The sequence below is a fragment of the Bactrocera tryoni genome, chromosome 4 (assembly GCF_016617805.1).
Source record: "Bactrocera tryoni isolate S06 chromosome 4, CSIRO_BtryS06_freeze2, whole genome shotgun sequence".
NCBI classification, from domain to species: domain Eukaryota; kingdom Metazoa; phylum Arthropoda; class Insecta; order Diptera; family Tephritidae; genus Bactrocera; species Bactrocera tryoni.
The window spans coordinates 14758305-14830393 of NC_052502.1; the positions used below are offsets into that span (position 1 = coordinate 14758305).

Genomic DNA, 72089 nt, shown 5'->3' on the forward strand with positions numbered 1-72089 from the left:
TAGCAATTTACAATTCCATATTACATTAGTTCGCTATTACACGCGCCAGTCGCTATATACATACTTACATACAGACATACTTGTTGTATTTGCAGTAACTTTGCTTTAGAAAATTTTTTCGTTTCACAAAAAACACGTGTTTTCTTTGTTTTATGCCGAAAAACCGGCCGCAACTGGTTTAATGCTTTTTATGTTCTTCACTTCGTTTAATTGATTATCTAATTGTGCGTTTAGTATAAAGCTTTTGTGGCGTATGAGATCATCTTACTAGCCGGTAATATTATTTTAAATACTTGGCTTGCGTAAGGCACATTTATTTCACACCAAATTCTGCTATTATTCACGTTTTTGGGCTGCATGCGGCAGCCTCACGCAAAAGTTGCGCCCACGAAGCTTAGAAAGTTCACAAAAGCTCTTTAGCGTTAAGAAAATGACAGCATTAGTGGTTATCCACCTCTATTTTGTTGAGACTTTGTACAAGAGTTGGTTATCATTGAAATAAAAAGCCTCTGTTTTGAGGCTTATGTTAGATTAGGTCACATCAAATATACATAACGGAGGATCGCCGTGAACAATGGTCCTTTGTGAACCTAAAACTACTAGCTATGTATCACCAGACACATATATGTACTATATGTCGACGAATCACTTTAGGCTTATTACAAATTTGTTAAGTTAGCTAATACAATTCGAAACATCGCTTGTCATGAAACAAATAGTCCTCGCATTCGCGCCTTGACTCCCACGTCACTCCGGGCAGTCATAACTTCGAAGTCGTAGATAATTTCGTCTATCTTGTAGTCAGAATTAACACCAACAACAAGGTCAGCCTCGAAATTCAACACAGTATAACTCTTGCCAACAGGTGCTACTTCGGACTGAGTAGGCAATTGGGAAGTAAAATCCTGACTCGACGAACAAAAACCAAATTCTACTAGTCCACTCGGCTATAACCGCCTAACCGGCTTCTACGCCAATAAAGAAGAATAAGCTAATACAATTCAAGCAACTTCACCAGGTACGCCGAAATTGTGTCTGCCGAATGTTTCAACCTTAGTCCGACAAAAGCTGTACAGTTGAGAAAAAAGTATTCTTCTAACCTTCCACCATACAATTTTGACAATTTTCATTCGACAACAGATTGTAACCTGACACTTGAGAGCCTATTAAACAGAGTTCAGTCAGTACACCGTCCATGTTGGCGCGATAAACCTTGCAAATGCAAATAGTTCTGAGCGCCTTTTGGGTCCCACTTTGAGGCTTAGTACCAGCAACGACCTAAACGAGGCATTAAATGTATTAGTTTTTGCCCACAGTTTCACAAAATATCAGATTTCAGTTTCGGTTTTTAGACTGTTAAAAAATGGTCTGTCCAATCCATTCTCAAACCATGTCAAACTTGTAAGCTTTATACTTATTTTCTGACCCTCTTTATCCTAACTCTCCAAGCGTGATAAGGAAATATGCTTCGCATTACACCTGGTCCCTGTAACCCTTAGTGTTTTTGTTTAGAATTACAGTAAAATAAAGTAAAATCGTTCCTTAACTCTGAAGAATCTAAATCATCGGATAGATCACCCGACATATAGCGTGTAGTTGATATATAGTATAAATGCAGGAGTTTTCAATAGGGCACTACAAAAGTAGACCGATTGGGGCAGCAAACGATGCCATATATTTTCCCGCTCTTTTGACATTACTCTTCAGTAAGGTTTGCCATTTCATCATGGAAAGATATATGATCCAACACCGAGCCGAAATTACTAAAATTTACTACCGAAATTCGGAGTCAGTGGCCTCAACTTTAAGACAGAGCATCTCGTTCATTGCCTTACTTCAAGTACTCACAAGTCTGCTGACTGTTTTAATGCTTGAAATTAATTATTAATTCCCATCCCGTTAGTCCAAACTCTGCTGTTGTATATACCATACATCCTTTCTCCATTGGTCCAATTCTTACATGTTTTATGATCCAAAGGAAGTGAGAAGTTTTGTTGATTCGCAGATGCTTACTACAAAATCGTAAGTTTTCGATTAAACAAATCCGACTCTTGATAGCTAAGTAAGGTCAGAAAGTGTCTGAGTCTATAGATTGAAAAAAGCTATGACCTGATAAACAACAAAAGCTGTGATTTTTGTATGTTAGAGACTTGGTTAGAGGTGTCTGTTCAAAAAGGTTTCGTAGCTCTCTGCACTATTAGACAAGCGCAGTGACGCATAGGAAGCCCGAATATCATAATCCTTATAGAGTTCTTTCAAAATATAAATCGCTCAGACGGATATGTATACCCTAAAGTTGTCACTCAGTGTTTGAGATATCGAGCTGAAATTTTGTCCCAACCTTTTTCGTTCCAAGCAGCTGCTAATTTACTGGAACTACCGATATTGGACCATTTTGGCATATAGCTGCCATAGAAACTGACCGATCAGGAGCAAGACCTTGTATGGAAAGCTTCATTATTTGACAAGATATCACCATGAAATTTGGCATGGGTTATTGTCTGAGGTAGTGCCACAATCTCCACAGAAATTGTTCAGATCGGACCACTATAGTTTATAGCTGTCATACAAAATGACCAATCAAATTAAAGTTCTTGTAGAGAAAATTCTTTATTTGAAAAGATATCGGTTTGAAAATTGGTGTAGATTATTATTCAAGCTTTCGATACAAACTGCGTAAAATTTATTCAGATCGGACCACCATAGCATATAGCGGCCATACAAACTGGCCGTTTCGGATCAAGTTCTTGTATGGAAAAGTTAGTTATTTGACGAGATATCGCCATGAAATTTGGCATATATTATTATCCAAGGCATTGATACAATCTCCAAATAAATTGTTCAGATCAAACCACTTTAGCATATAGCGACCATACAAACTGCCCGTTTCAGACAATGTGCTTGTATTGAAAACTTTTTTTTTATTTGTGAAGGGTATCTCGTTTAGGTTTCGTTTTCTAAAACAATAACAACAAACACCTTCATAAGTTTGTTTTTTGATATAATCTGTGCTTAGCCTTAGGTTTGGGCGTGAATGCGCGTATTGCATATGTGTTTATGCCAACAAATAAGAAAATAATAATAAATCAATTTAAGACACACATTAACTCGCATTTACTTGCGTTTAATTATTTAACACATACTTACAACAAAAACACGTTTATTCAACACTTCATTGACGGCAACATTACATTTATCTGGATGCCTACATACAAACATATGCGCAGCGCATGTGTGTGTGTGTTTATAGTATTTGTTGTCATTGAAATAATTTTTACGCGCAATTCATATGCGCCCCATTTACTATACGCGTCCACGCCCACGCCCACATGCTGCCCCGCGCAATTCATTTAATCATTGCAAAGCGTTTTATTTGCTACAATTTACATTGCATACAAACGCACATACATACAGACATACAGACATACGTGCATACTGCAGCGCCATTATGTCACTTGTAAAACAATCAAATATGTGCCGTTGTTGGCGCGCGGGCGCGAGTTCGCACATTGGCGAACGAAAGGTGTTGGTGGCGGAGGCGGGCGTAGCGGCGTGCACGCTAGCCGCTGACAGGCAATCAAGAATGAAATCATTTGGTGACGCGGCGCTGGCTTTCCTTTTTTGCACTTTATTAATGAGAGCGCTGGCACAAACACACATACATATATATGCATGTGTGCAAATGCGCTTGCATGTGTGTGTGTATGTGCGCGCCAATATGCCCACAACCATGCGCATGCATGCGTTTTATTTACTTATGACACTGACATTGACCCACCTACGCGGCAGTTGCTGTTGCGTTGCCGCGTCGCGTCGCGTCTCTCCACCGCGCTGCCGCACCGCGCGCCGTTGTTCACTCATGATGCGCCGCGCTGTTACTTTAATTAAAAGTGCCAACTACAGACAGGCGTGTTTTGCACATTGTTGTTTTTTCATTCCTCTTACTTGTTGTTGTTGTTTGCGCTCTTACATAACGCGTAGTGGTCGCGCGCATTTGCTTTTATGCCTTTATATGTGCATCATTCGTTTTTTTCTTGCACAAGTCGACTGCTGCAAATAAGTGCATGTGCTTGCAGTGAGTCCCGGCACGCGTCGTTAACACAGCGCCACACCCACAAGTGAGGCTGCTGGCAAGGCGCTGCGTGTGACCACCGACTGACTGTTTATGAGCGCGCATTACTGGCAGGATTTTTAGTGCCGACGCGCGCGCACACTTGTTTGCTCATAGTTACAAGTAAATTTGCTTACCACAAGAATGACATAACTCAAAAGTACTAAATTCACTTAAATTTCCACAAACACACTATTAATTGTGCTTTCTTCGCTTCCTTTGCAGGCCCAACGCCCCGAGAACACCGTCATGCAGGCTTTGGAGTCACTCAACGACTCACAAGTGAACGATTTTCTCAGCGGCAAGACACCATTGAATCTGAGCATGCGCCTTGGTGATCACATGATGCTCATACAATTGCAATTGAGCACCGTGAATCCGGCAAACGGCAGCAGCTCAGCCACAGCTGGCAGTAGTTGCTCCAGTGGCAGCAGCAGCTCCGCCGCGTTGCGCGCACGTTCGAGTCAGCGCAACAATCGCTCCGCTTTGGCGGCCGGCCACAGTCACAACCACCACCATCATCATCATCACCACCATCACCATCAGCAGCAGCAAGCAACAGCTGGCGCCAATGCTTCCAACAACACGTCCGCTACTACAAACACAGCCGCCGGCGCAGCAGCAGCAACAACATCAAATATCGTCGTTAGCCAGCAGCAGCGCAGCAATGGCACCACAACAGCTGCCGCACGCTTGCCGATTAGCAGCAATGGCACACTGAAGAGCTCCGATCTCAGTTCGTTTCTCAGCAAGCGCGACTATGAGAATCTGCAGAGCATTGTGAAGAGCATTGCCATGTCACAGCCGGCGCGTCTGACATCGCCGCCGCTAAGTCAAATGTTGGCGCAGCATGTGCGTCAGTGCGCGCCCAGCAATGTGCCCTCTTCGCTGGCACAACCAGTGGCGGCCGCCAACAACAGTGCAGCCTTCCACAGCGCGCGTGCTGCCAGCACGGCGGACAGCAGCGCCGCAAGCGCATCGCCACTGCTCGAACAGTCACCCATCAAATCGCTATCGAATCTGGTGTCAAGTCCCATTAAAACGGCCGCCATAAAGAGCATTCCCATCACGAAGGCTGGTTGCAGCGGCAGCGCTTGTGAGAGCACAAGCAGCAGCAGCGCCGCGGCCAACAGCAGCGCTATGGATACAGCATGCCAAGATCCTATTGCCGCCAAGCTAACCTCGTGTCTGTGTACACGTCTCAACGGCCGCACAGCCGGCAAGGACGACAACTGCATGGACACCACCACAACGAGTGGCGCGAATAGTGGCAGTGTACCGGCCACAAGCACAGAGGCAATGATTGCAGAGTGCAGCAGCGGCGCGGTAGCTGAGCTACAAACACCAACAACAACATCGGCGTTGCAGAAGCTTGTTGCGGGAGGCAGCGGTTGCAGCACGCCCGTTGCCGCCACCTTACACAAAACGGCTAATAATCCTATAACGCGCACGAAGCATCGCAGCCATCACCATCACCACCACCATCATCATCACCACCACTACCATCATCAGCAGCAGCAGCAACAACAGCAGCTACAAGCCAAGACGCTAACGCCGTTAGTGCGCCCAAAGGCCAGCTCCAGCCCACTGCCGCGTCCCATTCCTTTGACTACGCGCAGCTTGGAGGAGAATGGACTCGGCACTGATGCGGACACGAAGAAGCCGGCAGCACCTGTCACAGCCATTGGCGCCACAGCGACGCCGCTCTCAGAAGCACCAGCAACAACAACAACTGCAACAAACGCCGTTGCCGCTGAATTAGACGATGCAGGCGTTACAGTCTCGGATTCGCGCACGCTCGCCGAGGCCTCGCGCAATCTCACACAAACGCTGCGCAAACTCTCGAAAGAAGTCTTCACCAACAAGATCGATTTATCCAGCAGCGAGGAGGCACCGCGCAAAAGCAATTCGGGCGCAGTTATTGAATCGATGAAGAACCATGGCAAAGGCATCTACTCCGGCACCTTCTCGGGCACACTCAATCCAGCGCTGCAGGATCGCTACGGGCGCCCGAAGCGTGACATCTCTACCGTTATACACATTCTCAACGACTTGCTAAGCGCCACACCGCAATACAGCCGCGGCGCGCGCATCAGTTTCGAGACGCCAAGCGGTTCGTCCGCCGCCAGCGGCGCTTCAGGCAGCAACGGCACCGCCGTGCATGGCATACGCAGCAAGCAGGTGAGTAAACCGACATACACACACATACACCCATACATATATGAAATGCAATACTAATATATTTACACATTTGCTTGCAGCTCTCGCTGAAGCACCACTACCATCACCACCAGCACGCGCAGTCCTGTGTGAAATGCCTCAAGTCGCAACAGCAGCACGGCAGCAACAGCGCCTGCACTTACGGCGAATGCAACGGTCACTACGCTGGCGCCAAGGCAACAGCTACAACCAGCCGTGGCTGCTGCAAAGAAAGCGCCGCCGCTAACGCCGCCAGCGGCAGCAGCAACAACGCCGCCAATGAGCGCACCGTCTGCAATTGCCGCTACCGCAACAACACGGAGACCGGCGAACGCGAAGTGGAGCAAATGTGCCAGAAATGCACAACCGACATGGAGAACACCAAAATGAAGTCGAAGATCGATCAGCTGCGCCAGGTGATGCTGCAGAGTAAACAGCGCCGTGAGGCACGCAAATTGAAGGGCGCACCCTATGGCGCACGCGCCGTCGGCACACCCGCCAAGACGGCAACCGCTTTGGCACCCACCGCCACCGCCGTGGCTGCTGTCTGCGCCAATGCCACGAATACGTCATCAGCCATGAACGCAAATGCGTCGACCGCCGCTTTAACAAGCTCACCGCAGCTGGCGGCCGCGAGCAACAGCAACAACACAACAGCGCCCAGCGAGGTATCGCCGAATCACATTGTGGAGGAGGTGGACACGGCTGCTTAAATCCATTTTAATTGCCTGCAATTGCTGCTAAACTATAATAGTAACAATAACAACAGCAACAGCTATAACTGTGTACATGAGGAAGCTCACATTTATTCACCATTTGTCCTAACTTGTAGCATTTATTAGTTTATTCATTAGGAGCATCATCAGCCTCAGCGCTTTTGTTAAGAGAAGCGCGAAGGCAAAAAAAGCAAAACCAAACAATTCAATACAAAATTGATTGCATAATAATATTTAGTGCAAGAAGTGTTTACTGACGGCAGCGCGTATATCCAGGCTGAGTCAACTGAATTTACAATTTACAAATATTTAACAACAACAACAAATAAGCAAAACTAATGGTAATTTGCAATTAAAAAATAACTAACTAAAAAAATTGCAAAAAAAGTTTAATGAAAAAATTGAAAATATAAATTTTTTTGTTAATTTATACAAAATGTTAGTTTTGTATTTTTTACTTTATAAGTAGTAAAAATTGGAAATGTATGTAGACAAAATTTAAAAAAATATTAAATTCACTAAATTCGCTGAAATAGAGAAAATTATTTAGTTAATTGCAAAATTATAGTAAAAAATATTCGCACTTTATATAAAAAAATTAATTAATTAATATGATTAAAAATATATGCAAACAAAAAAAAACATTTTGAACTAAACGCTGAAAAATAATATTTAATTAATTGACATTGTTTGTAACCTAAAAACGCAAATTTCGTGTTTAAAACCACAATTAACTACTATTAAAGCCTAAAATCTGGAATTTGCGTGCGAAAATATTGCAAATAATTTCAAATAGAAATTCGCTGTATAATTTAATTAGTTTAATGTGCAACTTGTAATTTATGTAAATTAAAATTAAAGAAAAAATTGTGAGAAATAATGCAAAGAACGCATACTGAATTTATTATCGAAGCAGCTTGTAGTGAAAACAACAATTTACGAGCTTTAGAAACCAAATAATTTTTGCATTTCTTACGCTGTACCATTACTATTCACACGCAGTGTTCGCTGGCAGCTTTTGTACTTACAAAAACACTTTTTTTTACTCTTTTTTTTGAGAATTTTGCATTTTAATAACATTATTTTGTTGCGTCGCTATTGAACTACTAAGAAATAGTACAGTGGTTGTGAAAACTATGCGCTGGTTCTTAAAAAAATATTATTTTACTGCGAAATTTGCTGGCTCGTGAAGAACATATTATTTTGCGCTTACAAAAACATATTTTTATTAAAAAATACACAATTTTGTAGTTTCAAAAATATATTTTAATACGAAATTCACAATTTTGTAGTTTCGAAAATAAATATCGCTTTGAAATATGCAATTTTGTGCTTTCGAAAATGCAGTTTTGTTTTCAAATATGCAATTTTGTGCTTTCGAAAATACATTTTGTTTTTAAATATGCAATTTTGTGCTTTCGAAAATATATTTTTGCTTTGGATTTGCAATTTTGTGCTTTCGAAAATGAATTTTTGTTTTCAAATATGTAATTTTGTGCTTTCGAAAATACATTTTTGCTTTGAAATATGCAATTTGGATTTTCGAAATTATTTATTTCTTAGCGAAATACAGAATATTTGGCATTCGCGTAAAGTTTAGAACCAAAATTTAAAACAAAAAAAATAGAAAATGATACTAAATAATAATTTAAAAAATTTGAATACATTTTTTTTTTTCAAAAATTAAATTAAGAATTAAAAATGAAGTAAAATAAAATTGTACCAGTGTAAGCTAGAAAAATATAAGTATAAAATATGTATATTTTCGGTAATAGACTATAACAATAAGTTACTATAATTGAAATTATAGCACAAAAATTGTTGAAATACGTGCGCTTAGCAAAAAAACAAACGCATTTGGCAAAATTATAGCGGTGACAAAAGTGAATTCTGTTACTTTAAAATTTTATTTAAAAATATTACAAAATCAAAATACTTGTACATTGTGAGCCAGCAAATGCGAAGAAAAGCTACAATTCGAAAAAGTGCAGCAAAAGTAAGATTCAGCTTATGAGTAAAAGTTTTTTCTAGCAAAAATTTCCAAGAAAATGTTGCTATAAAAAAAATTATAGTAATAAAAACTTGCTATAATAAAAATTATAGCGCTAAAAACTGCTGCAGGCTTCAAAAAAATAAAAATATTCTACAAAAGTATGTTTCAGCTTGTGAGAAAAAGGGTTTTCAATCAAAAATTTGCAAGAAAAAGTTGCTATAAAAAAATATTGTATGAAAAGTTGCTATAGTGAAAATTATAGCCACATAAAGTTGCTATAATTAAAATTATGGCAATAAAAAGTTGCTATAATAAGAATTATAGCAATAAAAAGTTGCTATAATAAAAATTATAGCGACAAAAATTTGCTGCGTGCTCCGAAAAAAATTCAAAAATTTTGCATATAAAAAAAGTAATAATTTTGTGCCAACAAAAAGTATTCTTTGCAATAATTTATTACATTTTTTCACAAAATTAAAAAAAAATACAGCGTACTAAATTGATTTTCGTTCCAATTGCATACGAAATTGAAAAACTTGCTGCGTTTTGAACACAATTTACTAAATAATAAATAAGTACTAGCTACAACTTAACATACATACATACAACTATATTTACTAAAACCAGTTTATATGTGCATACCGTTGTGTATGTATGCAACTAATTAACAATTGTGCAATCGTTAATGTGTCTGTGTGTGTACAATTGTTCATTTATGAAAACTAATTTATGTTTAAGCGTAAACGATGAAATGTTATGTAACTTTGCATTAGTTGTTTAGTTTTTTGTCTTGTTTTTTGCCTGTCAAACACTTTGCAAAAACAACAATAATACATTATATATAAATATTTTTTTTTGGTATATGAGTTATTGTAATTTTGTTAGTGTAAAGTTTAGCGTGTACACACCTACTAATTCATAATGAATTTTATGTTATAAGCGCGGCGGGAGCGCCGGGAGAAACGTATGTGTTGCTAGTAACTACTTATTCTACTTATAATTAAATGAATATTTGCTTAAATGCTATTTCGCATAAACAATATGAATGCATTATAAATATATGTATGTTACGCTTTAAAAGAGTTATGTATGTATGTAGTAAAGTTGGTTTTGTTTTTTTGGAAGACCAGTTATATTTAAATTTACACACACACACATTTATATAATTACGTATATATATATATAATATACTTCTATGTATAGTTTTAATTGTTCCCTAGGCACTACAGTTACCCCCATTGTTAAACCTTGATTCTTGATTAACTGAGTATAATTTCTAACCTCAATTGTTTCATGTTTTGCTCGGCTCTTCGATGCCCAATTATGTACGCCTACAATATGTACATACATACAGTTGTTCGTGCAGTAAATGTTTACCGTTATGCGTAATTTATAATACTTTAAGCACTTTTATTTCTTATTCGTCGTTTTTTTCTGCTCTTACTCTCTCTTCACTCTCTTTCGGCTGTATGTTTATGTGCTACCTTTGTCGCCTTTGAATTGAAAATTATTCGCTTTACATTGCAATTTAGTTAATTTAATTTGCAATTTATGTTAAATTTTAATTATTAAATATGTCTAGTTACATACACACTTACACATATATACTACATACATATGTATATGCTAATAATAAAAACTTTATGTAATTGAAAATAAAAACTTAGTGAAATGGTATATTTAGTTTGAACAAAAAACAAAAACAATTGGTTTCATTTATAAACACTTGCGTAGTTAAGCGGCGGTGTTATTGTTGTTGTAAGATGAACACAAGGTGCCAGAGTATTTCGAGCTGATTTTTTGTGTTTTTACACTCTATATGAGCCGGTGATCTTACATATTGGTTAAAGTTGCTGTGTTTTCTCGAAAAAATTGGTTTCAAAGTAGATTTGGAATAACTGTTGCTGAGGCACTTTTATACAAAGAGAAATGGTTTTCAGCAGGCTTCAATTCATGGTTTTCCAAAATTCTGTTCTTTCCGAAAGTTGAAGAAGTACTTCAACATTTTCAGAGATATCTTTAAAGTGCTTTAGTAAATCGTGGCGGAACGTTTTCGACGCTGATCTGGTAACCGCTCTCAAAAACAAATGCAAAGCTGGATAAATTCATAGCATACTTTTGGGCGGCTCACGTTGCTTATGATATTTATTACATTTTAGACAGAAATCAAGTAAATACTACTCGTTGAGTCCTTTTCGAACGAAAATTCTATCCGCAAAATTGGATTTTTTCATAGCATACTTTAAGGCGGCACATGATATTTATTACATAATTAAGCAAGAATAAATAATAAATGCTAATTATTGAGTTCGCTTCGATCGAAAATTCGTTTTGTAAAACTGGATTTTTTCATAGCATACTTTTAGGCGGATCACGTTGCTTATAATATTTATTAACTAGTTAGGCAAGAATCAAGTGTAACTAGTAATCATTGAGTCCGCTTCAATCGAAATTCTTTCCGAACCGAATTCGATGATCGTTATTTAATATTTAAAAAATATATGTATCTACAGAATTTAGAAAGTTTTTTAACTAACTTTGAATTAGCTTTTCACAATTCCGGCTAGTTGCAACTACTGTATTCTCACAAAATGCTATGACTTGGAAATGTTTTTTGAAGCTTTCTTTGTTTTTTCATGATGAGCGAATCAATTTTTGCAATTCTTCGTCTTACTTTTTCAGACTCGTTCAGTTTTACTATCGCCTTAATTATGTGTATCTATGTAATTCTAAGCACTTCCTTTGATCTTCTCTTGATCTTACCAATTAATAATCCGCCTACTTCTTCTTCTTTATTGGCTTAGACACCGCATGCGGGAATGCGCAAGTACACTCTATTCAGATTAAAAAAATATATATATTGTCCACTTTTAGGCGCCCAAAAAGTCTACTCCATTCTGATATGAACAATGTTGCCTACTTTTAGGCGGATAACAAACAAATCATGCAACGATATCGCTTTGTGTTCGACCGCCGTTTTCAGAGATACATATATTTGTACAGCAATCACACGACCGATTTATTTCTAAAATGATTTTCAGTGGCACGTCGGTTTTCCTACAAAATTCAAATTAGTAATGCTTTATTTAATTTGCTTTCGTGAATCATTTTCCGACTCGGTCGCAACCTGATCACACGATTTCACTTTGCATTATACCCTTTACGCAGTGTGCATTGGAACATTGGCAGCTGATGTTGCTATATAATAGAAAGCCATCTATACTTTTGAAATCTGAATCTAAATTTAAATGTATAGTATACTTTTAGGCGCTTATTACATATACTATTTATATAAAAATAAAAAAATCAAATCCACAACTATATACGAGGCACCACAGTGAATATTTGTATGTATTTGTTGCAGTATGTATGTATATGTTAACTCATAGTGAAGTAAAAACAGAAGTACATCATCTTGGACTGCATAGTAAAATTTTTATATTGCCATAAGTACAGTATAGTAATTGAATACGTTGTAGTAAACGAAAATTGCAGTCAGTTGCATAGTAAATTATTTGATAGTTTTAAAACAAACACACAAAAAAAAACAAAATTGAAAATAAAATGAAAAAAAAATAATGATAAAAATTAAATAGAAATAAAACTAAATTAATTAATTGAATATTCCACAACCAAAAAAAAATCCCGAAACCTTAAATCCCTAAAAAAAAATATCCCAAAACCATATAAAATAAGGTATTATTAATTTCCCTGCTTTTAGCAAAATATTGCAATTTGTTAATATTGCACAGTTAATATAATAATTTAGTCAAGAATATATGTATGTAGATGTAACGGTACTTATATGTATGCCATATCATACCATATATTGCATATTGACCGGATTTCAAAGCGTATTTTCCTTAAATATTTTATAAAAACTAAAAATAAAAATAAAAAAGCTAATAGAAATGATTCCTTTCCATAAAATATTATAATAACAATAATAATAAAATACCCTAAAAGTATCTTGAAACAAAAATCCAAAAAAAAAAATACTTGCAATAGTGTAAATATAAGCGTTAAACCAGAAAATAATGCGCATATAAAAACACAACAACAAACATATGTATGTATATACGTGTATGCAAGAATATAAATTAAAAAAAGAAAACAAAAAAAGTGATTTTCAAAATTTCATAAATATAAAAAACAGCAAAAAATACCAGAAAAATTCAAAAATTATTTTAAAAAATTCAAAAACTCATAAAAATAGTAAATAAAAAAAATATTAACAAAATTTCCAAAAATAATTTTTTTTTTGTAAATTTCAAAATATTTACAAACTGTTTAATTATAAAAAACAATAACTAAATTTCATGAAAACACAATGAGGATTTATTATGGCAGTATGACATTAAATAACTAAAAAAAAAATTAAAAAAAAACAAAAAAAGTAAATATTTTTTTTTGTTTGCAAAGAATAGCTACGTTCCAAAGAATTTTCCACAACTGTATACACCTTCATACATAAATACGTACTTACTACTTACCCTTATATATACATACATACATACAAATATAATACGGCACTTGTATGTACATATTCATGTCTCACTACAGAAATTACTATAAAACCAAATACCACTATTCGATACAAGGCAGAAATATGGCAACCAAGCGAGAGAAATGCATAACAAAAACAAAAACATATGCATATACATAAATACGTATATATAAAGAGTAAATATTTATATTAATAAATAAATAATATTATGTACAATACCTCTTCTTTATATAAACGCAGCAAATATGCAAAACAGCTGGCAACACTTGACTAACACTGTGCATAAAATAAAAAACGAAAGAATATATTGATAAACAGCAAACAATAACAAATATGTAAAAGAAACATATTAGAAAATATGAAAAAAAAATATTAAAAAATTAAAAAAATATTAAAAATCAAAAAAAAAATATTAAAAAAAAAATTAAAAAAAAAATATTAAAAAAAAAATATTAAAAGTAAAAAAATAAAAACTCAAAAATAGATAAAATTTATTTAAAATAAAAATCTAAAATTATTAAAAAACAAAAAAATATAATAAATAAAATGTATAAAAATATATACGAAAAGTGTATCAAAGAAATCAAAACAAACAAAAAATTAATTAAAAAGCAACTTACAAATATTCAAGCATAAATCAATTAGTAAATAATTTACTACAGAAATATAATTCGCTGATTATCAATTAATTACAACAATAAATAAACGGAGATACATGTGTACTATTGTTGTTGTTATTTTTTCTTACTCACTGTAAATGGCGGTAAGTATCATGTATTATTAGGCACATAAGGGCAATTCTTTTGAGGTTAGGTTTTTTTTTAATAATTAGTTACAATGAATAAAAGGGCTTCGCTAGGTAATATTTCTTCTTCTTCAGCACGACAGTCGTTCTTCCTTCTCGCTGTTTGGCGCCAATTGAACACTCCAGCCAGGTCCTTTTCTACCTGATCTTTCCAAAAGAGTACTGCGTCGAATACTCTCAGAGCTGGAGTGTTTTCATCCATTCAGACGATATGACCAAGCCAGCGTAGCCACTGTCTCTTAATTCGCTGAACTATGTCAATGTCGTCGTATACATACATATCTCGTACAGCTGGTTCCACCGACTACGGTATTCGTCTTCGCCAATGCGCACAGAACCATAAATGTTTCGCAAAATTTATGATGAGGGATGATGAATGATTTCTAGAGTTTGGTCTTTGTTCGAAGAGAGGGGACTTTACTTCGCAATTGTCTGAAGTAGAAACTGTCGAGTTATTCGACGCCCATCTGGTTGATGTCCTGGGATCGTCGGGACATTTATTACAGCGGCCATATAAAGGAGCGCAAATTCGTTGTGGGAGAAAGACTCAGTCGTCGAGTCCTCGTATTCACTCCAGTGGATGAACGTCTCGCCACATAACACTGATTTGTACCCAGACGGAAGAGAAGGATGATATGACCAAAGTTGCCTTTTATGTGCGGCTGGAGCGCGCTCCCTCCAACGATGCAAAAATTGTGCTTGGCGGCTTTAACACCATGATGAATAAAGAAAGTATCCTTGGTACAACAGTCGGAAAATAAAGTCTCTATGGCGAAACCTCTCTAAATGGATTGAGGCTAATCGACTTCGCAGCAGCCCGAAATATGGTTTTCTGTTGTACTAGGTTCCACTACAAGAAAATTCATCAAGCTACTTTGCTGTCTCCGGATCGAAAACATCGAAACCAAATCGATCATGTTGTGAAAGATGGACGACATGTCTCCAGTGTCCTAGACGTGCGTACGCTCCGAGGACCTAACATCGCCTTGGACGAAGATAAGCGCCCGCCTCTGTATAGCAAATCACGCCCGTCACAAGAAAACACAAGAAAAGTATTAAAGGAGCTACTATCACAACCGACAGCGAAACGGTTTTCTACTTGACTTGTACTCTTGCTCTCTGAAATCATTCATCTGTATTCAACTCGGTAGACGGGCACGGCATTTCAAGCTCCTTACGTTCAGCTGCAAACGAAACTATTGATTTTCATAAAGCTCGAAAGAACAGCTGGCACATTGAGGACTGTCGGGTCGCAGTGAAGAGAAAGAAGACAGCCTACCTCGCAGTGTTGCGATCCACCGCAAAACCAGCGGGGTGAGATAGATATCGAGAGTTGAAGAGGAAAGCTAGACGCCTATGCAGTCAAACAAAGAAAGAGTCCGAAAAGTCTGAGTATGAAGAGCTTGACAAGCTGGCAGACAGGGGTAATGCTCGAAAATTCTACAAAAAGATGCGGTGACTAACGGAAGGTTTCAAGACCGGAGCACACTTTTGTAGGACCTAAAGCGATGATCTAGTGGCTGATGTTCAGAGCATACTGCAGTTAGGGAGCGAACACTTCTCAATCCTGCTGAACGCGAAAGTGTAACATCTGGAGATGGGCACGCGATTTCCTAAACAATGACGATGGAATAGATGTCCCATTTTGGGACTATGGTTAGATTCGAATAGCAATTACTCGCCTGAAGAACAACAAAGCGGCAGGAGTCGATGGATTACCGGCCAAACTATTGAAATACGGCGGCTAAGAACAGATAAGCTGCAGGCATCAGATTCAGGAACTGTCTCTGGGCCGTTATGTCTGAACTTGATATTCCCGGTAAGCTAATGCGGCTGTGTAAGCTGACGTTGAGCAACACCGAAAGCGCGTCAGGATCGAAAATGACCTCTCCGAGTCGTTCGATACCAAGCGAGGTTTCAGACAAGGAGACTCCCAATCGTTCGACTTCCTTAATCTATTGCTTGAGAAAATAATAGAATAATACAGTGTATAAGATTGAACTTCCCTAACTCGAATCACCATATTCCACAAAAAGTATGACGAACTGAGGCGATTTAGCCATGCCCGTTGGTCTGTCTGTATATACGCGAACTGGTCTCTGAGTTTTCAAGGTATCGATCTGAAATTTCGCACACGTAATTTTCACCCCAAGAAGTTGTTCATTTGTCGGAATCGCCGATGTCGAACCACTATAGCGTATAGCTGCCATACAAACTGAATTATCGGCATCAAGTGTTTGTATGAAAAACTGTTTCGTTTGGCTAAATATCTTGACGAAATTTGGCACAGATTACTATCCAAGGCAAGAGTACAATCTCCGAACAAATTGTTCAGATCGGACCACTATATGATATAGCTGTCGTACAAAGAGATTGGTCAAAATCAAGATCTTGTATAAAAACTTTGTTATTTGACGATGTACCATCCCCGAATTGGACATTTAATATTATCAAAGCAGTGCTATAATCTTCAAAAAAAATTCAGATCGCACTACCATAGCATATAGCTGTTATAATAATTATAATTTTTTTAACTTTTTTAAGGTTTTTTTTTTGGTAACCTAAGTAGTTATCCCTCGTAGAGGCTATAAGAATTTTAAAATCGTCGCTTTTCTTCAAAATTTTTCTGAATTCAGCAAGCTTTTACTTCTTAGAAAAACATCAGACTTATGGTAGATGCTGTTCACACCAGAGAAAAAAAAATTTTATAAAACTTTTTTGCCTTATTAAAACCTGCTCAGTGCATAATTATGACACAAAAAATACTCGTTTAATACAATTCTTTTGCATTTATTAATTTTAGTTTACACGATTTATTTTATTATTTTACAATATACAAGAGTGTTTTTATGTATACAAGTACAGTTATGATTGTAATCCAGTTGTTTTCACCATTTCTCTGCGTAGCGAATTTTTCAAACAGCATTTTTTAAAAGCAAATTACAATAATCTCTATGCAATATATATATATATATATATATATGTATATAGATGTATATATTAAAATGGTAAATATATATATATGATATAAATTATATATTTGGAAGTATGATACATACATACATAGCTACAGAGCTAATAATTAAATAATTAACTAAAAAGAAACAAAATAAAATATTTTGCAGTTCATTAACGCCACTTTTACAATTGACTTTTACCTCCAGCACCAATTTACAAATACATACATACACACAACTTAGTTAAGCGAGAGCAAGGGAACAAAATTATTTTATATTATTATTTAAGCAACGCAAAAATTATGCATTACAAAAACATTTAAATTAAATTGTTTAAGCTATAAAAGATCACCATTAAATATGCTAACCAAAAGTGTTCACACCTAAGCAACAACAAACTTTAAAGAGGGGGAATCGGTTGTATATAAGTATAGAGGGGCGCAAGTGATAAGTGAGGCTTTACAAGAACGAAAAGGCAAATTGTGTATGCAAAAAAGGCATAAAAGCGAGGAATAATCGGCAATATGCTAGAGTAAGGTAGACAGCATGGCGAAATATAAAAAAAAAGAACAAAAATAGAAAATATATGCGACACTTACTAAAATTAATTTTACTGCGTTTTCTCACATTTGACTTATTTTGTTGTTATTTTTAAAGAATATATAATTATAATTATATAATCATCAACTTTTAAGCCTTGCACCGCACTACCACCACTTAGATTTCAAACTATACTGCAAAGCTCACTTAACACTTCCGCTCTCTCAACGCTCTCCAGCTGTTGACGGCCTGCTCAATATTGCAACTATTGACTGCTGTTGCTAACTGTTTTATCTACATACAAATTAATGCTTTACACACTTATTTTACGATTTTACGAGCCGAACTGCTCCTTCGCCTGATCGATTGGTGCGAACTCGTAACTGCCACGCCCATCGAATTGCAAATAGTAGTCGTGATGCGTCCAGAGCGACTTGCGATGCGACACTGTGAATAACGTGATGCCTGCTTCGCGACAATAACTGTACATTTTACCCTCAACATCCACGGACACCGCGCTGGTGCACTCGTCTAAGATGGCGAACTGCGGACTGTGGTAGAAGAGACGCGCCATCGCTATGCGTTGCTTCTCACCGCCCGACAACACGTCAATCCAATCTTCGATGGCGTTCAGTCCATTCTCGCGCTGCTCCAAATAGGTGAGCTGCACAATGTCCAAGTATTTCATAAGATCTTCGTCGCTCTTGCCGCTGCGTATCATTTCGTCGCGCGTGTGTGGGTAGATTATCTGAAATGAAATAAAATTATTACCACAAAAGTCTACACAAATCTACACTGCAAAAGTCTACACAAGTCTCCACTGTAAAAGTCTACACAATTCTGCACTGTAAAAGTCTACACAAATCTCCTTTGCAAAAGTGTACACAAGTCTCCACTGCAACTATTTACCTGATCGCGTAGCGAGCCCAGCGTCATGTATGGACGTTGCGGTATGTAGAAGAGTTTACCACGTGGTGGTTTCGTTAATTTGCCACCCCATGTGGGCCACAGCTCGCCGAGTATGCGGAATAAACTAGATTTACCACAGCCATTTGGACCGCACACCAGCACATTCATGCCCGATCTGCAATAGAACGCGTTTTTTTTTTATTTTTATTTTTAATTTTTTTTAAATATTTTTTTAATTATTTTTATTTTTTTAATTTTTTTTTAATTATTTTTAAATATTTTTTAATTTTTTAATATATTTTAAATATTTTTTTTTTAAATTTTTTTTATTTTAATTTAAAATTATTTATTAAAGTTGAGACTGTTTACTTACTTAACCTCAAAGCTTAGCTCCTTCACCAGCACATCACCGTTCGGCGTAACGAGCGGCACCTTTTCGAACCGTATGATATTATCCACGAATGTCATAATACCCTTGTTTGGGCCGAAGCAATTGTCGCCATTCAAAACGTTATTCACCATTGTGCGTTCGTAACGTCCTTTATTCAGATCACCCAGCACTTTGATTAGCTCGGTCATGCGCGCCGTGAAGCCTTAAAATTAACGAAAAAATGTTCGATCACTCATGTTCCTAACAGTTAGTAATATAAAAAAATAATATTTTACCTGCCAAGCGCGACATCTCACGACCGGCCAAAACTAAACGACCGATAGCTTCGGCTAATTTCACCAACATGCGGCCGTATGTGTAGTATGCCTGTGGAAAGAGTATTAAATTGAGGTTAAAGTAATATAATAAGAGTATGAGAAAGTTTTTTAAATATTTTCGAATCCAAGTCTTATTTCAAAATTAGTGTTTCTAACAGAATAAGAAGGTTAAGGGGTTATTATAAGATGTGGCTATTAACCTTTTGAAGTCTATTTGGTCTAGGTAATTAATATGTTCATGAATACAACAACAACAATATCAAATTCCAATCCATTTTCATTCGTAAGTCAGACTCGCTATGCATATTTGTATGGCAACTATGTACTATAGTGATCCGATCGGAACAATATGTACATACGTATATTGTAGTGTTGCCTAGGATGATAATATATGCCGGAATTCGTGAAGATATCTCGGCAAATAAAAAAGTTTTCTATACAAGCACTTGATTTTGATGGTTCAGTTTGTATGGCAGCTATATCATATAGTGGTCCGATCTGAACAATTTGTTTGGAGAATGTAACGCTGTCTTTGAACATAGTCTGTGCCAAATTTTGTGAAGATAGCTAGTCGAATAAAAAAGTTTTTCATACATGGACTTGTTTTTGAACCATCAGTATGTATGACAGCTATGTGATATAGTGGTTGGATTTCAACGGTTCTGACAAATGTGTAGCTTTTTGGAGAGAAAAGAACGTGCGCAAAATTTTAGATTGATATCACAAAAACTGAGAAACTAATTCGGATGGATAAATGCGCATCGCTAAAACGACTCCGCTCGTGAAGCTGAGTTTTTATATTTATTCTTTATAAGTTCGTCAAAATTTCGTTCAAGCTATTGTAAACTTTGTGGTATACTTAATATTGTTGTTCAGGGTACAAAAAATTAATACAAACCTGCAAACGTTGACCACTGTGTTCGCCCGACAACAAGGGATGATTGTCCGTGAAGAATGGAATTGATACTGCATAAAAACCGACGATAGAAGCGAAATCTATAAGGATAACGAAAATTTACAAAATGAGAATGGGCGCCATAAACTTGAAATCCAAACAAATGCAGTTATAAAATAACGCATACTTACATTTGCCCACAATATTATCGACAATGCCCATGCTAACGCGGAATTCCAAGAATTTACGTAGATGTGTGCGCAATTTCGAATAACTGGCCAGCAGCGTGAGCTTCTCGCGTGTGTTGCCCTGATAGAAGGCCACCTCCTCGGAGTTCGTGATCAAACGACTATTAACATAACGGAATTCACCTTCCAGCTTTTGCTCCTCAACCGTTAGACGACCGGTTGGGCGACGCAAGCGCGTGAGAACAATGCCAGCGAAGAGCAAATACAACATAAGTATGGAAGGCGTCTGTGAAAGTGAGAAGAAAAAGAGAAATAGATATACATATAAATATCTACATCTCTGTTGGTAGTTAAAGTGTATATGCGCTCACCTTGCCACCCAGATTGACTGTTAAGCGATAGACATAGATAAATATGTCCAGCACGGGCTTGCTGATATTCGAATACAGATCTGTGGCGCTTTCGCAGAACTTATCGATATCTGTGGTAAGTAATTGATCGGCATTGGCTATTCTGTTATCCAAATTGGACATTTTGTAGTAAGTGTAACCGCTGTAAGGAGTGTGGGGAGTGATTTAGTCACTTGCTTTAGCCCAATTGTAAGTGCAATGTAATTACCTCAGATACTGATTGTACAGATGATGTGTCAAATTTGTACGGAAACGCAATTTCAATTCGCCCAAACTCCATTTCAGCACATTTGTGACAACCGATATCTGTGGATGGAGAAAAATGTAGGTTTAATATTATTTGCAATTTCTATTTGTATTACTCACCATTGGCAAAGCGGCCAAATACTTGAGCAGCGCGGATTTGAATTTATCTTTATTCATGTGTATGATCGTGCTCTCCACCACGGTGGCATTCTGTATCATCCAAATATCACTGACAGAGCGACCGATCAGCGAAGCGGCCACCAATAACAATAAACCGCTTTCAACGCTCCAGAAGCGGGGCACGAGTATGGCTGGAATTATAAAAAAGACAATATTTCATTAATTTTATGCCATTAAATATAGGAATAATGCTTTAACAAGTAAGGAGGGGGCTAGGTTCGGGTGCAACCGAACATTTTACACTCTTTGAACTTGCAAGAATCAAAGCCAGGGAAATATCGTAAGGTGTAAAATGTCAACCAGAGGATCGGAATCCAAGCAGTTTTATATATAACGGGATTTTCAAAACGACGCTACGAAAGCAGACCGATAGGGAGAGCAAATGACGCCATATTTTTATCGCTCTTTTCACATTTCTCTTCAGTAAGGTTTGCCATTTTATCATGGAAAGATATAAGATCCTACAACGAGTCGAAATTATAAAAATTTAAAACCGAAATTCGGTGCCAGTAGTCTCAACTTTGCGAATGCTACGGATATGGGTATTTATGGTCGTCACAATCGTCCTGTCAGATCAACAATTGAGCGTCTAGTGGAAATCCACAAGCACAGTACAAAATGTTCCCGTGCCAGTGAGACAAAGGATCCGTAGTATGGAGAGTATTGCCGTCGCTGGAGCATCAGTTGAGGAAGACCCAAATCAGTCTCTCACGTCGTTGTGGCGAATTTACAGAAAAAATCTTGGCCTACAAGATCAAATTGACGCCTGAACTGAAGCCGCTTGACCAGCAGAATCGTCGCATTTTCGTGAATTGGGCTGAGCAACAACTTGAAAATAATCCGGATTTTCATCGAAAAATCATCTTCAGCGATGAGGCTCATTTCTGACTGAATGGCTTCATCAATAAGCAAAATATGCATTATTGGTCAGGCAGCAATCCAGACGTACTCCATGACCCACCATTGCATCCCGAAAAAGTTACGGTTTGGTGCGGTTTATGGGCCGGCCGCGTCATTGGGCCGTACTTCTTCCGTGATGATCAAGACCGTTACTGTGAATGGGAAACGCTGCCGCCCAATGATAATCGAATATTTTTGGCCAGAGTTGGATGATGTGGACTTGGACACCACATATTGTGGTTCCAACAGGATGGCGCCACAAGCCACGCAGCGAAATTCGCAATCGATCTCGGTCGTGCGATTTGACGCCGTTAGACTAATTCCTATCGGGTTACGTCAAGTCTATGTCTATGCCAACCAGCCAGCGACGATTGATGAACTTCGTACGAATATCAAACGTGAAATTGCAGCAGTATCGACCGATTTATGCTTGAAAACCGTCAAAAATTGGGTTCAGCGTCTGGACTTCTGTAATGCTTCGCTATACTATTTGATCAAATTTGACTCGGACTGGTTCATTTAAACTTCACGGGAAAATCGTATCGATAAAAAAAATATAGAGTGGTAAGGGGTGTTTTTTTTTTTTAAAGTGTGGTTTTCAGTAAGGCAATACTTTTGTCGGAGTTCGTCGTTTGGATAGCTGTTACTTGATTTATATTCAGTTTGTTTTGTCATTAAATGAATAGACTTACTTCGGAACGAACGAAAGAGAATGGACCGAAGAAGATGGCCATCGAACCTGATTTTCACAAGAAAACTTTGTTCAGCGATAAAGCTCTGAATGGAGTAATGATAATCAACATGCTGTTTTGATACGATGTTATATCCTCATTATATGCTGTTTGGGTGTGCTCAATGAACAGAGGGAATCATTGGTCCAAATTTTTTTCAAAGATGAAGCCGGACATAATGTCATTGGGAAACGCTATGGAGCCATGATAAACGACTTTTTGTGCTAAAATTGTAGTAAAAACGAACAAGAGAAGACGAATCATTGTGCACCATGACAATGCGAGCTTTCACACATCGGCTCAAACCAGCGCCTTTTTGACCGGCCAAAACGTCGAATTGATGGGTCATCCGCCGTACAGCCCTGACTTGGCAGCCAATGACTTCTTTTTATTCCCACACATCAAGAAAATAATGCGTGGTCAACGATTTTCGTCGCCAGAAGATGCTGTTGAAGCATTCAAAAACCATGTTTTGGAGGTGTCTCAATCGGAGTGGAAAAAGTGCTTCGAAAATTGGTTTAAGCGCATGCAAAAGTGTATAAATCTTGATGGAGAATATTTTGAAAAACAATAAAACCATTTTCGTTGATAAATAATCCTATTTTCATTATTAGGCCAGAAATATATATAGCAGCCCTCGTATGTTGATGTAGACGATCTTTGGTTCCTAGAAGAGAGTGCTACATGCCATACAACTAATGAAACCATTCATTTATTGAAGTAAACTTTTGATGAGACCTCCAAGATCGTGCGTTTTAACACCGCTGAATTATTTTTTGTGGATTTATGTGAAGTCGCTTAGATACGCAGTAACGCCCGAGACTATTAATGTCTTGAAAGAGAATATTCGGCGCTTAAAATGGGGTCTCTCGAAAAAAACACATGTATAGGAAAACATCCTTCACAACCTTTCCAATCAATCATCGCACCAAAAGACCTAAATAGTTTGCAACGTAGCTGATCATTATTAGTGACGAGACGTGGGGTTATAAATATGACATCGCACCCGTCCAACAAATCTAGCGAACGGCGCTCCAAAAAGGATGCGAAATCGAAAAAAACACACATTTGCTGAAGGCACTGAAGGTAATCAACGACTCAGGAGCATATTTTGCAGGTGATAATAAAGATTTGTATTAAAATACTTGAAAATATGTTCAGAAATATTCAAAAATTAAAAGTTGTTTTAAAAACTTGCTGTTGAAGTAGATAGTTCAAGGAGATTCAGAACAACTAAAAAAAAGTCTTCAAAATTTCTGAAACACTAATTATTCTCTGTTTTGTCTTCTATGCGTTTGTGCAACATACAAATATTGGAATTCTTTGGGTTTAAATTGATAAGGTAAGAATTATTATTGTTTTTACTAGAATATGGGTGATTTCGAAGTTGGAAAAATCATATCTTGAATCTTTCAAAAAATGAGTTTCGAATAGTCATTACTTCTTTATTAGATTCAAACAGTTAAGTTCCGAAGTAGGTTCATCTTTCTAGAAAGAGTTCTCCTTCTTTGTCACCACGAAGACATGCCTTAGCCAAATTCTTCAAGGCCGACTCGCTGGATTTTAGTTGGTTGAACTGAATCCGAGGAGTTGTTACCCTAGCCCAGTGTGTAATTCCAACCCATATTACACTTACCACCGCTGATGAACACAAATCTTTAAATTTTTCGCCGGAACTCACTTTCCACACTTCATCTCAATAGACGTTCTGGTACATTTAAACTTGACGCGCTTCCGATTCGATAAAAATGTTCCTGTGTTAAGACCGATAAAATTGAAAAAATTCAAGAAACAGTGCTTGAAAATTTGTTTTGTTGGAGAAATATCTCTCAGAGAGATCAACATGTCTTATGGATCGAACATGTTAATGCTAGACCCATAAGTGCTGAATATTTTGAAAAAAAAAACGACGTGGAGTAGAGGAGATGATTGATAAAGTAGCTGAAGACTCAACATTCAAGCGCCTTGTTACTGCTATTATTAATATGGTGTCGAAATTGTTATGAAAAATTTACTCAAGAGTCCATATTATCAGTTCGGATCAATTTTGATCAGATGCTAAGTTCTCGCAGAAACTCCGAAAACTACTCCAGCATTGAAAACCATTCAGGTATTTCAAGAATATTTAACACAACTAAACAGTCTTCAAAACTTCCAAAAGCCTACATTTTCCGCAATATCTTCCATTCTTCATTGAAAAGAATGGAACGCTTGAGATTCAAAGTATAAAATGATCCAAAGTTCATCTTTCGACGCTAATAACGGACGCATTCAAAGACGAAACAGGCCTCGTGTGCAATATTTTAACATCTACAATGCTTTTCAATTGAATATTGACTTTGGAAAACTTTTCAAACTAAATGAGTTAAGCTCTCAAATTTGATTTGTTGTAAAAAATTATTTTGTTTAAGAGAAAAAATTAAAAAAAAAAAATTGCATATTTATAATAAAAACTTTGTGATTTTATTTTTAGGAAAGCAATCAAAATTAAAGTGAGTACCCTTAGAATACCCGAAATTATGTTATAAAACCGCTGATTGTCCTCTTCATCATTCGCAGAGAATACACAGTCCAAATGACAGTCACAGCAGCCATTGTGATCGCGGCGCTCTTTCAAATTGTACTGCGCACCTCCTTTTTCTTCGAACAGGAGAAGGGCCTCTGCTCACCGGCGCCCTCACTAGCCAGTTGGATATTCCTCATTGCGCTGTTGGATCTCATCTCGGATCTATGCCTCTATCCGGTACGTTACATGCATTTGCCGTACTTCTGTCAGGTGATCGTCGAGACCATTGTCACCATTTTGCTAACGGAATTCGGCGCCATAATCGTCTGGTGCACGCTGGAGAAACTCTTTTGGCGGCTCATCAAATCATTCCTCTTGATCATGGGCATGTCCACCGCGACCTATGTCAACTATGAATCACTCATATTGGGTCTGACAACCACCTCCATCAGTTTGGGCATATTGGCGTTTGTCGGACAGGCGACCGATCACTTTCACTTGATACGTAAGAAATATCAGCGTATTGAGCGCAAAGTCACTTTGAACATGGAAATGTTCTGGGATTATGTGAACGGCTACAGTGGCTCACGTGGACGTTGCAAACCCATGTACGATTGCTCATCGGAAGATTTCGAGGAGATCTGTTGTCCGAAGCGGCGACGCAAGCGCCGAAGATGTTGAAAATTTATACAAGCCTTTCTGATTTGGAATACTTCGGCTGTGTGTCTATGCGTTCCAGCAAAGTGTTTTGTGGCATTGCGTGCGAGCTTTTTATGTGTTTGTGCATAATATTTGTCTATGTGTCCCTGAATGTACTCGTGTGTAACAGTTAGCATGTGCTTGACCCGAAAGGTTAATAATAAAATGTAGTGTAATTTTCATTCTCTTTTTTCATTTGTTGTTGTTGTTTTTGTTTCGGAATAATGCATATTTAGTGAAACAAATACAGGAAAAGCTACACAATTAAGAGTGTTGTGTAATTATCCTATTAAGCCATATATATAGCTATATAGATTGGAATTTTGAGCTTTGACTCCACTTTGGAAATGTTTTAGAAGCTTGAGTTCTCTACAATTATACCCGTGAATCTCTTTACAACGATACAGAGCTAGAATTAGAAAATAAGGTAAAAATAAGTTGAGTTGTGTTAGCTTAAAGTCAATATTTTCTTGACCTACAAGCACCATTTGGCCCCACTTCTTTGAATTTTGTAGACCACGAGAGTTCGCCGACACCCATATAGACGAACGAACGAATTGATCGAAGCCCTCGTGTTTTCCAGAAACCATGAAAATCGCACAACGGTCGGTAAATTCACGATGAAACATATCCAAATGAGTTGAGGCTGATCGACTTCACCGGGGCCCGGTTATGGTTAACTGTAGTACTATTTTCCAGTATAGCCACCGATTCCGAAAAAACACCAACCCAATCGATCAAGTTGTGATAGACGGAAGACACGTCTTCATTCTTTTAGACGTACGTACACTCCGAGGTTCTAGCATTGACTCGAACCACTATCTTGTTGCAGCGAAGATACGCACCCGCCTCTGTGCAGCAAAAAACGCACATCAACAAACATTGGATTGGAATTGAAGTGTGCTCTGCCTTTTTCGATACCAAACGAGGTTTCAGACAAGGCGACCGTTTATTCTACTTTCTCCAGACTGGATAAGGAAGCGAAGTAAACAGTCGTCGCACTCGAGAATTGATTCCCACGTCACTGTACATCCCCGTCCTGCCAAATGGGGCAAAGGCATGGACGATGACAACGGCGTTACGTGTTTTCGAATGAAAAGTTCTCCGGAATATTTATTATCGAATATCGCATTCGATCGAACGTTGGAACTGTATGAGATATACGACGACATTGACAGAGTTCAGCGAGTTAAAAGACAGCGGCGCTGACTACGTCAGTAAAGAGGAAGAAGAATGCTCGAGCTGTTGATCTGGTTATGATAATGAAAGCAAAACTAGATTCTTGTCAAGTATGTTCAGTAATTATGTAGTTAGTGAAATCGAGTAAAAATGTATTGATCATGAATTTACAGTTGGAAACTCGTCATAAACGTTTACGAGGTCTAGAGCTAGATTTCAAGAGCGTTTCTTCAAATAAAACTAAACAATATTTGCGTACTCTATAATAATAATAGCATAGCAGTAATCAAATATAATAAATACTAACCGACCGATGGGTGGTCCAAAGCACACGAAGTGTCGTCTAAAGCCGGCTTTGCGCTCGCTCTTCACTTCTAATTTACAGTGATTCATAGCGTAAACGTGCTAAACGGCAATAGTATGTTGTTGCACAACAACTCATAATACTTATATTCTGCCACTACATTGTCATATTACACAAGCGGCTGTTGAACGGCCGCGGCAACTCGCCTGATATTACAAAACAAAGCAAACGAAGCTACGAGCACAATACTACTCACTGCAGAAGTGTTAATTTGTCTACGTAACAACTGTGATTGTTATTACTAATATACATAGAAGCACATATAGGTACAGTGATAGCCATATAAGTAGGAACAGTAGCCGGAAGAACACTTAATTTTGTAAAAAGCGAATAAATTCATTTCTCTTTGGTGGAACACAGGACCACACTTGTTTCTTGTTCTCGGGTAACATTCTGAGTTTAGGTTAAAGTTCCTTAAGTACTCAATCGCGATCATACCATCTGACCAAATATGATTCGGTATGCTCCATTTAAACTACGCGCCAAACTCGAATCAACAAAAATTTATTTCCTAAATTGGTGGAACTTTTTTATGCGAGTTTGAAGCTTGATCTCCAAAAAAAGTTTGTCTGGCAATTTTCATCATGAAATAAAATTGAACAACAAATTTGGTCCCGGCTGCGAAAACAAGTATTTAAGTGGCTGTTACAATCCAATGAAGGTCGTGAAGTCATCGAAATCTTGCCTCATGTAAGTCGTCTATCCACCTCTGTTAATGACGATAACAGCGAGAAAGTAAAAAAAAACAGTGGCGTGTAAATCGTCGTGTTGGCATCAGCTATAGCAGAGGTTCTCAACATCTCCTATTGATCGACTCAGTTCATTTTGGTGAACGTTTTGGGTATGAGCTTATAAATGATAGATTCGTGCCAAAAGATCTGAATGTTTTGCAAAAACGAGGTCGAGTCGAGTTCGCAAAAGAGATACTGGTGACGAGATGTGAGTTTATGAATATAACGTCAAACAATCTGGCGAATGGTACTTCAAAAATGAACAGAAACCGAAAAAACCAAAATTCGCTGAAGGCACTGAAGGCCATCTCAGGCAGAAAAGATAATAAGATTAAGCGTTGGCCTGCTTGTGTTGCCTTAGGAGCCTATCTCGAAGGCGATAATAAATATTTCTATTAAAATACATGAAAATGTAGTCGTCAGTCCGTTCCAAATTTGGTGGTGTGTGCTCTAAACAAAGATGCTTGTCTAATAAGATTGATCGGAGAATGAAAGTTGGGGTTAGCTATAGGAATAAAATTCTTTCGAATTTCTTCTTTTTTAGGAGATTCCGAGAGAGCAGCGGATACCTAACCGATGCGGACCTAAATTTGTGTTCTTCCAAGAACCGCGACACCACAAAAGTCTTCTTCAAAAATATTTGGAAAGAATTTTATACAACAACAGCAACAACATTGGTAACAGACATCCAACTACCCGGAAACGGTCTTATAAGTAAGTGGTGTCTAAAAATAAATGAGTTGAATCTTTAAAAAACCTTACTGAAACCAATTCAAATTTATATTCGCCCAAAGATAGGAGTGTATCTTAAATTACAGCAACAACAGCCTAACCGATATTTAACTTATGTGACTCTCTTTTTTGAACTCTGTTCTACTAGTGTAAAGCGACCTACGCCCACAAGCCACTATTTATAACTATTTTTCTATTGTTTAAGCCAAATGTACTATTTCTATGAACAACGCTGTATATACTCATAAATTTATTTGTCGGTAAGTAAGTTCACGTTTGTTAGGAAGACTGCGCTTGCATGTATACGAAGTGTACAATATTTCTCAAACTCACACTTTTGAGCTTTAGCGGTGTTCTAATTAATCACAATTGACAAGTGCACGAGCACATGGAACGATCGTAAAAACATTAGTGTAATTTATTTTGTCGTGAGGCCGACAGCGCTAAAATTGAGTTAACCCAGGTTATAGTAACGAAGTCCTAGTTCAAAACGAAATAATTCCTCATCTGAAAATCTGCATAGTTTTTGGGTCTGGACATATCTAGGAAGATATGCTATTAAGAGCAAAAATAATAAGACTTTACTAATAATTTTAAAATTCTTAATTTATTCTTAAAACTATATGTCGTTCCCCTCAAAGTAATATCCCTTGGACCCAGTACACGTGTGCCAACGTTTTTCCAATCCTCGAAACAGTTCTTAAAGTAAATTTTCGGAATATCTTTCCATGTGCGTAGCGATTCACGTTTAGTATCCTCAATTAACTCAAAACGGTTTTCAACGGAACGGTTGTTTAAGTTTGCTGAAGTTCGAGTCACACGGAGCTTAATCAGGCGAATACGGTGGTTGAGGCACAATATTGGCTAAAAATTTGGCGAGACACTCACAAAGAATCAATGCAGTATGCGACGGTGCATTATCGTGGTACAAAAACCAAGAGTTGTCAGCCCATAATTCCGACCTATTTTTACGAATAACTTCGTGCAAACAACGCATAGCACTCAAACAGTATTCCCTGTTGACAGTTTGGCCGAACAGAAGGAATTCGGAGTGCACTATACCTCCATAATCGAAGAAAACTGTCAATATAGCTTTGATTTTTGACCAGCTTTGACGTGTTTTTTTCGGCTTCGGCTCATCTTTGGCACGATATTCGGCCGATTACTCGTCTTTTTCCGGGTCGTAAGCATAGATAGAAGACTTATCGCCAGTAATAATGCGTTTGATGACATCCTGGTAGTCGGAAAGCATTGTTTCACAGACGTTAACGCGACGCTGTTTTTCTAAACCAGTCGTGGTTTCACTTTTCTTAAGCCCAAGTGATCTTTCAAAATGATTTTCACTGATCCTTCCGATATTCCAACGATGCCAGTAAGACCTCTGACTATGAATCGTTGTTTCTCAAGCACCGATTCCTTTATTTTTTTGAGATGTCTGTCATCAGTTGATGATGATAGCCGTCCTGGACGTGGTTCGTTGTCAATGTGCTTTTGACCCTCTATGAATAATTTGTTCCAATCAAAAACACATTCCCGAGGCAAATAATTATCACCAAGGGCCACGATAATGTTATCCCATGACATATGGTTCTGCTTAACCGAATAGGAACCAGATTTTTGTGCTAGAGAGCGCTTTTTACACAAATGTGTGAGCATTGTTTTATGTCGCTACAAGAAGTAAATGAGTAAAAACCGACAAACCGGAGAGGCTAGATTTAGTGCTTGCAATTTGACAGCACAATTGCATACCAATGAGATTAACAGAAAGCTAATACTAATTTTAATCGCTTAAGTTTATAACAGCCATTAAATTTATGACTACTTTAAATTAGAAAAAATTTTATTTCCATGAATGCAAAGTATCAATGGCTATATTCTATTATTATTATAAAACAGGGTTGCCATTTAAAAAAATAATAAAGAAAAAAAAAATTAATCAAAACTCTGAACAAAAATATGGACAAGGTGTCAATGGTCTTATTTTAGTAATATTACTGAACAGGGTTGTCATTTAAAAAAAATTTTAAAAATAAAATTAATGACTTCTAAACCACAAATAAACATTTTTTTTTTAAACAACTGGAAATTTGATTTTTTTACCCCCAAAAAAATAATCAGATCTCTGGAAAAATATTTTGAAGGTATCAATTATTAAACAGGGTTACCATTTGTAAAAAAATTTAAAAATAAACATATATAATTAATAATTGAATATTTAAAACTCCAAACAAACATATTTTCAAATAGAATTGCACGTTTTATCATTTTACAAAGAAACAAAATTAAAAACATCAAACAAAATTGTAGTTAATAACAGACATCTAAAAACAGCGCCAGACTCTGCAAACTATTACGAATATTTATATAAAATATTTATTTAATAACAACAATAAAAATTAATGGAGCATATCAACATTTTATATTGCTCATTCAGACAGAATAATGACATCAGTAATTTCAGAGCGATTAACGGTACAACGTCAGCGCTATTAATTGTTATATTGATATTATGTAATTTCGCTGTTTTTATTAAGATTCGTTTCTTCTTTATGTGAACTTGATGTGTTAAGTTAGGTTAAATGGCTGATCGATGATCGCACGTGGACTGGTATATGTAGTCCTTTGTGAAGCGATAGAAACTATACATTGCTATATACATATATACATTGACGGGTTAATATTCAAAAATATTTCTTTTACTTACGCAACAACTGTCTCAACTGTTTGAAGAATACCGCATTGACATGAGCTTTACCGCCCTTTTTGTCTTTCTTCTCCGCAATTGTGTACTGTATTTTATCTTCATAGCCCGGTTTTCTGCAAGAGAAACGAAAATTATTAAATTATTAATGAGAAGTGAGTTTGAAGAAGGGAGAGCAAAAAAAAATTCTGCCGTAAAATTGAATATCGCTAAATAAAGTTAGGTTAGGTTAGGTCATAGTTGCGACAAAAACCACTAACGATCCTAGTTAGACGGCTTAAAGCGACTAGCCGTTAATGCCTAAAACTGCTGCGTTAAGAATTATGATTATGAAGAACTGTAGACAATGTGAGCGAGACATTTTCCCCAAATAATGTTTCTAAGATCATCCGAAGGGAGATTTCGTATAAAGAGCACTCTATACCAGCGAATGAACATTAATTCCCAAACTCGTTCTTGAAATTGTTAATATTTTTTCCAAATACTGCTGAGATAAAGAACTTCTAAAAATCTGTCGATGTGATGGTGATCTTTCCGTCAACTGATAATGATGTCTGAAGAGTCCCTTTATATTGGTTTAAAAAAAATTAATAATCAAGGGCGTTTAAGCTTATTTTTTCTCAATCCCTCGAAATAACTCTTTTCTATCAAACATATCTTCAAAGTTCACCAAAAGCCCATTTTCCACTCCCCAAAAACAAGGTTACATATTCTATTTAGTTATACTTTGATATTGGGAGCAAGCAAGCTTTTATTTCTGGACTTTGTAGCACAATTTAAACTAAAGCAAATAGTAATTAAAATTTGTGCTGTTCAATAGACTCAAGTTCAAGCGGCTATTTAATGAAAACAAAAAAAAAAATAAATAAATAAAACGCGAAATGGATTGCTTATCAGGCCCGTCCGAGACTGCAGTTCAAAGGTTTATTTACGATTAATGAATGGATCTATTAAGTAAATGGTACAAATCGCATTAAAGGTGGAGGCTTTAAACAATTTAATTCGTATAAATAAATCAACAAAGAATCTACTAGCAAAGAATTTGATAAGCAGAACAATTTAAAGATTGAGAATTGAATTTAGAACTTGATTTATTTACTTGATGACGGGGGTGTTTGCAACACTAAATTCCTGATAATTAAAGAATTTTTATTTCTTTCACACTTTAAGATGCAAAAGAGCAAAGGTAAAAGTCAACGACGATTGGAAATATCAGAAACCAATACGTGACTTTCTGAAGGGAAGCGATTAACTCAAATAAAGAAGATATGTTTAATTGAACTTCATACATTGGGCTTTGGAAAGAGGTACAGGTCGATTATATTAGATTAGGTTAGGTTAATCTGGTAGGCTAATGAGCCATGCATAGCCACTTTTGGTTCTTTGCAATATCAGATGGAGTTCAGTTACCAGGTTCATGAGGAGTAGTCATTCTTTAGGATGCCTGTGCTTGACGTGAATTTCAACAGACTCTGAGGCCTCACTATCGATACCTCATCCAATGTATCATATCGTGGGGATCCCAGATGCTTACAGCAAGACTACGCTCAATGCGGGACAAGTGTACAAGAGATGCACTATTGTTTCCCTGATGTTTTGCTCTAGAGATTTTCTGCAGTCTTCTCGATCTGTCAGTCCCAATTAAATCGGGCTTAGAAAAGGATAAAATAATGACATATTAAGTTTGCCACGAAGTTTGTTCTACACAAAAGGAAACATTGGAGACTCTACAAAATAACGGGTTTTCCGAAAGGTACTCTGCAAAAGTATACCGATAGGGACACCAAACGACGCTATATTTTTTCCTGCTCTTTTGACATTTCTCTTCAGTAAATTTTGCCATTTCAACATGAAAAGATATACGATCCAACAACGAGTCGATATTATTAAAATCAATTGAGGAAGACCCAGATCAGTCTCTTACACGTCGTTCTCAAGCGTTTGGCTTCTCTGTGACGTCATTGTGACGAATTTTGCGAAAAGATCTTAGCCTACATTCTTACAAAATCAAATTGACGCAAGAACTGAAGCCGCTTGACCACCAGAATCGTCGTATGTTCGTGAATTGCGCTCTTCAACAACTTGAAAATGATTCCGATTTTCATCGAAAAATCATCTTCATCGATGAGGCTCATTTCTGGCTGAATGGCTCCGTCAATAAGCAAAATATGCATTATTGGTCAGGCAGCAATCCACACGTACCCCATGAGTGACCATTGCATCCCGAAAAAATTACGGTTTGTTGTGGTTTATGGGCCGACGGCGTCATTGGGCCGTACATCTTCCGTGGTGATCAAGACCGGCAAGTTACTGTGAATGGGAATCGCTACCGCTCAATGATAATCGAATTTTTTTTTGGCCCGTATTGGATGATATGGACTTGGACAATATGTGGTTCCAATAGAACGGCGCCACAGCGAATGTCATAATCGATTTATTGAAAACCAAGTTTGGTGAACGTGTTATCTCACGAAATGGCATAGTCAATTGGCCGCCTCGGTCGTGCAATTTGATGCCGTTCGACTATTTTCTGTGTGGCAACGTCAAATCAATGGTCAACAAGCCAGCGACGATTGTTGAACTTCGTACGAATATCGAACGTGCAAATGCAGAAGTATCGGCCGATTTACGCTTGAAGACCGTTGAAAATCGGGTTCAGCGTCTTGACTTCTGCGAGCCTGCCCGTGGTGACCATGTAAAAAAAATCGAGGTACTCACATAACTCATCGAATGTACTCTCACAGAAATAAAGAATTTAATTGATATCCCAAACCGTGTTTGTTTTAATGAAAAACCCGTTATATTTATTAATGATCAGCGTCACGAGCTGAATCAATTTCACTATGTCAGCCTGTACATCCGTCCGTAGTGGTCTATACAGGAGCACCAGTCCCCTAGTTTTTGATATATCGTTCTGAAATTTTGCACACATTCTTTTCTCCACAAGAGACCGGTCCTTTATCGGATGGGCCGATATCGGACTGCTATTGATTGTGGTTGCCACACAAACTGACTGATCAAAACCTTTTATGGAAAAATTTTTAATTGTTAAGATATATTCACGCAATTTGATATAAATTATTGATCCATGCTACAATATCCGAAGATATTGTTCAAATCGGACCACTATAGCATATAGCTGTCATGCAAACTGACCGATTAAAATCAAGATCTAAACGTTTTTTTGTATAGGATATTATAGCATAGCTGTAGCCAAAGTTAACGATTTTTTCTTGTTTTATAAGCAACTTATTAGTCATTTTTCGTAATTTTCTTCTGTATCAAAACAAGAAAAAAACGTTAACTTCGGTTGCACCGAAGCTAAATACCCTTCACAGGTGCATTTCTGTTAGTAACTATGTGTGTATGGAAGCTATATGCTATAGTCAACCGATCTGATCAATTTCTTCGGATATTACATTGTTGCTTTAGGAAATAATATATACCATGTACATATATACATATATATATTATACGGTCTCCGACGATTCCTTCTGGGTGTTACAAACTTCGTGACAAACTTAAAATACCCTGTTCAGGGTATAATTATCAAAATTAGTTATTTTTTTAGGACCTAATCCCAAGAGAATGCTAGCTAGAGAGAAGTTTAGCGACAATGAAGTGATAAACACCGAGATTGAGACTTACATATTTTGAAGAAAAAGACAATTTGTGCCACAAAAATTGCATTGAACATTTTTGAATAACGGTGCGCTGCCTTCAATGGCACCTACGTTGAGCACAAAAGTCGAATTTTGCCCATAAAAAATGTTTTTTCTCTAACTTAGTTCATATAACAGTATTGCACATAATCATTTGAAAAAAATATATATATAATTTAAATACATTCATTTCAAAATATTAATTATGGATATAAGAGCGATTATATCAGCCCACGTTGCCTTCTAACACTGACGTGTGTATTTGCAGATGTGTTTTTTTGCTTTATTTAAGCTTCACTTCTTCAACTTTTATTCTGCTGTCTTCATTTCTTTTTATTCTTCCGATTAATTTAGTTATGAACTTTAAACGGCAAACGGCAGTGGAGGGGCAATGGCGGTGCAAATGAGGTGATTCGCATAGCGAGCGGCCGAACAACCACACATACAAGCCATGTGTCACTTGTAGTTGTTGTTAGTATTTTTGTTGTTGCTGTTTTAGCAGCGTAGACATTGCTTGTGTTTGATTTTATAGATTGCCCGCAATTTGCACACACACATACACAAACACGTATAGGAGCAGTAGTAGCAGCGTCTTTAAAAAATGAAAATTAAATGCTTTAAACACCCATATGTATATACATACATATGTACATGTTTGTGCATGTGTGAAACTATTTGCTATCGCAAGGAAGTACATCAAATATTGTTAGTGCACTGCGTAGAGTTCACACCTGCAGCTGAAGTTGAGGTTAAGTTTTTGAGTTGTTTGTAAAGCAAACTAGTTGTGAAGTAACCAGTTAACATTCAGTTATAATTTTGGTTAAAAAAATATGGAATTCATTACTAAGTGCTAATAATATTAATAGCTCAATAGAAAAGGCTACAAAATAAAAGTCAATAACCGGTTCCAAGTAACCGTATGGATCATCCATTTTCTAAATGTAGAGCCGTAAATTACAATATTTCTTTCAGAAAATGATGTAAACCACCAAAATCTAGAGAAAAACATATCATCTGATCAAATTAAACCCGGACTGGTCCATAGAAACTCGCAGTGTGTTTTATCGGGGCGAGGCCAGTGAGAACGCGTTTCGTACCCAAAATATCCACCGAAATCATTCGAATAGACTCGCGAGAGATGTCGAGCTCTCTTGCCATCTCTCTAACACTTATCTGACGATTTTCAAGCACCATATCCTTCACTTTTTTAATATTTTCATCAGTTGAAGAAGTTGAAACTTGTCCTTGAAGAGCGAGTTTACTTGAAATTTTGTGTTTGGAGTGTTTTGGGGAGTTCACTTTATCACGAGAATGAGTATTTGTGGAGCGCAAAGCATTTAGTGCGGGTTATGAACTTATCGAAAATTCGCCTCATGCGAGTCGTCCATCCAGTTGTTAGAAAATGAAATAGTGCTTGAAAATCTTCGTATTGACCTCAAGAGAGATGACAGAGGATCGCAATATCTCTTATGGATCGACTAAACACATTTTGGTTACTGTTTTCGGTATGCATGCCAATGCTAGATTATGACCAAAAACCCCGATTTATTAAAAAAAAACACGTCGAATAGAGATCAGTAAAAAAATACATACATATATTGGCAAAGTACTTGTGGACTCTTCTTCTTTTCTATGGCTTCATAAAGAACTATGTACATATAACAGTCCACGTGTGAACTTTGATCACCCATCTAACCTAACCTAACCTAGCTGTGGATCTTACGTTCATTAAACGCATTATTAGTGGAGACGAGACGTGGGTTCTGAATATGACGTCGAAACTGTCCAACAATGTACTGAGTGGCGCTCAAAAAATAAGCCGAAAAACGCTGAAACCCATTCCGCCAAGACTTAACTACAATAGGAGTAAGAAAAAAAGTTCGTTGACATGCTTGAATTGACTCGGGACTCGGGACCGATTTTGAAGGCGTTAATGAAGATTCCTATTAAAATTCGTGAAAATGAAGTTCCTTTTTGTCAGTCCGGGTCAAATTTGATCAGATGACATAACTAAAGATTAACATATTAAGGATTAAATAGTATTTTTGGCTCAAAATGGATCTATTTCCTACAAGAAACTTAAAGTTGGAGGTTCCTTATACATACTATATTTGTATATTATTGCTGCTTGTATTGATTCAGAAACCGATTTTGAAACCGATATTCACGTGAATATTCACGAATTTTAATAGGAATTTTTATTATCGCCTTTTTCTTTTTGACAGTCCGGGTCAAATTTGATCAGATCAAATAACCAAAGATTATGTTGTTTTTCATTAAATACTATTTTGGGATCAATGTAAGTCTAGTTCCTCCAAGAAACTTCAAGCTCGAGGTTCCTTATTTTGCTTAAAAAATAAGCAATCTTTATATATTATCGAAGATAGATCGGCAGCGTTAACGTACTTTCTTTAATGGCATAGACCTTTCCTATGTATATGGATTGAAAGCACAAATGGCAAAAGGAAGCTAAGATAAAAGAGTATTTTTCACTTTTTTTTTACATCAATTGTTGGGTCTTCCTTCCAGCCAATTTTCTGTTCAAGGAATCTGTTACCGGAAATGTAGTTTACCTCAGTTTTTGTATGTTATCGGCGCGATTACTATTCAAAATCGACCCAAAATACTTTGCTAAAGTGACCACCTCAAGATAAGAAAAATATCTATTTAAGCTAGTTATAGAACCTTCATGCGGTCCCAACTTTGATGACATCAAATATGCGGATTATCACGAAATCCAACAGAAATTCCAACACCAGAAAATAATCGAATAAGAGCCTCAGTAAATAAATTCAATAATATTTTCTTTTCAAACATTTTCGGTCTCTTTTTGATAGAGGTTCAGAGCTGTCAAAACTAATTGCAAAGCGAAAATTACCAGTTGTTCGTTAGTTGCTAACTAGTGGCATCGCCTATGTGGTCTATACTCGCACACACACACCCCTTCACTTAACAATTCAACAAAGTGTGCGCGCCACCCAACGATGATATGCGAACTTTTACTAATTTATTATTGTATGTTTATTAAGAATTTTATTATCTGGCGTGTTGTTGTAGTGAGAAATACACTCGTATGTATCTATGTATCGATGCATAAAAATGAGTTGGTAATTTCTCAACAGGTTCTCAGCTAACTGAATTTTTGCCATCTAAGAATAAATATTGGCAAAATACCTAGCATTAGCATTAGAACGCTGATCAAGAATTTTATTTCTGGGTTTTCATGCATTTAAAAGCATTTTAGGAAGAGAAGAAAAACGAGTGATTTATTAATAAATATTAGCGGCAACATTTTACAATAAATTATTTTTGGTTAACAAAATATTTTTTTAATAAAAAAATTTTTTTTGTTTTTGAATTTGATTTTTTTTTAATTTGATTTTTTTGTTTTTGAATTTGATTTTTTTTTTTTTTTTGCATTTAAAAAATATTTTTTTTTTTTTTTTTTGAATTAAGAAATAAATTATTTTATTGTGAACTAGAGGACTCGTCCACGCTTCACTGTGGCTGATGCTTAGAAAATACTACTACTACCATCTATATGATTTCTGTTAGTTAGATTATAACTACTAGTTAATGAGATATAGCATTTTTGAGAAGCAGCTTGTGTTAGTTTACAAAAAAAATGGATCATAAAGCATTTCGTGTGTTAATAAAGCATTGCTTTTTGGTGAAAAATACTGTTGAATGTGGGCTCAGAGAAATCCACCGTTGATAAGATATTTGCTAAGCTGGAAACAAGCGAAATGAGCACCGAGGGCAATGATGCTCTAAAGAGGCGAAAGCTCTGTGTAAAGTGGATGCATCGCAAGTTCATAATCCAACAAAAACAACGAATAACTGATTCTGAGAAGTATTTGAGCGCTCTTTAATCGTAATAAAACCGAATTTTTGCGTCGGTGTGTAACTATAGAAACATAGTTCCATTATTTCCCACTGGAGTCCAATCGACAGTCATTCTAGTGGACTGCACATGATGGACCTCAGACGGGGAAAGACGAAAAAGTCGGCTGGAAAGGTTATGACATCAGTTTTTTAGGATGCACGTGGTATAGTACATACACAACGACTGATTACTAAGCCGAGAATCTGTTTAAAATTGTACGCATATATTCAAATGACTCCTACAAACAATTTTAAATATAATTTTTGTATTTGAGTTGTATTAAATTTTGAAATAAAGAGTTAAAAGGTATCCTATGTCCTTACCCTGGTTCTAAGCTACCTTCCCACCAATTTTCAGTCAAATCGGTTCAGCCGTTCTTTGACTTATAAATGGCGTAACTAACACAACTTTCTTTTATATATGTGACCTGGTCTACGAAAAGGGGGCTAACGTGCGAAAACTAGTTTTCTGGGAAAAGCTGTTAAAAATAATCGTCAGTTTCTCGTTATCTCATTAATTGTTCTCCTTTTTTTGACACCTAAGCCCCCTTTTCGTAGACCAGGTCACATATATAGATTAATGAACTATAACAACGCAGCTGATTTTATAAAAGTCATAAATTTTAATAATCGCTAATCTGATCTGTCAATAAATAGCTAAGTTAGTAATAATATGGCAGTAGTTAAAAGTATATTGCCCCTCGTTAGGCGATATTTATGTATGTATGTATGTGCCTTAGATCGATTTCCAGGGAGCCAAAAAACGTTTGCGGGAAGTGTTCTACGGATTATGGGTTTTAAACCGGTTTCGAGCTAGCGATTTTTAAGAAAAAGTTTTTTAGAGATTATACGATTTTTTCATACATTTTTGAGATATCCGAATGAAAGTTAGTAGAACGATTTTAATATAACTATATCACATACTTTTCTCCCATACAACCGATTATTCAGATTTTTTAAACGTTGTCATTGAAAATTGCTGGGTCGAAACTGGTTTTAGACCCATAGTCTCTTAGGCAAAGTTGTTCACAATAATCCGCAGAATACATACATATTTCCTCCATACGCGATTTTATAGGAAAAATCGACCCGCTCTAATGTACATAAATTTTTACTTGGCTATAAAACTATAAAAATAGCCTTAATATAGATATTATTATTTTATACACTTTGTGGCAGTGGGCCGCTTATCTAAAAAATGGCCTGTGGTCGCATTAATACAGAAATTAACTTAATACAAGGGTCAACAACAGTAATCAGGCAATTAATACTATACTAATATACTCTACATTAAGTTTTCACGGAGTTTGTAACACCCAAAAGGAAACACTAGTAAATAATCAGCGAGATGGTCTGCGTCGTATTAGCCATGTATGTATGTACGTCTGTCTGTAAAAGGTGAGCCATTTCGAGGTTCCTTACATTTTTAAAGGAAAAAACAGAAACTTCAAATTGAATGCGGAATGCTTATGATCATTCGAAAAAACATTTTTTGGCATTTATTTTTCGAAGATTCTCTTTTTCGAATGTTGGCCGCGGCTACGTCTCAGATGGTCCATCAGTTGAGTTCAAATTTCGTTGACTCGTTCAAACATTTCGACTGGTAACTGGCGAATGATACTTGTGATCTTTTGCTCCAAGGCCTGAATCGAAGCGGAATTGTCTGCATATATTTTAGACTTTACATATCCACACAGGAGAAAGTCTAACCTCGTGATATCACACGATCTTCGTGGCCAATCAACCAGCCCAAAACGTGAAATTATCTGCTCACTAAAGTGTTTTCTCAATAAATACATTGATTGATGCGATGTGTGGCAAGTGGCGCCATCTTGTTAAAACAAAATGTCGCCGAAATCACGAACTTCAATTTCGGGCATCAAATAGTCGGTTTTCATGGCGCGATAACGGTCGCCCTTGATGTTTACGTTCTCAACGACATAATTTTTGAAGAAATATGGACCGATGATTCCAACGGCTCACAAATCTCAACAAACATTTGTTTTTTCTGGATGAAATGGCAGCTCTTGAATATCTTCAGGTTGCTCTTCGTCCCAAATATAGCAATTTTGCTTATTTACATACCCATTCAGCCAGATGTGGACCTCATCGCTGAACAAAATTTGTCTCAAAAAGGTCGTATCTTGTTGGAAATTTCCAAGAGTCCATAGACCGAATAGATGTCGCTTGGGGAGGTCGAGCAGCTTCAGTTCATAAACAAGCTGTGTTTGTACGCTTTCAATTTAAGATCTAAATGTAAAATACGGCAGTCCACTGAGTGCTGTACGTGGTCTATTCGGTCGAATACCATACATTGAGCGAAGCGCAGGGTACACATTCTTTACATAACGTAAATTTAGGCAATAAAGTTAAACGATTTGAAAACGTTGTCTTACGTCTTTCCATGATGGAATGTCAAACAGTACTGAAGAAAAATAACATGACAGCTCGACACGACGTGATCAGTTATTGAAAAAAGTACCTCTGCTTGTAACACTCGTTCTCCCCAAGAAGCTGTTCATTGTCTTTTGTACTTAAAACGATATCTTCATGATATAGTCTCCGAACAAATTGACTTTAAATCGAATCACTATAGCAAGTTCTTCTATGGAACAATTTTTATATAAATATCTTCATAAAAGACATATATTTTTTAAAATTAAGTAATCTTAATATAACTTGAAAGTTGTTTCTATCAATAAAGTTGGCTAGAAAGAATTAGCAAAAAGTTTTCCGTTGGGCGGTCAAATTTTTAGTTTTATTTACACATATAGTTGAATAAGTAATGGTCCGATATCGGATATTGTTTTTTCTTGCTTTTTTATTTTTTATTTTTTTGTCATAATTCATTTGTACTTTGAAATGCGGTAGCGTGTTGTTGATTAAGTGTAGTATATTTTCTTAATGCAATCGTATGTAAAGACATATGTATGTACATAAGTATGTTTGATAAAAATACTCTAAAAACGAAGAACATGCAAAACTGTAAATACACATACGAACACAGTTCACAATTTCAAGCTTCCGTGTTTTTTTTTTAGTCTCATTCGGTCAATGTCGCATACATTGGCCTGAATGCTTGGCAGTTCGTTTATGACACCCACTTGACCGTTGACACTTCGCTTTTGCAATTCGATTTTGCATTTAAATGTTTTATAACTGCTTTTATGGACAAAAAAGTTGCAAAATATGAAACTCTCGACAAAATAAATGCAATTTAGTTTTTTTATAACTTTTATTACATTTAAGGTAAGTCAAAACTAATTTAACTCTAAATTCATATAAGAAATATTTAACAAAAAAAAAAAAAAACTTTAAGCAATTAAAAAATAATAATTCTGAAAATCCAAATAACTTATTAAAAAAAATATTTATTTGAAAAAAAATATTTATTTGATTTTTTTTAAATTTTTTTTTTAACAAATGTTTATTTTTTACATATTTTAAATAAAAAAATTGTATATTGATATTAAAAAATTAAGCAAATAAAACAAAAATTAATTCTGGAAATCAAAAAAAAAAAATTAAAATCAAATATTCCAAAAATCAAGAAAACCATTTAATTTTTGTTTTTATTTGTTTTTTTTTATTATTATTTTTATTCTTAGAATTTATAAAGCAAAAATCAAATAAAACACAAAATAATAGTTTAAAATTTGAACATTAGTTTCACATTTAATGATTACTGAAAAAAATGCATATACCTATTAGAAAATTAGCATAACAGATAATACAAAAAACAATAAAGACAAACAAGAAATAATTTAAAAATGAAAGTCATCATGGTACAGTGACGGTCAAATAAAAATTACCAGACCAGAATTCACCATCATGGTACAGTGACGGTCAAATAAAAATTACCAGACCAGAATTCACCATCATGGTACAGAGACGGTCAAATAAAAGTTACTAGAACAGAATTCCCATTTCTGAATGGACGGTGATGAAAAGTGGGTCACTTACGACAACGTCAAGCGAAAAATGTGAGCCGGCGCTAACGATGACCAAGCCGGCATTAACTGTCCGGAAGAATTTGTTGAGTGTTTAGTGGAATCGGTTGGAAATCATCTACTATAGGCTCCTCAGCTACGGCCAAACTCTTAATTCGGAATTGTACCCTCAACAATTAGCCCGGTAATAGCAAGCCTTGGCCAATAATGATGGAATTACTTTCCATAACGAAAACGATAGATCACAAATACACATTGTGACTAGTCCGAAGCTTGCTTAGGATGCTTTTATGCATTCATCTACAGTTTGGACCTGACATCAAAATATTAATACCTGTTCCTGTTTGTGGCCATGATTTCGCGGGTAAAAAATCGCATCAAGAGAAATATATGAAAATCTACTGTCTCAGTTTTATGCCAATAGGGACGGTTGCTTCTATGAGAATGGATTATGAAATTACCTTCAAAATTGTAACAAGTTATCAAACAAAACGGTACATACTTCAGCTAAATCCGTTAATTCTAGCTATAAAACCTTCAATGTATTGCAAAAATGATGGATTTCTTTTATCTTTGTCTAATATACGTATTCTATTCTAATGCTAAAATAGTAAGACTCCTAATTTAAATTACGCGCCAAACACATTCGTCGAAAATTTTGTTTCTAGGTTGGTATGACTGTCAGTGACATCTGTGCCAAATGTCACACGAAAATAATCATCAGTGTTTAGTATATGCTCGTCTTTCTGAAGTACATAAAGTGCGTTCGGCGATATTTGGGATTAGTGAAATGCTTCAACAAGGAAGTTCCATTAAATTTTGTATGCGGAATCAAATTCCTGGTGCCGAAACGTTCGGAATGTTCTTCGGTAATAGCTCTTTGTGAGAAACAAGTTTTTTGATTGGCACAAATTATTCGAAGAGGATCAAGAACGCGTTGACGACGAACAAACGTTCAGGACGAGCATCAAAATCAACTGATGATCAAACTGTCAATAAAATTAAGAAATTGGTGTTTGAGAATCGACGATTAATAGTCAGAGATCTTACTGGCATCTTTAAAATATCGGAAGAATCAGTAAAAAAAACATTTTGAAGGATCATTTGGATCTGAGAAAAGTGAAAGCACGATTGCTTCCGAAATTACTCGAATTTTTTGGAAAACAGCGTCGCGTTACCTCTGTGAAACAATGCTTTCCGACTACCATGATGTCATGAAACGTATTAGTATTATTGGCCATGAGTCTTGTATCTAAGCTTACGACCCGTAAACAGACGATCAATCGGCCGAACATTGTGGCAAAGTTGAGCCGAAGCCGAAAAAACCACGTCAAAGCAGGTCAAAAATGAAGGTTATGTTGACAGTTTCCCTCGATTATCGAGTTCTTTCCGATCGGTCAAACTGTCAAGAAGGAATACTATTTGAGCGTTATGCGTCGTTTGTGCGAAGCTATTGGTGAAAAGAGGTCGAAGATAACGCACTGTCGCATACTGCATTGATTCTTCGTGAGTCTTGCGCCAAATTTTTCACCAATATCGTGTTTCAACCACCGTATTCGCCTGATTTAGCTCCGTGTGACTTCTGGCTATTCAGAAAACTCAAACGATCGCTTCGGGGAAAACGTTTAGAGTTTGAAGACGATTCACATTCAATGTGCATTGAAGGCTATTCCGGAAATTGACTTTAATAACTGTTTCGAGGATTGGAAAAAACGTTGGCAAAAGTGTAATAAGAATAAATTAAGAATTTTAAATATTAACATAGTCTTACTATTTTTTGCCCAAATACAAAATGTTTCTTTAACTAACCAACAAATTTTTGATTTTTCGGTGTTTACTATTTATTTATTAATGTTTTTAGTTACTTATTCTATGATGACGTTAGTTGAATCAAAACTGTATAACGTACATTGTTTGTTAGTACGTCATATTGTTCTGACGTAAACTATAAAAGTAACTGCTGACTGCATTCCCACAATAAAAAATATTATATAAAAATGTAGTTTTCATACAGAAATTCAATTGTTTCCATAATAATTATACCGTTACATAACGATTAAACTGTTATATCATCACGAACCATTCGCACAATGATCAGGGCGACCGAGTGCTGTTAACTCGGCAGCAGTGTTAATAATTAATTTGGAATTTTTTTCTGCAGCTACAAGAACAACAACATGTGCTTATGCACAAAAGAAATGGAATTTAGACTTTTGTTTTTGTGTCTACAATATTTTATTAATGAAATTCAATGCAAATAAATACGAATAAAATTCGGGTTTTCTGCCGAAATTCTACGATGGTATTTGTTATGGAAACTTTTATTGACATAAAGAGGAATACAGAATAAATGGATTTGGTTACCGAAATGGAAACATGAAGACAGACTGTGTTTGGTTTTGAAACAGCCGGGTTTTAACAGCAGCAACAACAAATCACTAATGATTGTGCATGCATACATACATATGCATGTGGCGTGTAGTTCAAAGGTCAAGTAAATGAAAGAAATGCACGAAAGTCTAGGGTTAAATTTCGGCCAATTCGTTATTTTAACTACAGAGAGTTTTAATTAAACTAAGGCGTTGGGATGTACATACATACGAATATGTGTTGATAACATATAGTTTTTAATCGATTTTAACATTGCATGAAGTATATAATGAGTACCCTGAACAATGTATATTAACTTTATCGGATCGGATGTCGGATACCCTAAAAAATATATGTTTATATACATATGTATGTATGTATAGTATAACTCATAAGCAAGACGAGCTGATTCGATTTAGCCATATCCGCCTGTATGTATATACTGTTGTTGTTGTTGTTGTTTTAACGATTACCTAATCGCTTTTAGGATGGTAAGGATGTGATAAGTTGTCATCAAGGTCATCCAACGGTGGGGCCAGGAAACGTGCTGTTTCGACGGGGCGGACCGTATGGAGAGGGATGTGTAGGGTTAGCAGCGCATGCAAAAAGGTGATTAAGAGTATTGCGGGAACTCGTCCCATCCCGGACATATGTATGTTCGATATGTCTGGGTCGATTCTGGATAAGTAAATGTTTATCCTACTACAATATCCAGAATGAAGCTGCGCAAGGGTCACTATCGATTCTCGCAGCAACTCAAGCTCTTCGTCCACAATGGGTGGTGATTTGACTCCAAGTACGCCATTCACTAAGAGAGAGTCGGTGTGAATGAAGTCTGGTCGGCGTATTACCTTATGTTGTCGATGTAGCTGAGGAATGACCACTTTATGCTTCTAGGAGACGGTTCCGCTGATGACGGCAGGGATGATTTTTACAAAAACATCCCAGCAGAAACTGCTCGGAGAGGAGTTCATTTTGCTCCTTAATTGAGAGTATACGGGCCTCACTTGCAGATGTTCGATAGGAGACATCAAGAGGCATCTGCAGTGTTCTGACAAGCCTGTAGCTTCCTTGTCGGCGTTTCACTGCATCCAGGCGACCATATTGGTGTGGCATAGTTAAGGACCAGCAGGCCGATTGCCTTGAATGTTGGCAACAACGTTTCTTTGTCTTTTCCTCGTGCTGCCGGCTAGAAACTTAAGATTTTTGTTGGCGCTCTGTACTTTGACAATAATAGCGATCATGTGAGTGGTAAAGGAGCACAGGCGAGTGTCACGTCTAAAATCTTTTGGGAAGTCAATCGGTATTTTAGCGCCATCGACTGCAGTATTAATGTCAAGTATGTACTCCTTCGTCCAGTTTGTGAATATGATCGCTGTGGATTTAGTGGAGAAAAGTGTTAGGCAAGGAAGCGAGAAAGGTTGCTACTCGCTCAGTTTTTAAGATATCATTCTGAAATTTTGCACACGTCTTTTTCTCCTCAGAAAGCTTTTCAGTTGTCGGAACCGCCGATATCCGCCCACTATAACATATAGCTGCCATACAAACTGAACGAACAAACTCAAGTCCTTGTATGGAAAGCTTTTCCATTTGACGAGATATCTTCACGAAACTCTTCATGGAATTATTGTTCCAGGCAACACTACAATCGCCGAACAAAATGTTCAGATCAATCTTATATAGCATATAGCTGTCATATAAACTGTTCGGTCAAAATCAATTTCTTGTATGGAAAACTTTTTTATTTGTTAAGATATCTTCATGAAATTTGGTATAGGTTGTTGGGCAAGATAATTTTGTAATCTCCGAACAAATTGTTCACATCGAACCGCTGTAGCATATAGCTGCCATATAAGCTGTTGGATCAAAATCAAAATATCGATATTAAAAATACCCTTTGTGCTATGAGAAATGCACCTGCGAGGGCATTTTTTTGTTTTTATTCTTTTTTTTTTGTTTACAATTCTTTTTTATTAGCAGCAGTGCAAAGTCTTGGCAATATAAGTTTTACTATTTCCGCTTGCGTGCTGATTTAAACAAAAAAGTTAAGGGAAGTTCACATATGTATATGCGTAAATATAAATTCGATATTATTCATTGCTTGACTAATATGCATTTAATTTACCGTTTCAAAATATATCTGACTGTTTTCTAACCACTTATCATAAAGCGCTACAAATTAATGAAAATGAAAATCAATAATTTTTTTTATTTCAGCGGGAACTTCATGCATGTGTGCACACCTTGGTATTTATGGCTGTATATGCATATGCAAGTATGTATATGTAAATAAATACTTTCGACACAATTAACTATTCAGATTCATTAGAATTGATTTTAGTTATTGAACGCGCCCTTAATAGCGCCTTCAATTTATGCCAGCATTTCAAATGCAATTGAAAAATTACTAACTAATTGAAAAATGCTAAACGTAAAACAATAGTAGAAAAAAAATTAAATTTGAAATTAAAACAAGAGATTGAAAATGTACAAAGTTCACTTTTTTCAGTCCACAGCGCATTTTGAGTCATGCGTCAATGACATTTTAGCTTTGTCACTCCCTTTATGGGTACATTTTCTAAAATTCTTTGTAATCGCATATCACCATGTGCCTTACAAATAATATTATATACATATGTATGTATATGCATGTATGTATATGCATATACATATATGTACATAGATAATACTATATAAATAAATCGATATACATAGATATGTACAAGTGTTGGAGTATGATTGGATGGGCGGTGGAGTGCGATATTAAAAGTTTTTATGAAGTAGATAATTATATTCTGCAAATTCCTCGTGTTTTTAGGTAATCTCTACGCTGTGTACATTAAGTTTGTCAAGAAATTTGATGTTATCAAGCAGGAAACGACGGAGATCCCCTAAAATAAAGTTATATGAATATCGATATAGTCATGTCCGTATTATAGCTTCGGTGCAGACAGATATCATAAATTCCCTTAAAAATGTTATAGCATTAACAAATTTACTAGTTTATTTCCCAGAATGTTGTGGCACATATTTACATATGTACATACGAATAAATCTATGAATAACTAATATTATAAAATCCCCTATTATACACAATTTTTTATCGAGAACTGCGATATAATTACATACACACTTAAGTACATAATTAAAAAAACTTTCATTCAAACGTTTTATCTTTTAGTTTTTCCTAATCTCAAGCATGGTAATATTTTATCAATGCTGTATACTTTTGTTACTATTTAAATGGAGTTGAAATTTGCACTATTAGGGGCTTAATATAGTCTCATAAAGCTATAAGTTATAACGACCGAAAATACACGGTTGTTAATTGTAATATCGTAAACCCATTTTTGTAAGTAATATAACAACAATTTTATTAAACAAGTGTTAAAATTTATGATTTTACGAGGCGTTATGACAAGTTGAGAGTCCCCTATTAAACTATATTTTATGGTTTTCAGTATACACACATTTTTTCATCATATGCACATATTTCACTTTATTTTGATGTATTGCTCACTATAATTAATTTTCAAACTGAAGGAGGAAAAGCCAATTAACTCCAGATGCCACTCTAAATTCACTAAGAAGAGGCAATAATATTGAATTGAAAATGAAAGTAAATGAGGTGCATAAAGTTATATAACCATACAAAAAAATCTGGAAGCAAATTAGTCACTTATCTTTTCGTTTAATTGCTTCCATTAATCGCTATTTAACAATTGCATTGCATAAACCATTCTCAACAAAGCCAAGTAGAGTGTTTAATCTACTTCCTCGCCTTTATTAAAATACTATTATATTTGCGTATATGTGGAGCATACTCTGACCCTGAAAAGGTGGTCTACAAAATTAATAAAATATGCTTATTTATACACTTGTATTTAATTGATGCGCACTCTTGGTATTGAATATATCAGCATACTAACATTGAAGGCTTATTTAACAAAGCGACAACAAAAAAATATTTAACATTAACAGGAACGATATATTGCCTTCCTGAATAGTGAATGAAAAGTAAGTTCAACGGTTTTAACTATTTAAAACCAAGTGTTAATTATAAAGAAAACAAAGGTGGATTCACATAAATACAAAGAAAGGGAGTGGACGTTCATACGTACCTTCATGTGTACTTCCAGAATATGCACTATAAATATAGCACGTTTTTGTAATTTACATTTTAAAGCCAACCTTTGATTTAGTATACTTAAACAAGGAGTAATGGCTGCATTACAAGTACATTAACTTTTTCCTATGAAACATAAGTATAAGTGTACAAAAAAGAAAACAGAACAAAAAAAAAATAAACCAAAATCAGGTGACACTATGAGAATTATAAAAAATTCTAATGAGTACATTCATGAACTAACATGAAAAATATATTCAATCTCCACCCCACCGAGTAGAAAAAAAAAATTTTGTTTTAACTTGGAACACCCTTTCATATGTGTAACATGCAATTTTTCATTCACCTGTAATTGCATATTTCTTCATGCAGAAATAAAATCGAAAATGGAAAAAGTCAAATGACCTAAATAACGAAACCAAGACGAATACAAGAAAAATGAGGCATTAAATTGAAGTAGTGAACGTGCTAATAGGTGTTTGTAAACAAACTGCATATTACTGCATTTTGTTTGTATGTATTGTCTACAGTCTCCATACAAAAACAAACTTTACAAATACACTTTACAAATATGAATACTTGGACAAATCTCTGGACACCGAACAGATAGTTGTCAGACAACTTATGCAGCGCGCTCAGCTGATCGTGTAATCAAAAGGGAAGACGCAAAAAAGCTGGTCACAGAAAAAAGCACTTTGAATGGTTAACATATATTTATATACATATGTATCGACATTAATGCGCGTATAATGGGGAAACTTGCTGCATATTTACTTCAATGTGCAATGATAAAATTGCAATTTTTGTTGTTGTGTTTCTAATTGTGAAAGATTTATACGATGCTGTAAATAGAAGCTTAATCAACCGCAGTTATACATATATCTGTTGTAGAGAGAATTAAAGCAAATCGAATTCAAGTGGTAGATACAAAGTAATGAACATAAAAAAAAAAAAACTAAATTACTAAAGATAGTAAGGCTGATCGTGACTAGCACGAAAAAACAAAGAAGGCAAGTCGAAAAAAACTATGTTTTTGTACATATAAAGTAGCATTTGTACAACTGCAGTATAATATAATTGCTTTAGACTTAGTGCTGATTGGCTACTCAGACAAAACAAAATTATAGCAACAGCAAAATTTTGGGTATTCGCTTCCGAGGTATTTAGTCTAAACGATTGCACTTGAAACTGGAAATTCGCATGCTGATCATTTTTTTCCATTATGGGTTATTAAAAACCGGAATGCCTAATGTATAACCACACGCATACATAATACAGACAATAGGCGGCGAGTCGAAATCTTAGCGCCAAATTTGCTTTTTTTGCAATGTCAGCGTTGAAGTTTTTAAACCGCTTTTCTAATGTCTAACAACCCACAAACATAGATTCAATAAAAGTATTAGAAAAGCAGCAGCAAGTAATTAATGAATGATCATATGCATACATACATATGTATGGATGTTTCAAAGTTCACACTCACCTACGCTTGCTGGACATTTTGCCATAAGCAATTATCCAAAGAGCGGCAGAAACACCCGCCACTCCCACTATGGCGCTCTGATTTTGTGTTATTTTACTTAGCGCTGGTGCCATGTTTGCCAATTACGCCAGTTGGTCTTCCGCAAAATTTGTGGATTTTACAACGTCGAAATTACTGTCACACGCCTTTTTGCCGAACGCTTCAATCACTTGAATACGTCCAGAATTCACTTATTGCTAACCGTTTTATCTTTTTTCTACGCGTTAACACGTTAATAGAACCTTGTAATTTTTTTTTATTCACTTATCTTGAATTTCCGCCTTATTGCTTTACACAGCAAGAAAGTAAATTTCACACTTTTTAGCATGCAGAATGTAGCAAACTACTCCTTTTTATCGCGTTAAGAACACCAGCAAACAATTTTACCATGGGATTTTGTTTTCTGTGCACACGTTTTTGCTTTTATTTTCTTATTCGAAAACCGAAAAATCCGCTAAATATGTTATAATATCTATCAGAGCAGTTTAATTCTTTTTGCGCAACATCAATTCCACTTCAACACCACATCCACTTGCTCCAACCAAAGTACAATTTATAATACTGTTATACTGTGGCTCCAATTGCTTTGACAAACCTTCTCTGACAGGCGCTTTTAGCTGTCAAATGCTCTGTCAACATAGTTCTTTTTATCCAAACTTCGCATATGTTGCCAGATGCCAGAATTAAAATTAAATGAGATATTGCTAGCTGTAACAATAATTTAAATAATTCACCATAAAATCTCACATTAATTAAAAAAGATGCATGATTGTATACGTAGAGATATTATATAAAAATGTTACAATGGCTTTATATGCTATTAAATTTTGATATATAGATTAAACCGATTTCTGGTATATTGTAGGAACTGAAATCTACCTCGTGCTGATTTTAAATTATTTCGTTTTCTTCAATAATGATTTACAATAAATAATTCTAGCCGTTTCTGCTTCTAATGGTTTCATTTTGAGCAAATTTCAAATAATGTTAACAACTCACACATAAAAATAATTTTTGTAATTTATCCTATTAACCCAGCAGCAACACTGTAATATTCAGCAATTCAGCGTTAACCGATTGTGAATCGTTCCGTCAATCGCCATATTGATTTTAGACGAAAAATCTCAAGCAGCCACATTGGATCGTAACATCTAGTTACATTAAAAGTAATAAATTTTCACAGCTCTTTCGGAGACCTCAAGGTATGGAAATTTCAGAAAATGGTGCTTGCTTATTTTTGTTTTGTATACGTCTTGGAAAAAATTTGAAAAGGAATGGAATTGATGGATAATTCAGCAGAGTTGTCTAGGCGGTGACGACTGCTCGCGAAGTTCTTAACATGGGGGGGTTTAAAATAAAATTACATAACAAATATTTTTTGACTTGAGTAAGTTTTAAATGTGGACAACTCGTTTATATTCTTATGTTAAAGGGTATAAAAACTGAAAACAAATATTTAAGTATATATTTGAAGAGATAATGAATTGAAATGCACAGTTTGGGAAAACACGAAGTATTCATGCCTTCAAGTTCATTTTTTACACAGGAATTTTTAAAAAACGTTTCCATGAATAGGACACAACTGTAACACGCTGAGCCGCAAAAATAGTTAATTCAACTGAGAAATATCAACTATACTACGACAGCATTTGTACTGCATAACAAAGCCGGATAGAGAAACTTTGGAACGAAGCATTCGTCCACCAAACACACGGTAGTGAAAGCTTGGTGCTTCGCAAAAGTGGAAGAATACAGTAAGAGAGAACATGTAATGTCCTTTTTTTAGCATTGAAATACATACATTAATTTCATATATTTCTTTAACACTTATCGTTAATATTTTCTTGTTTCCAAATTACGTCAAAATTTCTAATTACAAATAGTCAAAGACAGTCACTTTGCTGCACTTTGATAATGAACAAGAAAATATGTCGTTTAAACAAAAAAAAAAAATAATACATAATAGTATTCAATATCGTATAAAAATTGTTATGAGTATAAAAGCAGCACAAGGCGAAATTGTAATGTGATTTATTAAAAGGGCTATAGTTTGATTTACAGATATTAACAACACACATCCAACGGCTGACAAAATAATATACTGATATGTCTTCTATGAGTCACCGGCAGAAACGTGATGTTGGATATGATCACGATACGCGGAGGGAAGAACGAAAAAGACGCAGCCGCTCCAGTAGTCGTTCGCGTCATCGTCGCTACAATGAAAGTCGCAGTCGTAGTCGATCCATAGACTATCGTAAGCGTCGTAACAACAGACGTTCCCGTAGTCGTAGTCGCAGTAGGAGTTACAGCCGAAGAGATAGACAAAACTCTAGCCGACGACATCGAGATTCTCGTAGTCGAAGTCGTTCTAATGCGCGTTCACATCGTAGTAGCAGAAGAGACTCACGCTCACGCAGCCCCGAAAAGCGTTCACGTAATATGATGGATGCTGATCGAAGACAATATGATAATGTAGCAAAGAGTTCTAAAAGTAATTCAACGGAAAGCAGTCGTTCTAAAGCAACAGATTTCGATCAGCAAAATACGCCGGATCTGCAACATTTACCTTTACCCAAGCGTGAACCCATTGGAGCATACTACAACCTCGATACAGATGAACCAATAGATAAAGAGCGCATACACCGTGAAATGGAAGAGAAATTGCGACAAGCACTTGCTAAGGAAGGCAAGGTGTATCCACCAAAAAAGCCCGAGGCTTCACATCCAGTATTTGCAAATGATGGTTCGTTTTTGGAGATTTTCAAAAAAATGCAAGCCCAACAACAACATCCACATGTACCAGTTGCCACTGCGCCAGCCATTGTTGCACCTATCGTGGTGGCTCCTGTGTTAGCGTCTACCTCAAATGCAGCCACATCAAGTAACAAAGTTGTACCACCACCGCCGATAGTTGGACGCCGGCGTGGTGGAAAAATTCTTAAAACCGGTGTGGTGGCTAAGCCGAAAGCTCAAGCTGAACAGGGTGATGACCCGAAAGACTTTTGGTCGCTGTACTTGGCCGAGGTTAACAAGTACAAAAATCACGCGTGTGATTCGGACGGCGGCACAAGGCCACTGGTTAAGTGAACCTAAATAGACGTTAAATAGAACTTGAGTGAAATGAATACTTCGAGTTTTCCCCAATATGACATGAATTCTGTGCATAAACTAAAAAAACAATATACATATAAATTATAGGAGTTTATTTAAATTGAATTACGAATCAATTCCACTTCTTCGAATTACCTGTGAATAATTTTCATTTTAAAGCTAAAAGTAGTTGTAAGTTTTTATTTTATTTGTAGGCTAAGTGGGTATTACAATGAAGTAATAGAAAGAAATAACTGAATGAGCACTCGATCCGCAAATTTAAAATTTTTTACAATCGTGTTTTGGAAAGCATTTATTTATTGCTATCTATTACGTCATATACGTGTAAACAACAAACATATATTATATAGTGTTATTTTATGAATACGCTTTAGTTTCATAACATCTAATTTCTATGTTTTACTCATTTAATCAGCATTTTATCCTAGTTTATCGTCTTTTTAAAATTTCTCATTTAATTTTTTACTCTCAACTAACATTCATGCATCATTTTCATAATTTTTTCGTTTGCAAAAATCAAAATTCAAAAAAAATATACACACATATGAATATTACATAACGTGAAGTGATTGATTGAAGAGCAACAAGAAAATTGCCAATGTCGAAAAAAGAACAAAAGAAAGCAAAAGAACCCGAATATAAGTTGGAAACAGTTCCGATGGATCCACGTTTTCCCAACTCGAATGTGACGCGACATTGTTGGTTTTCCTATGTGGAATTCCATCGTTGTCAGAAGAGTCGTGGTGAAGGGCATGAATCATGCGCATATTTTCAAAAAGTTTTCAAAACAATGTGTCCGAATGCTTGGGTGGAAAAGTGGAATGAACAACTGGAAGCCGGTGTCTTTCCAGGCCGAATTTAAAATTTTTCCTTTATTAGTTTGCTGTGAATTATTGTTAAATGACATAATCCATACTCCATGCTTTAAAACACGCAAACAGCAATACAGCACCTAAACGCATATTCACAATGAAAATCCACTTTTTCATCTTTTTAATATAAATTACTTAAATAAAATTGTTTTTAGTGTAGAAAAGTACTAAATTTTTTCGGTACAATTCCTGCACAAGTTGATAAAAAAATGTGTCTTGCATTTATAAATAACTACAAAGTGGCAACTTCAAATATAATATGTGCAAGAACTATTTACAGTTTCTTTGGAAGTGTTTACATTGACTTCATAATGATCAAAAATTTTTGTTTTTAACTAACTTTTAAATTATTATTTTTATCGTTTTTATCAAACATTATCTTTTGTTACGTTATATTTTTATATATAATACACTTTCTCAATTCATATGTGTATTATTCGCTAAGAAATACATATTGATTTGATTTATTTAAAATTAATTATAGATATACATATGTACATAGTATATGTACTGATTGTAAACGAAATTAATGATATTCATAACATAACTAACCATAACCAATCATTTCTCTTATATGTCTTTGTATACCGTGTACTTTTCATATAAAAATCATCAAATATTGCTCGCTCGCTCGCTTGCTCCTTGGCTTTGCCTTTTTCTTGTTGTTGCGATTTATTAATTGCAGTAATTTATAATAAACATTTCCCATGTCTAAAAAAGGCAAAGAAAAAACCATGACGTACAAAATGGAAACTGCGCCCTTCGATCCACGCTTCCCCAACCAGAACGTGACTCGTTACTGTTATCAATCATACATTGACTACCATCGCTGCCAGAAGGTGCGTGGAGAAAAATACGAACCATGCAACTACTTCAAGAAAGTATTCTCATCGATGTGCCCCAATGCTTGGGTGGAAAGATGGAACGATCAACGCGATGAGGGTACCTTCCCTGGCAGAATCTAAATAGACATTTTTGTGTGTGTGGGAGTAAACAACAACACCCACATCCTTGCTTTTGCGCTGAAGGGGAAAATGCTGACAAAACTACCAACTAAAACATAATACACTCCCACATCTATATAATTATGTATTATTTACGTAGAGAGATGTTTCAATATGCGAAACAGATACAGGCTATTTGATAGTAAAAATTCAAATTGAAACTGAATGAGTTATGTAATGATAAATAAATAACTAGATAAAATGTAAAAGTGCAATTTTTTTCCTGATTTGGATATATTTGGATAGGTGTTCGGCAGATAGCGGGAATGAGTGAATTGCAAGTAATTCGAATGAACGCTAGCGTTATAGGTGACCTAGAGCTGGCATATCTTTAGATATAGTAGACAAAAACAACTTACAAAAGCTAAACCTCTAAACTTGCAGATAAACCGCACTAAGTTATATTCAGCTGGGAATTTCCGGCGTGTGGTTATTCTTAAATAAACCGAATATATGTTTTAGAACATCAAATACTGGATGTAAGTCGGATGTATACGCTTGGAGGAAATCGGTTGATTTTTTTACTTGTTTTAGAATGTAACATACTTTTAGGCGCTAATCGCAGGATACGGCATGTAAAGTATTCTTGTTCTTCCTAAGCTATCATTCTGATATTTTGACGGGTTAATAAAAAATGTAACCCCTAAAAACTTTTACTCTACAATTGCCACAACTGCCAGTTCTACGATACAGGAATTGAACCGGATTTTTATGTTATTAACTAAAACCCGTCCCGGTAACTTAGACCCGACGGTCGTAGGAACGGCTTATTTCGAGTATCCAACCCTTTGGAACGGTAAGTAAATGTTTACTTTAAGAGATTCAATTATTTTCCAGTACACACAATATTGGTTTTAAAATTTGAAATTTTGACTCTTTACTTTTAGTAAACTGTCTTTATAAAATAAATTAATAAAATATAGATTAATGTAGACATTTTTGCGTTTAGGATATATACAGCTTATATCTTTACATTTTAATTTTACAATATGTTTACCATTATTATCTAAGTAGATTATAAACTACGTAAGAGCAGTTATGAAACGATTACAACAACAACAATAATTGTCTCACTTGTTACTCTTTACAAGAGCTTATTTTGCAACAATACCCTCGTTGGTTGAAATCAAATATTTGTATAAACAAAGTTAATACTTAATTTAATCACAGGAACCATCTAGCCAGCCATCCCGCCACCTCTCATTAACCTTAGAACAATCAAATTGTGTTTTACCCAACTTTACGTTGACACGGTTATGGAATTTGCACAGCCATTGTGAGAATTCATACTGTGAATTCACCTGCGCCGGATGCTCTTTAAGGCTGAAATAATAAAAAGTTATTAAGTTTGTGTCACATATTGGAAACATTCAAATGGTGACATACTCTTTGCGAAAATCTTTGGCACAATGTTCACATGGATAGACGCGTGACAGCACTTCTAGAAATGTTTTCATATCACGCTTTTGATTATCCGAGGGATTATCTTCATAAAATGCCGCCATTGTGTGTAATAAGCCCCAAGTTGCACGACCTAGTGCCACTTTATCCAATGGGCAGCCATCTCGCGAGGCTGGACTGCTTTCAGTTGTTTCCTCCTTTGGCGTATCCTGCAATAATTCGTATCACTAATAATCGTGCAGTCATGAAACATTTCAACACGTTTATATGTGATGTTTCCGAGTTTCTAGAATGTACAACCACTTACCGCCTTATGAAATATTTGCCGCTGTTGTTTTGACCAATATTTAAAATCGGTACATGTGCGACAATTGTTATCGGGCTTAGCAGGCGTGCCATAAGCATCGTGCTTGGACATATTTCTTTTCCAAATAAGTTGCAGTCAAAATAAATCAAATAAAATTTGAAATTTTCACCCTTTTATTTAAGAAAGAATTTATAGCCGCAATCGCTGTCAGCTGTGATGAAATGACAATAAGACGAAAACACACGCATAAGCATTTGCCAATTGTATGTGAGGTTATGAGAGGGAATAAATGCCAAGCCGACACCAAATTGCAACGCCGTCATAATTAATTTGGAATAGTTAAGTTTCCACTGTTTAAACTATTATTTGTAAGTATTGTTGAATTAAATAGTTAGAAGCATTTGTTTAAGCTATTTTTAATATGTAGTTGAATAAATTAAATTGTTAACAGCTTTTGCGGTGTTATTATTCCATACACATATTGAAGAGAAGATGGCAACGCCAACTAACGGAACGGAAAGTGTAGGAAACGTATTTGTGAAATGTCAAGTTGAAATTAAATTTGCGCAAAATTGTAAGCGTTATTTGGTGATTTTGTTGAAATTGGAATTGTGTTTAAATGTCGATTATTTTATTGTAAACTATATTATGTGTTGAGTTTAAATGGAGTTCATACAATATTAAAGGAACAAGTGTGATTTCTTTGCTGTATGGGCAATAGAAAATGCGGAAGCAGCTCGTCAGCGTGCATTCAATGCAAATATTCTCAGCAGTTCCGCCGGGTACATGAACTGATTTGCAAAGTAGCAGAGTAATGAGAGTTTGCTTGAAAATATCTGCAAGTGAGTGTATGCATATATGTATATATAGTTATTCATATAGAATTCTAAAAAATTCTCATACTTTGGTCGAAGTAATCTTTTAGTTATTGGTCTAACTCAAAGGAGCATGGTTTATGGACCCAATGTAATAATAATAATGTTAGTAGTAGTTTCTTGGTAAATAAACATATATGTAAGCATGTAGAAAAAGGCAAAACAAGTCGGCCTAACGAGGATACGCTGCTACGCTCAAATGACGATTGGTTTTGTGCCATCCAGTGGGCTAACAAGAACAACAATCCCTTTTATTTATATATGTGACCTGGTCTACGAAAAGGGAGCTAACGTGGGAAAACTAGTTTTCTGGGAAACAGCTGTTAAAAATAAACAACTCGTTTCGTCCATCCGAATCAACTAAAAAGTGAAAATTGATTTTTTGACACCTAAGCCCCCTTTCCGTAGACCAGCTCACATATATATATTTTTTTTAAGATAGTTTTTTCTGCTGCATATGAGTCTCCCTGCAATATTTTCATTGTTGCTTGTTTATTACTTTAATTTTTTTTAATACTTCAAAACTGCTGGCATGTGTATTTTAATAATTATCATGCACTATTTGTTAGTTTGTCATCTCGCAGGCGTATAAATATATATTATGTATATAAATAAGTGCACAAGTGAACGTAATTGCAAAATTGTTTACAATTTGAACAGACGTGCGTCTTATCAATGCACCGGTGCCTCATGGTGTACGGTCATGTTCGTTGTGGTAGTTCATTAGTTTATCAGTAAAATGCTGTTACACTTCACTAATATGATTAGATGGGTTAAAAATGTTGTGTGAATTTGTTGTTTTTGAAAATTTGTGTTCATTTTGCGATTATGTAATTTACGATTTTATAAATTACAATGGTTAGTTGTATGTGCACCCGCAGAGGTTAATATGAAAGACGGTTTCTATTATACATAGAAACTCAAAATCTAAGCTTAATGACTGTTGATGGTGCAGTTCTATAGTCTTCATTATCGCCTTTAAATAAGAGTTGTTCAATAATTGAAAAGCTTTTGTGGCTATGTACAACTTTGTCGGGTTATTTCCGTTAGGTATGAGCTTGACTGCTTGTTAGGTATATTCAAGCTTAAAAATAACTGTTTAACTACAAACTTCTCTTCTAAAACAAGTAAATACCGTCCACAAATATTGTCGGCTTTGTCTTGTCGCTAGCACTAAATCGCTGTCCATTTGTATTTTATTATTCTTATTCCCAGAAAACAATTAACTTTGCCAATTTGAAATTGTTATGTTCAGAGCACGTGTTAATTATTACTTTGACGCAATTTATTTTTTGTACCGGAAATGCCAATTAAAAATTACTGCATTTTCGCTTAAGCTAGTGAATATATTTATACACTTCAAGTACGTACATATGTACATACATACGAGTATGCTGTAACAGATGCTGAGCTTTAACAACTATATTTATTAATTTTTTAGTATTTTAAAATATTCTGAACAACATTTTTTACATCAAAGTACTACATTTGCTGTGCTTATATGAAATACAGGGTAGTTCGTAAGTAGAAAGTTTTAGTTAAGGGAAATGCTTTGAATATAAATATGCGGCAATAACACACAGTGAATAAAATTAAATTTTATTGCAGTTTAATTATTTTCGAAACGTTAATTAAATAACTAATATTATAAAAATTCGTAACAAAAACTAAGTAAAATTTTTAAAAATTAAAAAAAATATTCAGTCATCAATTTTTGTTATATTATAGCTACCTATAACCAAGACTTTTCGCACACCCTGTATATGCACTTTTATGTGTTGTAATTTAATTTAATGCTTGTTAATTTAAAAGGTTAACTTTTGCAAAAAATTATAATTACCCTTTTGGTACAACATTTTGAAAAAAGTCCCACTTGAAGTACAAATAAACTGCGCTTTAAAGCAATGATCTAACCATAAAATATTCAGTCATAAGTCAGTGTTTATAAATTTGTATGTATGCAGTGTCAGTGTTTACAAATATGTAAATATGTATGCATGCATGTGTGCTTTTAGTGATCTTTTTACGTCAAGCTTCAACTGCAATTAACACTGCAGATGTGCCGCGAGCGTTTGAATGTGTATATGGTAGGTATTTACGCTTGTGATTAGTTTTGAATAAATGGATTTTGTTGTCGAATATTACATATTTGCAATTGCTATTATCATATTTATTTATTTTTACTTTTATTTAAAATTTTTTATTATTTTTTACTTTCTGCATGTCGCTTGGTTTACTAAATTGTTGTGTCTATTCGCATGAGACACCCTATACGAGTATTTTAATGTCTTCATAAGTAATGTACCTGAGTAGATTTGAAGTGTTAAGTTAAAATAATTGACTGGAATCTACTACTTTTTTCCACGGAAATATTATCATAAATATTTAAGAAATTGAAAATCAATCGTTATGACATGAAAAAATTTCTACCGGTACCGGGTTCCATCATTGAAGAGCATAAAAACACAATTTGCTTATTTCTATTGAATATTCTAAATATCAATCTGATTTTCGAATTAGACGAATTATATGACTAACTGAGTTAAATGGCAATTAATCGTGGCAGCAGTTGCAGAAATAGTGATCTTAAGAATTTTTGAGTTAGGTTTTGAGTTTTCGATGCCAATCGAGAAAGCGGCTTGAGATCATTTTCACCAAGAAGTGTTTAAGTACCCTACTCTAACGTATCCGTAGACTACTCACGACCTGGATACATTCCGAGTTCTGATCATCAGTTTTTATAATATCGATCTTCCTGTGCAGAATATAATATCAATTCATCAATTTAAGCTGACGAAGTGAGCTTCTATACTCTAGGACTCTCAGTATTTAAATTAAGGATATGCCAAAAATTGGAGGTGTAGCTCCGTCAAGCCTCTAGCAAAGGTGTCAGTGCCAATTTTATAGCGTTCAATATTGACTTTTTACAATTTGTTAAGAGAGAGTTTCTCCATATCAAACTTAAAACAAACAAAGAACATTTCACGTATTTTAGTACAAATCTCTATTATCATCTTCAAAATAAGATCCTGCGCCAATACAGGCATAGTAACGCTTGTGGGGTAAAATCCATGTATTCCTTAGGTGCCTGCAGACCATTAGTTGTGTTATGTCCACCACTCTCAATACAGTCAAGAAAACGGGCATCACAAGCTCCAAGTACCTTGGGGTAGTCTTGAACAGCAAAAAGAGGAAGCACAACGTAGAAGAAAGAGTGAGAAAAGATAGTAATATTTTATTTGCGTGTAGGCAAATGCACGGCACAACCTGGGGCCCCTCTTACTCTCTCAAGCACTGGTGCTACACAACCATTGTAAGACCAATTCTGCTCTACGTTGAAGTAGTATGATGGACAGGCGTACGGAAATTCATCTGCCGGAAGCCAATGCAAAGGGTTCAGAGGTTCATTGAACTCCATCTGGTATCGCAAAGAACGATAAACTGGCCTTTGTGTGGCTCTTTGGCCTACCAGATTAACCTAACCTAACCTTAGTACACATCACTATTATCGCCCTCAAAATAAGCAACTGAGCCAATAAAAACGTACCAAACCTTGGCCCAATTTTTTAAAGACTTGTTATATCCTCAGCTAGTTGTAATTTTTTCCTTTAAAGAATGACATTTCAAGACTTTAATCGACTGAATTTTCGGCCGACTCTGACTTATTTTTTCGGTTTCAGCTCTTTTTTGTAGTGCCATTTCCCAGACTGTTAGCACGTCTTGTCACCGGTAATGATGCGTTTGATGAATGTAAGGTCCAAATCATCTCTTTTACGACTTCTACTCGACATGGCTTTCAGATTTTTTGCTACGAGCCTAGCATTGACACGCTTCATATCCAACACATGTACCAAAATGTGTTGAGTCGGTCCATAAGAAATATTGAGATCCTTTTCTATCTCTTTGATACAAATACAACGACTTTCAATCACTGTTTCTTGAACTTTTTGGATATTAATGTTATTACCAGAGTTGGTTGAATGATTCGCCTGAGCCAAGTTTTCGATGACTTCACGACCAACACTGAATCCTTAAGTACTTTTCGCGACATACTTGTGTTTATGATAAAGTCGACTACACAAAACACTTCTGCAACATTTTTAATGATTCCTTAGCCGTGATTCCCTTAGAAACACAAAAAATGTCAAGCAAACCCGTTGTTGAATTTATTCTATGGTAAAAACAAAACAGCAAGAATCAAAACAATGAGCAGCTGTCATTTAAGTTCTGATTAACTTAACCAAGACTTCTTCTTTCGTTAAAGAGCCAGAACTTAGCTGACAGATGGGTGCTAACCAGACCCTAATTGGCATATGGAGATCAAGATACACACGAAGATATAGCTTATACTTATCTAATCCGGGTCAAATTTGATCACATGCTACACATATACACGTTGGAGTAATAGGTATTCTGTTGAATCAGCATTAAAACTGATTCGACTTGTTCGCGAAATTTAAAATGCTCTTCTCCCAAAATTATCTTCCTCAAAACGATACCCGCGATTTCGCAGGTGCTGTTTGACCCATTGCTGAAATTTTTAGAGTCCTCTTTATAGATGTGTTTATTTTTACTACCCCCTAAAGCTCCAAAGAATGATCAATTTCGAGGTTCTCTACATAGAAACTTCAAATTTAATCTTTCAAATGTTGGTCGCGGCCACGTCTCAGATAGTCTATCAGTTGATTCCAATTTTCGATGACTCCTTTGAGCATTTCGATTGGTAACTGGCGAAGGATACGCGTGAAATTTCGCTCCAAGGACTGAATCGAAGTCGGACTTTACATATCCCCACAGAAAAAAATCTAACGGTCTTGGTGGCTAATCCAAAACGTGAAATTATCTGCTCACTGAAGTGTTCTCTCAATAAATCCATTGACTGATGCGATGTGGCGCTGTCTTGTCGAAACCAAATGTCGCACCCGCATAATTTTTGAAGAAATATGGACCGATGATTCCACCGGCCCACAAACCGCACTAAACCGTTCTTTTTTCTAGATGAAATGACAGCTCTTGAATCAATTCAGGTTGCTCCTCGTCCAAATGCGGCAAATTTGCGTGAACGATGTCGCTTGGGAATGTCGAGCGGCTTCAGTTTTTAAAATTTAAGATCTCGACGTAAAATGCGCCAAGTCGTTCAACATGTCAGTTCAAGTTGCAAATAACATGGCAGCTTGATAAGCCTCAAGCGTGATTTGTCAAAAAAAGACTACTGAAAAATGTACCTCTACTAGGATCAAACGCTATAATGTTTGCTATTGGTATATGGTACCAACTTCATTAAATTAGGGTGTCGTTAATTTAGTGAGTAATCGCCTTCGCTTACAAGGAACCAAAAATGCCTATTTTTAAAAAAGCTTTATTTCAAATTAAGGTAAAGTTTTTTGAAATAATAGATAAATAAAATTCAAAATTTCATAAAAAAAATTATTTTTGCTAAGTTTCCAAGAAGTGTAAAAACCCCTAATACGATTAAGTTATGAATGGAAATTCTATACCGCACGTGTAATAACTTCAAGTGAACCGGATATACATTTACAATAATTCCTCATTTAAAATTCTAAACCGATCGAAGCCATCAATCAAGTTACGTCATCATAAATCAATTAATCGCCATATGTAGGGTACTTAACACAGCGCTGAAACATTTCAATCAACAACGCTTGCAGTTATTTCATGCCGATTGAGATAGACAAAAAAAACAACAACAAAAAAGTAAATACGAACAAATCATCTCATGTAAATAAGCAAAAAAGAAGAACAACAAAGATGCATCTCCGATTATTTCCAGTTTGTTTAGATCGATCGCCACAAATTCGCTGGCATCGACATTTTCCAATCAATAAAAGCCCACCACTCTCGAGTTCCTCAAACAGTTTTCACTGATTGCTTGGCGAGACACCAGCGAAACTGTCGTGAAGATGAACAAATTTACGGTAAATTCGTGAAAGATTCTGAAGAATCTTGTTCTCAAGTAATTAAACGCTTTATTTTTGCATTTTGCAGGTGATTTTTGTTGCCTTAGCCGTTTTGGGCGCCGTTAATGCCTACGGCGCTGGCGGTAGTGGTAAATACGGAGGCGGTGGTGGTGGCTTTGGGCCAGGTGGCGGTGGTGGTGGCTTCGGTCCAGGAGGTGGAGGCGGTGGTGGCTCTGGTGGTGGTGGTGGCGGTGGCCACGGTGGTGGCAGCGGTGGAGGCGGATTCGGACCCGGAGGCGGCGGTGGTGGATTCGGCCCTGGAGGCGGTGGTGGCGGTTTTGGACCAGGCGGCGGTGGCGGTGGCGGCTCTGGTGGTGGTGGCGGCTCTGGTGGTGGTGGTGGCCACGGTGGTGGTGGTAGTAGAGGACACAGTGGTGGTGGTGGTGGTTTCGGACCAGGTGGCGGTGGTGGTTTCGGGCCAGGTGGTGGTGGCGGTTTCGGACCAGGCGGCGGTGGCAGCTCCGGTGGCGGTGGCTCTGGTGGCGGTAGCGGTTTTGGTGGTGGTGGTGGCTGGGGTTCAGGTGGCGGCTTCGGCTCAAGTGGTGGCTATGGCTCAAGTGGCGGTCATGGTGGCTACAAAAAGCATGGCTATTAGATTTAAGGCGCTACCTTTATTTTGCTGTGATTCTTTAACTGTGAAATATGTACATAACTTTCGTTTCGGAGAAATCATTGGATATGTTTGATGAAATAAATGTCTTTTTATATAACTACCTCATGTGGTTTTTTAGTTTTCGATGTTAATAGCTTCTGTGTCTCTAGATCTTATAGTTAAATGTTCCTATGAAAGCGAGAAAGTGGTAAGAGTTCATGGTGACCGATAAGTGTTTAAGTACCCTACTCTAACGTATCCGTAGACCACTCAAGACCTGGGTACATTCCGAGTTCTGATCAGCAGTTTTTATAATATCGATCTTCCTGGGTATCCTACCCAGGATAATATCAATTCTTGTTGGTACCTATTCATGAATTCTATCTATCCCTCGAAGTAGCCTAAAGACTCTAGGACTCTGAGTATTTAGGTTAAGGATATGCCAAAAATTGGAGATGAAGCTCGGTCAAGCATCTGGCGAAGGTGTCAGTGCCATTTGCATAGTATAAAATATTGACTTTTCACACTCTCTCCCTCTCTTTCGTATCTCTCTCAGATTTAACATTGCATAACAAAATGCAATTTTAACTTAATATTGCATAACATAGCATAGCCGAACATAAACATAACTTAATACATTATAACATAAGATAATATGATAACATAACATGGCATGATAAACCATAACATAACATAATATAGCTTAACTTAATATAACATAATATAACATAACATACCGTAACATAATACAGCTAAACTTAACTTAACATAACATGACATAATATAACATAACATAACACAACATAACATAACATAACACAACGTAACACAACATAACATAACATAACATTACTTAACATAGCATTGTACAACTTAACATGGCCTAACTTAATTTAACGTAACATAGCATAACTTAACATAGCATTGTTCAACTTAACATAACATAACATGGCTTAACTTAGCATGCTTACTTAGCAGTAATCAGTAAACCGGCAGTCTGTATGCCAGAGCACATAAATTAACACTCATATATTTTTCCTCGATAGCTTTTAGATACCCTTAAAAAACATGTACTTAGAAGGCACCACGGTGACCATTAACTTAGTCTTATCCTCACCACATAACCGTCTTCAATTGCTGCTTCGACACAGCTGTTGCTGTTGCTCATACAACAATACACCTGTAACACCTAGCAAAAGCTCATTTGGCGCGCAAATGAAAGCTCCTTGGCCTGATTTACGACCAGCAAGCCGACACATCGTTAGCTTTTTGCGCTCTTCACCAAATGCTTCGTTAAAAAAGCACAAGAACTTTGCATTGCCAGCCAAAAAGCTTTTTGAGAACATAACGGTGCCTAAATAACGGACTACCATGCAGCGGTTAGTTTAGTCTTCGTGAGGTTCTGTTCGTATTAACAACGTTTCGATGCAAGTTAACGCGCCGCCAATAGTGAATAATAAAAAGGGTTCTAGCCCTATCACACATACAAGTGTTTGAAACAACAACAACAACAATATCATAAGCAAAAACAAGCAAACAAAGAAATATTCTAAAATAATATAAGGACAGACATTCCTGGCCGACACGCACACACGCGCGCGGGCTAGCTGGCTGGCTAGTTGGCACATTGAAGCAAGCTACAACTACTATAATTGTATATTTGTAGTTGTGTGTGTGTGTATGTGTGCACAAACATACATAATTGTAGTACTACGAGGAGACAACGCTGAGAAAGTGCACGCGCTTCTGCATATTTCTTTGTATGCTATGTGCTAGCACTGTTATATACGTGTGTGTTAGTGTGATGCACACACATTGGTGTTGGTGTTGCTGTGTTTATGCAATTACAAAACAAAATATTTAATGGAAAGCGGTAGAAAGTGAAATCATCACCACCCCACGGCCACGAGACGAGACCCCAGCACTTAGACAGCCTGCACACATACATTCCCATGTGTGTGTGTGAGTGTGTGCTTAACTACTTTTGCCTACTGACTCGCGCATCTGCGTAGGCACGCTCGTGTAAATGTGTCTAATGTATATGTATGTGTGTGTGTGTGAGTAAGCGCTCAAGCGAAGCTATGTAGTAGTTGCTGAGGAACATTGAATCTTATATAAGTTGTGTAAGCCAAAAGTAGAAGAAGCAACTGAAAAACGGGCCAACAAAAAACCAGAAAAATAAATGTAAAGCATGGTAAGAACAACAACAACAAAGAAATGTACGGTGAATTTACGAAAAGCACGCAGCTTGGAAGCCACTTAGAGCAGTCGAAGTGAAGAGACTAACTAATCCAAGCAAAAAGCAACAACAACAACACAAACAAAAAACAAGTGTAACAGTAGAACAAAAAAGAACAACAACAACAACAATCTTTAAAGAAAACACGAAAAGGCATAATAAATAAGAAATACAAAAACAACAACAAGAGTAACAGCAAACATGCCACTGCCGTGAAAGCAGTATAATAAATACAAAAACAACAACAAATACAGCAAAGTATGCACAACGAACGTTTTCCTGTTAGCGCCACTACAACTACACACACATACAAACGTAAGCGTGTGTGCGCGCGAATGATTGCCTGCCTGCCGCCATGAGCAAAGCAGCAAGCTTGGCAACTCCTCCAACAGCAACTAAACTCCAAATCATATAAAGCAATAAATCGTGTGCCCCCAACCAGCCGCCCCTCAAGTTCCCCCACGTGGCAACGCCGTGGAACGAGCTTACCTGTATCGCAAGGAGTCGGACCGCGCCAACAACACACTCATACCGTTAGAAGCAGCGGCTGAATCGCTTGTGCGAGAAGGTTTGGGCACTTTGTTGCGGCGCAGCGGGGCAGTCGGCATGTTGCCGTAAATTGAGAAATTATAATAAAAATGCAAATGAAAATAAGTGAAATTCAATGTTGTGCAACAACAACTTTAATGCTTCGAAATGTGCGAATTGTCGGACAGTGTTGCGAATGTTCGGTGAAATTGCGAAATCGTCGGCAAATCACTCGAGAATCAAAGCTCGCAGTTATGAAAAGTGAAATAACGGAAAGTAATGGCAAATAAAATAATATGTAACTACCGTAACTTGGCGTATAGTGAGCTTAACAATAACAAAAACAACAGCAATGTGCATGAAAACGAATCATAAAGCATGAAATGATATTTTAATTGTTCGTTGCTGTTAATCGTCGGCAAGAAATACTCGCAAATCTACGGTTGTAAATTGTAATGCGATTTAAGGAATTAAGTGAAAAGTTTACAATAACAAAATTACGAATTGAGTTTATGCATTCGTAGTGCAACAGGGTGTGTGTTTTATGCGAGTTTAAGGTGATGTCGAATTGAGTGGGAAAAATTTTGAATTTCTGAAAAAAAAATTAAATTATTTATAATTAAGAAACTATTTAGTTAGTTAAAAATTAAATTAATAGGAAATGTTTTGAAAAAAAAAATAAATAAATAATATTAATAATAATAATAATGATAATAAATAACAAAATACGGGTAAAATTATAAATTATTTAATAAAAATAATTATTTAATTAGTTTAAAATTAAGTTCATAAAAAATGTTTGACAAAAAAAATTAATAAAAAAAATTTTAATAAAAATATAATAGTAATAAGAAACAAAATACAGTTAAGGAAATAAAATTAAAAATTATATGCATACACAGGGAGGAAAAACTATTTTATTAATTGCAATAAAAAGGTTTTTTCAAATTAACTGAAATTAAAAATTAGCACAAAAGTAAGAAAAAACTAAATTAATAAATCCATTGTTAAAAAAATTAAAGTAAATTAAAACTAAAATTAAAGAAAAATAAATATAAAAATCAAAATATATAGAAATTTTCAATAAAAATGAATTGAAGAACTCAATAAAAGCAGTATAATTTATGCTTAACAAATCAAAAAAAGGAAAGAAGATTGAAAAAACAGAAAATTTAAATAAAATTAAATACAGAATTCTCACAGTGTATTAACAATTAATTAAAAATTAAATTAAAAAATATAAACTACAAATTAATTATGCAAAAAATTCCAAAAAAATTAATGAAAAATTTAAAAAGGTGAGAAAAATAAATAAAATATAATAAAATAAAATAAGAAAATAAAAATAAAATTAGAAAATAAAAGAAAAGTAAATAAAATAAAACCAAAAATAATAAAAATTAAATTAAAAAAAATCAATTAAATTAAATTAAATTAAATACAGAATTCTTATAGTTTCTTCCGATCATAATTAATTCAAAATTAAATTCTAAATGAGTAATTAAAAATTAATTAAGAAAGTAACTACAAAATTTTTATTCAAAAAATGAATATAACATTTTTAAATAAGAAACAACTAAAAAATATTAAAAAAATTCTATAATGTGAAATCTTATTAATTACAGATTAATTCAGATAAAAATTCCAAAAATTGTATTCGGAAAATGAATGAAAAATTAAGAAAAAGCAAGAAAAAAATAAAACAACACAGAATTAAATAATAGAAATAGTAAATAAAAAATAAAAATAATAAAAAAATAAAAAATTAAGCAGAAACAATAAACACTCATGAAATACTCTAATAAAAATGAATTAATCTGAAATGTCCGAGTAAATTATAAAAATATTAAAAAATAATTGTATTAATAAAAATTTAAAAAAAAAATTAAAGTATCAGATTAAATTATAAAAATATTTACAAAAAGTAGTCTTAATCGAAAAATGAAAAAACTTTAGTTCGAAAACTCACAAACTTTTTTTTAATTTAGGTGAACATTAACAAAACTAATTTCAACAGGAAAAACAACAATTTGGTGTTAATTGAGTTCATTAAAACAATGAGTTAAATAAAAGATTTAATTTAATCAAAATAAACAAAGTGAATTAAAAAAAAAAAAAATAAATCGATTTCAAAACTGCATTGTGTAGTAAAAAATAATTTAAAAAAATTATTAAAAAATTACTAAAATAATTACAAACGAATTACCAGAAAAATTATAAAATAATTGTAAAAAAAAAAAATAAAAAAATACCAACAAAATTAAAAAACAAAACAAAAAATAATTAAAAGATAATCGAGCACACTAATACACATAAACTATCTATAGATCAAAACTTAATTAAGATAAAAATCAGTAGTTGGGTTAGCTGAGCACAAACAACAGATTTGATGTTCCACTGCAATTGTTTGCTAGCAAATAATAAAAGTACATAGTTAAATCAGCACTAAAATTTAGCTACTAATTAACTAGAAGCAAGTTCTAGGCGGTAGTTTATGTAAATAACGAGCACCTAAGAGGCATAGCAAATAGAAAAAAGTGACTACGTTTAATTGCGCTAAAATGTGAGTTTCATAAGCAGTCAGCAAATAAAAACAACAATTATGTCATTAAAATACAAATATAAAATTTTGCGAATTATCGCAAAGTGAAAACATAAAATGGAAATAAATGCTAAACAAGACAAACAGGTAAGCTAAACACTAGTTGATTTGTTTGACTGCAAAATTTATGCAAATATTTGCAAATTTATGCAGAGAGCGGTTTGAAAATATTTTATTAAAATTCTGTTTGAAAAATAACGAGATTATATGAAGTGTTTTTTATATAATATGTACACAAATTTTATATTCACTGATTTGGCATTGATTATTTTTAGATATGGGTTGAAATATATGTATAGGAAATTAAAAATAAAATGTTGCCTACATTCAGGCGGCTTATCATAATCGTATTTTATCGAAGTCGCACACTCTATTACTCGAAATTTATACTGAATAGTTATAAATTATTTGTTATATTGTAAGACATTAAATAAAAAATGTTGCCTACCTTCAGGCGGTTCATCATAATCGTACTTTATCCAAGTCACACACCTTATTACTCAAAATTTATACTGAATATTTTTAAATTATTTGTTATATAGTGAGAAATTATAAAAATGTTGCCTACATTCGGGCGGTTTATTATAATCGTACTTTATTGAAGTCACACACCTTATTCTTCAGTAAAAATATTGAAAAATTCCTTGATTCCTTGACGAAACGGATGAAATATATAGTCGCTTTTTATTGAAAGTTTTCTTGTGAGGTCCAGTGAACTTGTGAAGAGATTTTATTTGTTTTGTATTTCTCTAATATTTAATGACTCCAGTCACCCGCTTTCAGGTTTTCATGTGTGCTCGTGACTTTGACATTCCTCTGCTCTCGAAAACTCAATATTTTTGTTGAATTTTCCACTAAAATTTCGTGGCATTATTCAATTTCAGCTAGCATTTCAAATAAATTCGATTGCCTCCTAAAATTATGCAATACCAGCCAAACAAATATGTATCCAATAACACTTGCCTATAAATAAAATTCATGCTTCATAGCTATAGTATAAATACATGCTTAACATATTCGTCTATGCCTTGTTGTTGCCAATAAATTATGCATGTCAATTTTATAAACATTTTTGGTGGAATATTGAAAATTACAAAGCTCTTGGGAAATTACAAATATTTACTTTGCTGCTGGTTCTTTGGCGCCAAATGCGCTTAA

The 72089-nt window shown here is 35.6% G+C and overlaps 8 protein-coding genes across 14 annotated transcripts in view; 6 read left to right on the forward strand and 2 right to left on the reverse strand.

Moving 5' to 3' along the window:
* Nucleotides 1–7216, forward strand: part of LOC120774537 (midnolin homolog) — a 77055-nt gene extending 69839 nt beyond the window's left edge. Inside the window, exons 3-4 of the mRNA XM_040104261.1 lie at nt 4337–6292; nt 6373–7216. Of these exons, the coding sequence (XP_039960195.1) occupies nt 4337–6292; nt 6373–7023 (2607 nt within the window). The 3' untranslated portion in view covers nt 7024–7216. The remainder of the gene's footprint in view (nt 1–4336; nt 6293–6372) is intronic.
* Nucleotides 7217–16212: 8996 nt separating this feature from the next.
* On the forward strand, nt 16213–26382 carry LOC120774339. Of its 2 annotated transcripts, none has more exons than XM_040103900.1 (2): nt 16213–16228; nt 25587–26382. In XM_040103900.1, exons 1-2 carry the CDS (start codon nt 16213–16215, stop codon nt 26180–26182), a joined length of 612 nt encoding a protein of 203 aa, XP_039959834.1. In that variant the 3' UTR covers nt 26183–26382. The 2 variants fall into 2 exon arrangements, with proteins under 2 accessions (XP_039959834.1, XP_039959833.1); XM_040103899.1 differs by lacking the exon at nt 16213–16228 and adding an exon at nt 25411–25487 and having other exon boundaries at nt 25555–26382.
* On the reverse strand, nt 17672–51984 carry LOC120774338 (ATP-binding cassette sub-family D member 3). Its single transcript, XM_040103898.1, has 11 exons — nt 51381–51984; nt 31911–32023; nt 21305–21495; nt 21147–21244; nt 20900–21080; nt 20532–20814; nt 20344–20441; nt 19404–19494; nt 19111–19330; nt 18738–18912; nt 17672–18576 (listed from the first exon to the last, which is right to left on the reverse strand). Exons 1-11 carry the CDS (start codon nt 51491–51493, stop codon nt 18163–18165), a joined length of 1977 nt encoding a protein of 658 aa, XP_039959832.1. The 5' UTR covers nt 51494–51984; the 3' UTR covers nt 17672–18162.
* Nucleotides 51985–52474: 490 nt separating this feature from the next.
* Nucleotides 52475–56616, forward strand: LOC120774265 (cytochrome c oxidase subunit 6B2-like). 6 transcript variants are annotated; one of them, XM_040103737.1, is made up of 3 exons: nt 52475–52621; nt 52966–53187; nt 53469–54708. In XM_040103737.1, exon 3 carries the CDS (start codon nt 53526–53528, stop codon nt 54507–54509), a length of 984 nt encoding a protein of 327 aa, XP_039959671.1. In that variant the 5' UTR covers nt 52475–52621; nt 52966–53187; nt 53469–53525; the 3' UTR covers nt 54510–54708. The 6 variants fall into 6 exon arrangements, with proteins under 6 accessions (XP_039959671.1, XP_039959672.1, XP_039959670.1 ...); XM_040103738.1 differs by having other exon boundaries at nt 53481–54708; XM_040103736.1 differs by having other exon boundaries at nt 52966–53173.
* Nucleotides 54997–56084, forward strand: LOC120774266 (cytochrome c oxidase subunit 6b-2-like). Its single transcript, XM_040103741.1, has one exon. It carries the CDS (start codon nt 55132–55134, stop codon nt 55393–55395), a length of 264 nt encoding a protein of 87 aa, XP_039959675.1. The 5' UTR covers nt 54997–55131; the 3' UTR covers nt 55396–56084.
* A 729-nt stretch (nt 56617–57345) lies between the features above and the next one.
* Nucleotides 57346–58344, reverse strand: LOC120774555 (FAD-linked sulfhydryl oxidase ALR). Its single transcript, XM_040104289.1, has 3 exons — nt 58118–58344; nt 57796–58019; nt 57346–57732 (listed from the first exon to the last, which is right to left on the reverse strand). The coding sequence occupies exons 1-3, from the start codon at nt 58226–58228 to the stop codon at nt 57570–57572; spliced, it is 498 nt and encodes a 165-aa protein (XP_039960223.1). The 5' UTR covers nt 58229–58344; the 3' UTR covers nt 57346–57569.
* Nucleotides 58345–64827: 6483 nt separating this feature from the next.
* On the forward strand, nt 64828–65684 carry LOC120774717 (glycine-rich protein DOT1-like). The gene is made up of 2 exons (XM_040104468.1): nt 64828–64928; nt 64999–65684. Exons 1-2 carry the CDS (start codon nt 64914–64916, stop codon nt 65563–65565), a joined length of 582 nt encoding a protein of 193 aa, XP_039960402.1. The 5' UTR covers nt 64828–64913; the 3' UTR covers nt 65566–65684.
* Nucleotides 65685–70577: 4893 nt separating this feature from the next.
* Nucleotides 70578–72089, forward strand: part of LOC120774125 — a 231230-nt gene continuing 229718 nt past the window's right edge. The window contains exon 1 of the mRNA XM_040103496.1: nt 70578–71018. The gene's annotated coding sequence lies outside the window, so the exon portion shown is untranslated. The remainder of the gene's footprint in view (nt 71019–72089) is intronic.

Excerpts from the sequence above, each read along its gene's own strand:
- LOC120774338 (XM_040103898.1), bottom strand. The coding sequence starts at position 51,493 with ATGGCACCAGCGCTAAGTAAAATAACACAAAATCAGAGCGCCATAGTG. Across the intron at positions 21,081-21,146 it reads CTGTACAATCAGTATCTGAG|CGGTTACACTTACTACAAAA; the intron begins GTAATTACATTG and ends CACTCCTTACAG. Across the intron at positions 20,442-20,531 it reads CGATAATATTGTGGGCAAAT|ATTTCGCTTCTATCGTCGGT; the intron begins GTAAGTATGCGT and ends TTATCCTTATAG.
- LOC120774265 (XM_040103737.1), top strand. The coding sequence starts at position 53,526 with ATGTCTTCTATGAGTCACCGGCAGAAACGTGATGTTGGATATGATCAC.
- LOC120774266 (XM_040103741.1), top strand. The coding sequence starts at position 55,132 with ATGTCGAAAAAAGAACAAAAGAAAGCAAAAGAACCCGAATATAAGTTG.
- LOC120774555 (XM_040104289.1), bottom strand. The coding sequence starts at position 58,228 with ATGTCCAAGCACGATGCTTATGGCACGCCTGCTAAGCCCGATAACAAT. Across the intron at positions 58,020-58,117 it reads GGCAAATATTTCATAAGGCG|GATACGCCAAAGGAGGAAAC; the intron begins GTAAGTGGTTGT and ends GAATTATTGCAG. Across the intron at positions 57,733-57,795 it reads GCCAAAGATTTTCGCAAAGA|CCTTAAAGAGCATCCGGCGC; the intron begins GTATGTCACCAT and ends TTATTATTTCAG.